This window comes from Anoplopoma fimbria, unplaced genomic scaffold (genome assembly GCF_027596085.1).
Source record: "Anoplopoma fimbria isolate UVic2021 breed Golden Eagle Sablefish unplaced genomic scaffold, Afim_UVic_2022 Un_contig_10410_pilon_pilon, whole genome shotgun sequence".
NCBI lineage: Eukaryota > Metazoa > Chordata > Actinopteri > Perciformes > Anoplopomatidae > Anoplopoma > Anoplopoma fimbria.
In genome coordinates this window covers 1-60,007 of record NW_026549573.1, presented here as the reverse complement: position 1 = coordinate 60,007, position 60,007 = coordinate 1, and the positions used below count along the sequence as shown (strand labels likewise).

General features: G+C 41.1%; 6 protein-coding genes and 1 long non-coding RNA gene across 7 annotated transcripts; 6 read left to right on the top strand and 1 right to left on the bottom strand.

Moving 5' to 3' along the window:
• Positions 1-1,249: 1,249 nt before the first annotated feature.
• Positions 1,250-2,268, top strand: LOC129114828 (uncharacterized; the record flags this gene model as incomplete). The annotated part of the gene is made up of 3 exons (XM_054626733.1): positions 1,250-1,369; positions 1,564-1,913; positions 2,052-2,268. Coding segments are annotated over 3 exons (687 nt in total), but the record flags the coding sequence as incomplete, so codon positions are not given.
• A 6,045-nt stretch (positions 2,269-8,313) lies between these two features.
• LOC129114827 (uncharacterized) lies at positions 8,314-10,428 on the top strand. Its single transcript, XM_054626732.1, has 4 exons — positions 8,314-8,355; positions 9,410-9,529; positions 9,724-10,073; positions 10,212-10,428. The coding sequence occupies exons 1-4, from the start codon at positions 8,314-8,316 to the stop codon at positions 10,426-10,428; spliced, it is 729 nt and encodes a 242-aa protein (XP_054482707.1).
• A 5,600-nt stretch (positions 10,429-16,028) lies between these two features.
• Positions 16,029-18,143, top strand: LOC129114826 (uncharacterized). The gene is made up of 4 exons (XM_054626731.1): positions 16,029-16,070; positions 17,125-17,244; positions 17,439-17,788; positions 17,927-18,143. The coding sequence occupies exons 1-4, from the start codon at positions 16,029-16,031 to the stop codon at positions 18,141-18,143; spliced, it is 729 nt and encodes a 242-aa protein (XP_054482706.1).
• A 13,736-nt stretch (positions 18,144-31,879) lies between these two features.
• On the top strand, positions 31,880-33,036 carry LOC129114822 (uncharacterized). Its single transcript, XR_008532712.1, has 3 exons — positions 31,880-31,983; positions 32,521-32,635; positions 32,948-33,036. It is a non-coding gene; the product is annotated as an uncharacterized LOC129114822 (long non-coding RNA).
• Positions 33,037-42,927: 9,891 nt separating this feature from the next.
• Positions 42,928-44,822, bottom strand: LOC129114825 (general transcription factor II-I repeat domain-containing protein 2-like). The gene is made up of 2 exons (XM_054626730.1): positions 43,736-44,822; positions 42,928-43,442 (listed from the first exon to the last, which is right to left on the bottom strand). The coding sequence occupies exons 1-2, from the start codon at positions 44,820-44,822 to the stop codon at positions 42,928-42,930; spliced, it is 1,602 nt and encodes a 533-aa protein (XP_054482705.1).
• Positions 44,823-49,427: 4,605 nt separating this feature from the next.
• Positions 49,428-51,287, top strand: LOC129114824 (E3 SUMO-protein ligase KIAA1586-like). The gene is made up of 7 exons (XM_054626729.1): positions 49,428-49,434; positions 49,519-49,757; positions 49,838-50,095; positions 50,174-50,386; positions 50,471-50,695; positions 50,766-50,918; positions 51,012-51,287. Exons 1-7 carry the CDS (start codon positions 49,428-49,430, stop codon positions 51,285-51,287), a joined length of 1,371 nt encoding a protein of 456 aa, XP_054482704.1.
• A 1,580-nt stretch (positions 51,288-52,867) lies between these two features.
• LOC129114823 (E3 SUMO-protein ligase ZBED1-like) lies at positions 52,868-55,240 on the top strand. Its single transcript, XM_054626727.1, has 3 exons — positions 52,868-54,017; positions 54,138-54,592; positions 55,118-55,240. Exons 1-3 carry the CDS (start codon positions 52,868-52,870, stop codon positions 55,238-55,240), a joined length of 1,728 nt encoding a protein of 575 aa, XP_054482702.1.
• The last annotated feature ends 4,767 nt before the right edge of the window (positions 55,241-60,007 follow it).

Below are 60,007 nucleotides of genomic sequence, written 5' to 3'. Positions count from 1 at the left end.
ATAAAGACTAAAACAACATTTTTTAGCAGCAATAAGACTGAGCACGCAGTCAGATGTGGAGATAGATATTTAGATATGGACTTGATCTCAGGCTGGTGGGATAAAACATTAGATTACTGAGGTGAGATGTGATGGAGACACAGACACAAAATGGACGCGGAGGATTCCATGGTTGCTATGGTTTCTCTTCAGGTACATCGTTTATATGCGATCGTCATTTAAACACAAACAACAACTCAAGCGGTCAACAAAAGTTTTTTCTCACTTGAACTCGAAATATTTTTGCAAATTACCTCTTCTACTGCAGACTTCTTCCTTCCTGACAAGAACTAAAGACTCACAGAGACTGACGAGAGCGACTAAACTAACTTCCATCATGGAAAATGTGAGATTTGAACACTTTGAAAATCGACATTGTTTTCTATGTGTTTTACCGTCGAGACTTTCAGATATGTCAAAGTGAACTGATCATCGTCTCTGTCATGATCACTCCTCCACCCCGGGGGGTCACACACAGGAAACATACGATAATACACTGTGTTATGAATAATGGAGGAGACGGTCGTTGTTACTGTAATGATTTACACTGTTAGAAGGCTGCTGGACTAAAGTACTGAACTGTACAGGATACATCTGTTTAGTAAAAAAAGACCAAAACTCACTCATTAATCAATCTAAATCACTGCTTTACTGTACATCAATGTTTTCATTATAGTCTTATATATATAATATATTATATCACAAAACAATTATCGTTTATCGTAAACAGGTGTGATCATATTATTACATCTATATAATGTGCAGCACTAAAGCACAATATCAACTGTGTTGTTTCCTGACCTAGATGTCCTTTCTTTAGAAGGTTTTAATACCAAAACTCTTTCAGTTTTGTGGTTAGATGTTGCATATTCCTAAAATAATGATTTTAATCAGGCTACTAGAGCAAATCTGTGGTCGGCTAATATTTAAGCACAGAAAACCTGTCCACACTCCTTTACTTTCCAATAATGTTTTATAAGAGGCTAGTATTTTATTCATATAAATCTATAATGAATTATATAGCAAATGTATGGTAATAAGGCCATATATATTATATAGGGCTGATAGACCCACTATGCTTGTGAGAATACATGACTTGTTTTAGGGAGCATTTCAGTCCTTTTCTTTTTGAGAAAATGGAGAAATGCCAGATGTTGGTTTTTACTGTACTTGTTAAGCCTCATTCTAACATGAGTGTGTGTTGTTGCAGTGTGAAGTTCCCGTTCTCCTGACTGACAGCCAGACAGGAAGGAGAATCTCTGCTCGCCAGGCAGAGAGCGTGAGGAGGCCCTCAGCCTGCAGACAGTGTGCATGCTGCAGGGACGACCAGGTGAGACATTCCCACATTGTAAAATAAATTTCACCTTAGAATCCTGTAACGAGGACAGAATTTGTGAAGGGTGTTTTATTTTGACAAAGTTGTCCTCTGCAGTGTATCTGATGTAGATTTTCCTCTTGTGAGACTGTAAAAGTATGTTGTTTCGTAAGAAGCTTACTGACATCCTCTCATGTGTTGATGACCAGGGGCCGACTCTAAAGAGAAAGCGCCGGCTCTCTGCTGCTACTGGAGACCTTCCCCAGAAGAGGAAGCGCACCTCCGTGGCCCGTCCCCTGCCTGAACATCCAGAGGTTTTGGACAGTGTCCCCACTCCGCAGCCCTCCACTCCTGCTCGTGACGTTCCAGGGTCTTTGGATTTGGTCCTGAAGCCTCGAGCCACCATCCCACCTGATGACCTTCCAGTAGTCCCCAGTGTGGCCCCCAGCCTCCAGCCCTCCACTGCTCCACTGCACCACGACGGCCCTCTGAAGATACTCAACCTTTCAGTAGACGGGTACCAGCAGCTCTACCACGAGGTTGTTGATGATATGCTGAGGTACGTTGTGTCAAAAATCTGTGATAATTATCTAATTTTACATTCACTTCAAAATGTATTGGTTCATTTGTCCACGTACCAACATTTAAATCACATATGACATTATGATTTAATTTCCAATTCTTCCTCTGCTTACAGGTTCAAGAACGGCCGTCTGCGTCCATACAGTCTAGACCTGGGACGCATCCTCAAGCAGAAGCTGTGGGAGAGACTGGACCGTCCTCTGTTTACCCAAACAGTCAACGGAGACGGACTGGTGAACGTGGAGGTCTCCTACCGGGTTGGAGTCTATCCTCCTCTTTACGAGGTGGACACTTCAGGGGAACCAAGACCGGGGACCCCACCAAAGAGCTAAGAACTCTGTTATGATCAATTAAGATCAGATCTGTACATAATATTGCAAATAAGTTTAAGAACTGTAGTTTTAAGTTTTATTAAGTATTTTTAAGTTAAGTATTGTAGTTTTAAGTTTTAGTACGTTAGTTTTAAGTTAAGTATTGTAGTTCTAAGTTAAGTGTCGTAGTTTAAGTTAAGTATTATTGTGTTAAGTTTAGTATTTAGGTTTCAAGTTTAAGTATTTTAGGCTTAAGTTAAGATTTGGAGTTTAAGTTAAGTATCGTAGTTTAAGTTAAGTATCGTAGTATAAGTTTTAGTTTTGTAGTTTTAAGTTAAGTTTTAGTATCTTAAGTTTAAGTTAAGGATTGTAGTTTTAAGTTAAGTATTGTTGTTTTAAGTTTTAGTACATTAGTTTTAAGTTAAGATTTGTAGTTTAAGTTAAGTATCGTAGTTTAAGTTAAGTATCGTAGTATAAGTTTTAGTTAAGTATTGTAATTTAAGTTAAGTTTCGTAGTTTTAAGTTTTAGTATTGTAGATTTAAGTTAAGTATTCTTAAAAAGTTTTATCAGTTTTTTAATCAGTAAATGCAGCCTTTGTTAACCAACTCTGTTATCCAGCTTCAGCCTCAACAGGGACCAAAAGCACCTGCCAGGACAGGACAGCCCCTACAAACATCTGAAGTACTATCCTCCACCCTCCTCCTACAACCGCTACCATCCAACCTCCAGCCAGACATCCACCTGAGAAATCACAAACTCCTCTCCACCTTCAGCCTCTTTCACTCTGCCACAGATCCAACCTCTGCTTCCAGCCGACAATAGCCATCTGTTGCCTCGACCCAACTGCTGCCCCATGCTCCACCCACAGATCCTGGAAGGTAGCTAGGGACAGATCTCCACCTACAGCCTCTGAAGTGTCGTGCTCCAAACAAGCTGCATCAACAACTTCCATTGACCATTTTTCCACCTGCTCCACCAGCTGCAACTTCCGCCAGCCTCCACCTGTAGCCTTTGCCAGCAAACTGAGGTGCCGCCTCCACCTGCAGATTCTGGCACACCGCTGCCGCTAAAACCTCCACCTACAGCCTCTGCCATAACCTGCAGCTGCAGCTGGCAGACAGCTGCCATTCAAACCTCCACCCACAGCCTCTGCCATAACCTGCAGCTGCCGCCTCCACCTGCAGATTCTGGCAGACAGCTGCATTCAAACCTCCACCCACAGCCTCTGCCATAACCTGCAGCTGCCGCCTCCACCTGCAGATTCTGGCAGACAGCTGCCATTCAAACCTCCACCCACAGCCTCTGCCATAACCTGCAGCTGCCGCCTCCACCTGCAGATTGTGGCAGACAGCTGCCATTCAAACCTCCACCCACAGCCTCTGCCATAACCTGCAGCTGCCGCCTCCACCTGCAGATTGTGGCAGACAGCTGCCATTCAAACCTCCACCCACAGCCTCTGCCATAACCTGCAGCTGCCACCTCCACCTGCAGATTGTGGCAGACAGCTGCCATTCAAACCTCCACCCACAGCCTCTGCCATAACCTGCAGCTGCCGCCTCCACCTGCAGATTGTGGCAGACAGCTGCCATTCAAACCTCCACCCACAGCCTCTGCCATAACCTGCAGCTGCCGCCTCCACCTGCAGATTTATGGCAGACAGCTGCCATTCAGACCTCCACCCACAGCCTCTGCCGTAACCTGCAGCTGCCGCCTCCAACTGCAGATTCTAGCGGAAGGCTGTAGACTGAACCTCCACCTACAGTTATCAACTTGCAGCCCCGCCTCCACCTGAAGATCCTTGAAGACAGCTGCAGCCTGAACCTCCACCTAAAGACATCACCGAGCACCTCCGCCTCCACCTGAAGATTCGGCCAGACAACTGTACCTCCACTTACAGCCTACTCCATCATCCTGGACACCTCCAACCTGTTGACATGTGAAGACCTAAGAGTGGAACAGAAGGGACCAGAGACACACTGGTAAATAGAACATTTGAGATAACATGTAAAGAGTGTCTCAGTGTCTAGCCATGTATTTTAAGTTCATGTGGACTTCAGAAATGATCAAGCCTGTAGAAGTGATTAATTGAAAACAAGGATGTTATATATTTGAGTGATCATCTTAAAACAATATCTGACGTGGAAACTATTCATGAAAGGAAAGACCTGAAATGTTAGAAAGTCTGATTCCATTCTGAATGTAGATACTCCTAAAATTGACTCTTATTGTTATCTTTTTTTAATGGAGGTTTGGTTATTCATGGTGTTTTAATACAACACATTTTCTTTGTGGGTTTCTCCAGACGCTGTTGGACTTCACACATCCAGATCTACCAGGAGTTGATCTAGGGCCGTCAGGACAAATCCTTCTACAACACGAGCCGTGTTCCAGAGATGTTTATTCTTCCTCCACATTCACCACCAACTCCTGCTCTTCATCCAAAATGAGAACGCCCCTCCCCATCTCTGTTCCCCACCATCAGTTTCTCCCAAAGCAAGTTACTGGAGATCTGAAAGCAGAGACGCTCCAACCAAAGCTCCCTAAAAAATAATTTGCTCCTTATTGTGTACGTGTGAACCTTTGCACTGATGTTCATTAAATTAAATCATTGTCTTATCAGATCAGTCTTGTTTGTGTCACCAGGTATTCACATAAATACAGATACATTCATATCAGAGATCCAAGTAAATTTGTGTAACATCATATTTTTCCTCACACTTTTCACAATCTTCTTTTCAAGAGGAAAAAAACATCGCAAATATACATATAAATGTTTATTTTAAAACACTTTGTTTATTTCTTCCATAGATTTCTCCTAAATTCATTAGATAATGCCTTATTTTGCATATTAAGCATTTCCGATAACTTATAATACAAAACATAGTTGTATTATTGTAAGTAATCTATTGTGGAAGTTTCATGGTGAAATCTATTAGATATACTAGTTTTAACCTATTGCATTTCACAATCATATCTTTAAAGGCTGTTTTCTCAAAATGGCTTTTCTTCTCATACTTTGAGACAGTAATCTCCACTTCAGTAACTCTAACGTACAACAAAAAAGGTTTTTACAGAGGGGTTTGTTCATTTATTCTTAAAAACCTGGACGAACATTTTTTTTATGGCTGTTGACAGTATTTTCTGATTTATATAGTGATGCAAATTTAGATCCCAAATCAATATGTAAAAAAAGAGTTTGACTCTATTTTCTCAACAAAATGAAACAATAGTTTTGAACCTGGCTTCATCCAGATTTCAGAAATGTGTTCCAGAAACTTTTACAATTCGAAACATATTTAATGAGATTGTTCCTAATTTGCATATCTAAACAAAACATTTCAGGAAAATTGTAATAGAAAAATATATTGTCTTTATGTAAATATTCAACTGGAGAAGTTTCATGGTGATATCTGTCTTTTCTACCCTATTCACCTGTAGTGTTGTCCCTTAATGAAAAAGTAAATGACTCATTAAAAGGCATTTCATTCGTGCTTATTAAGGATGACTCATCAGAAAGTGGTTCCCAAAAACTTAAGCCATCAGTATAATTTGAAAGATGCAATACAATATTAACTATTTATAATTACCGAAACTATATGTGGGCAGGTTCATTATTTACCAAAGAATCCAGTTTGATATCAGACCTCATGTTTCAGGAGTTAACCTCCAAAATATAAAGTGGTGAATAAATGACCACATGGTGGTGCTATCACATCAAAAATCACTTGTTCCCTTCATGGTCTAACTTTTCAACAAATGTTGATAAAGTCTGATGTTTTTTAGATATCCTGGGAACAAACAAACAATCAGGACCAAATAGCCTATATCTACTTTATGTGCCTGTCTGTGAAATAAACATTTGCAGTATTTTTACTATCAGAATCAGCTTTATTGGCCATGTATGCCCACACAACCTGCACACTCAGGTTTCTCAACATAAATGCACAGAAATAGATAAAAAAAAAAAAAAAAAAAAAGAACAATAAGAACAACAAAGTTAAGCATAAACCTTTAACAGCTATGTATAAATTAAATATAAATATATATACAAATGTATTCATATGAACATAAAACACAACAACAAAAACAATGAAATGGAGAAAATAGTGCAATGATGCAGAGTGCAAAGACGCTTGAATAAATATGGAAAGATTGTCAAAGGATACTTTATATGCATGAGGTAGGCGGAATATGTATTTATATATCTGACACTGTAAGACTGATTAAGTTCTCATCATAGAGACTGCCAGTGGAAAGAAGCTGTTCTGGTGTCTGGTAGTTTTGGTGTACAGTGCTCTGTGGGGCCTACCAGAGGGGAGGAGTTGGAACTGGTTGTGTCCAGGGTGTGACGGGTCTGCAGAGATGTTTCCTGACTCTGGAGAAGTACAAATCCTGGTTCGAGGGCAGGCTGGGGTCAATGATTTTCTCTGCAGACCTGACAGTCCGTTGCAGTCTGTTCCTGTCCTGTTTGGTGGCCGATCCAAAGCAGACAGTGATGGAAGTGCAGGAGAAGCGGAGTAGAACTGCGTCAGCAGCTCCTGAGGCATGTTGAACTTCCTGAGCTGCTGCAGGGTACATCTTCTGCTGAGTCTTTTTCAGGATGGTGGCGATGATGGAGGCCCACTTTAGGTCCTGGGATATTGTGGATACCAGAAACCTGAACCCAAAATTGCCCTCCCTGACCAGTCCACTTTCATCTCCACAGTTTTGAGCTTGTTCACCTCCAGGTTGTTCTGAGCACACCAGAGGGCCAGATGTTCAACCTCCCGTCTGTACGCAGACTCATCACCGTCCCTGATGAGGCCCATGACCGTTGATGAGACTCCTGAAGTACAGTCGTTAGTGTAGAGGGAGAAGAGCAGTGGGCAGCTGTGATGTCCTTCAGGTGGGTCAACACCAGTCTATCGACTGATTTCATGACTTGTTATTTTCTTGTATTCCACCAATGAACAGTTCAACAACTAACCTGAGGTTGAAAATCTTTCCGGCGTGTTTTGCACCGTCGGGTAGTGGATGACTGCTGCTACACCTTCCTTAATAACTGACATGTCACTGCAGTTTTTCTCAATTGTTTACAGACATTTTCTGAAAGCAGACCTCGTACTCTCAGAACTCTACACACAAATCCAAAAACGCACACACAACACAAAACAAAACAAAACACAAATCTCCTGCTAAATTAAACTATTTATTCAAAGCAATGTTGTTTCACACACACACATAAACATACACCATCATGTGAATAGACATTTCTAAGAACTTATTGAAGAGAGATCAGACTTAACAGAGGCCATTATTGTAAAATAGGAAATCATAAATACAAGGGAACACTTGGACTGAATGTCCACTTTGCTCCATGAAGAGATAGATCTGTATAAAGCACATGTAGTCATGGTCACATTAACCTGTTGAGGAAACCAGAGAAAAAGTTAACCTCCTCGTCCTGCCCTCTGTGCATCTTTATATACCTGCTGCCTCCACGTTCCCATCAACAATAACAACAGAAGTATTTTGCATTGATTTTTTAAATATAATTTGTATATGATGAAGAAATAGCGATGACGATCTCTCTCCTTCATGAGTTTATAGAGATTCATTGGACTTATACAAGCTACTGACTAAAAGACTTCTCTTTGTTATGATGTTATTTAACTACATGTGTACCATGTTATTTAAGAGTGATGATTAAATAGGAATTAAAAAAAATGTCAGCAGTCTAAACCAACATCACGTCATTCATATGGAGGAGAGTTCTGGCTGATTCTATTACAAAAATGACATATTATTATCATTGTAATAATTACTATATGATCATTCAGACGCATACAAATAAAAAAGACATTCACGTTTATATTCTATATAATTATTCCAGGGACATGCAGCAGAGCATCATTAATAAATCAATATATAATGATATAAAGACTAAAACAACATTTTTTAGCAGCAATAAGACTGAGCACGCAGTCAGATGTGGAGATAGATATTTAGATATGGACTTGATCTCAGGCTGGTGGGATAAAACATTAGATTACTGAGGTGAGATGTGATGGAGACACAGACACAAAATGGACGCGGAGGATTCCATGGTTGCTATGGTTTCTCTTCAGGTACATCGTTTATATGCGATCGTCATTTAAACACAAACAACAACTCAAGCGGTCAACAAAAGTTTTTTCTCTTGAACTCGAAATATTTTTGCAAATTACCTCTTCTACTGCAGACTTCTTCCTTCCTGACAAGAACTAAAGACTCACAGAGACTGACGAGAGCGACTAAACTAACTTCCATCATGGAAAATGTGAGATTTGAACACTTTGAAAATCGACATTGTTTTCTATGTGTTTTACCGTCGAGACTTTCAGATATGTCAAAGTGAACTGATCATCGTCTCTGTCATGATCACTCCTCCACCCCGGGGGGTCACACACAGGAAACATACGATAATACACTGTGTTATGAATAATGGAGGAGACGGTCGTTGTTACTGTAATGATTTACACTGTTAGAAGGCTGCTGGACTAAAGTACTGAACTGTACAGGATACATCTGTTTAGTAAAAAAAGACCAAAACTCACTCATTAATCAATCTAAATCACTGCTTTACTGTACATCAATGTTTTCATTATAGTCTTATATATATAATATATTATATCACAAAACAATTATCGTTTATCGTAAACAGGTGTGATCATATTATTACATCTATATAATGTGCAGCACTAAAGCACAATATCAACTGTGTTGTTTCCTGACCTAGATGTCCTTTCTTTAGAAGGTTTTAATACCAAAACTCTTTCAGTTTTGTGGTTAGATGTTGCATATTCCTAAAATAATGATTTTAATCAGGCTACTAGAGCAAATCTGTGGTCGGCTAATATTTAAGCACAGAAAACCTGTCCACACTCCTTTACTTTCCAATAATGTTTTATAAGAGGCTAGTATTTTATTCATATAAATCTATAATGAATTATATAGCAAATGTATGGTAATAAGGCCATATATATTATATAGGGCTGATAGACCCACTATGCTTGTGAGAATACATGACTTGTTTTAGGGAGCATTTCAGTCCTTTTCTTTTTGAGAAAATGGAGAAATGCCAGATGTTGGTTTTACTGTACTTGTTAAGCCTCATTCTAACATGAGTGTGTGTTGTTGCAGTGTGAAGTTCCCGTTCTCCTGACTGACAGCCAGACAGGAAGGAGAATCTCTGCTCGCCAGGCAGAGAGCGTGAGGAGGCCCTCAGCCTGCAGACAGTGTGCATGCTGCAGGGACGACCAGGTGAGACATTCCCACATTGTAAAATAAATTTCACCTTAGAATCCTGTAACGAGGACAGAATTTGTGAAGGGTGTTTTATTTTGACAAAGTTGTCCTCTGCAGTGTATCTGATGTAGATTTTCCTCTTGTGAGACTGTAAAAGTATGTTGTTTCGTAAGAAGCTTACTGACATCCTCTCATGTGTTGATGACCAGGGGCCGACTCTAAAGAGAAAGCGCCGGCTCTCTGCTGCTACTGGAGACCTTCCCCAGAAGAGGAAGCGCACCTCCGTGGCCCGTCCCCTGCCTGAACATCCAGAGGTTTTGGACAGTGTCCCCACTCCGCAGCCCTCCACTCCTGCTCGTGACGTTCCAGGGTCTTTGGATTTGGTCCTGAAGCCTCGAGCCACCATCCCACCTGATGACCTTCCAGTAGTCCCCAGTGTGGCCCCCAGCCTCCAGCCCTCCACTGCTCCACTGCACCACGACGGCCCTCTGAAGATACTCAACCTTTCAGTAGACGGGTACCAGCAGCTCTACCACGAGGTTGTTGATGATATGCTGAGGTACGTTGTGTCAAAAATCTGTGATAATTATCTAATTTTACATTCACTTCAAAATGTATTGGTTCATTTGTCCACGTACCAACATTTAAATCACATATGACATTATGATTTAATTTCCAATTCTTCCTCTGCTTACAGGTTCAAGAACGGCCGTCTGCGTCCATACAGTCTAGACCTGGGACGCATCCTCAAGCAGAAGCTGTGGGAGAGACTGGACCGTCCTCTGTTTACCCAAACAGTCAACGGAGACGGACTGGTGAACGTGGAGGTCTCCTACCGGGTTGGAGTCTATCCTCCTCTTTACGAGGTGGACACTTCAGGGGAACCAAGACCGGGGACCCCACCAAAGAGCTAAGAACTCTGTTATGATCAATTAAGATCAGATCTGTACATAATATTGCAAATAAGTTTAAGAACTGTAGTTTTAAGTTTTATTAAGTATTTTTAAGTTAAGTATTGTAGTTTTAAGTTTTAGTACGTTAGTTTTAAGTTAAGTATTGTAGTTCTAAGTTAAGTGTCGTAGTTTAAGTTAAGTATTATTGTGTTAAGTTTAGTATTTAGGTTTCAAGTTTAAGTATTTTAGGCTTAAGTTAAGATTTGGAGTTTAAGTTAAGTATCGTAGTTTAAGTTAAGTATCGTAGTATAAGTTTTAGTTTTGTAGTTTTAAGTTAAGTTTTAGTATCTTAAGTTTAAGTTAAGGATTGTAGTTTTAAGTTAAGTATTGTTGTTTTAAGTTTTAGTACATTAGTTTTAAGTTAAGATTTGTAGTTTAAGTTAAGTATCGTAGTTTAAGTTAAGTATCGTAGTATAAGTTTTAGTTAAGTATTGTAATTTAAGTTAAGTTTCGTAGTTTTAAGTTTTAGTATTGTAGATTTAAGTTAAGTATTCTTAAAAAGTTTTATCAGTTTTTTAATCAGTAAATGCAGCCTTTGTTAACCAACTCTGTTATCCAGCTTCAGCCTCAACAGGGACCAAAAGCACCTGCCAGGACAGGACAGCCCCTACAAACATCTGAAGTACTATCCTCCACCCTCCTCCTACAACCGCTACCATCCAACCTCCAGCCAGACATCCACCTGAGAAATCACAAACTCCTCTCCACCTTCAGCCTCTTTCACTCTGCCACAGATCCAACCTCTGCTTCCAGCCGACAATAGCCATCTGTTGCCTCGACCCAACTGCTGCCCCATGCTCCACCCACAGATCCTGGAAGGTAGCTAGGGACAGATCTCCACCTACAGCCTCTGAAGTGTCGTGCTCCAAACAAGCTGCATCAACAACTTCCATTGACCATTTTTCCACCTGCTCCACCAGCTGCAACTTCCGCCAGCCTCCACCTGTAGCCTTTGCCAGCAAACTGAGGTGCCGCCTCCACCTGCAGATTCTGGCACACCGCTGCCGCTAAAACCTCCACCTACAGCCTCTGCCATAACATGCAGCTGCCGCCTCCACCTGCAGATTCTGGCAGACAGCTGCCATTCAAACCTCCACCCACAGCCTCTGCCATAACCTGCAGCTGCCGCCTCCACCTGCAGATTTATGGCAGACAGCTGCCATTCAGACCTCCACCCACAGCCTCTGCCGTAACCTGCAGCTGCCGCCTCCAACTGCAGATTCTAGCGGAAGGCTGTAGACTGAACCTCCACCTACAGTTATCAACTTGCAGCCCCGCCTCCACCTGAAGATCCTTGAAGACAGCTGCAGCCTGAACCTCCACCTAAAGACATCACCGAGCACCTCCGCCTCCACCTGAAGATTCGGCCAGACAACTGTACCTCCACTTACAGCCTACTCCATCATCCTGGACACCTCCAACCTGTTGACATGTGAAGACCTAAGAGTGGAACAGAAGGGACCAGAGACACACTGGTAAATAGAACATTTGAGATAACATGTAAAGAGTGTCTCAGTGTCTAGCCATGTATTTTAAGTTCATGTGGACTTCAGAAATGATCAAGCCTGTAGAAGTGATTAATTGAAAACAAGGATGTTATATATTTGAGTGATCATCTTAAAACAATATCTGACGTGGAAACTATTCATGAAAGGAAAGACCTGAAATGTTAGAAAGTCTGATTCCATTCTGAATGTAGATACTCCTAAAATTGACTCTTATTGTTATCTTTTTTTAATGGAGGTTTGGTTATTCATGGTGTTTTAATACAACACATTTTCTTTGTGGGTTTCTCCAGACGCTGTTGGACTTCACACATCCAGATCTACCAGGAGTTGATCTAGGGCCGTCAGGACAAATCCTTCTACAACACGAGCCGTGTTCCAGAGATGTTTATTCTTCCTCCACATTCACCACCAACTCCTGCTCTTCATCCAAAATGAGAACGCCCCTCCCCATCTCTGTTCCCCACCATCAGTTTCTCCCAAAGCAAGTTACTGGAGATCTGAAAGCAGAGACGCTCCAACCAAAGCTCCCTAAAAATAATTTGCTCCTTATTGTGTACGTGTGAACCTTTGCACTGATGTTCATTAAATTAAATCATTGTCTTATCAGATCAGTCTTGTTTGTGTCACCAGGTATTCACATAAATACAGATACATTCATATCAGAGATCCAAGTAAATTTGTGTAACATCATATTTTTCCTCACACTTTTCACAATCTTCTTTTCAAGAGGAAAAAAACATCGCAAATATACATATAAATGTTTATTTTAAAACACTTTGTTTATTTCTTCCATAGATTTCTCCTAAATTCATTAGATAATGCCTTATTTTGCATATTAAGCATTTCCGATAACTTATAATACAAAACATAGTTGTATTATTGTAAGTAATCTATTGTGGAAGTTTCATGGTGAAATCTATTAGATATACTAGTTTTAACCTATTGCATTTCACAATCATATCTTTAAAGGCTGTTTTCTCAAAATGGCTTTTCTTCTCATACTTTGAGACAGTAATCTCCACTTCAGTAACTCTAACGTACAACAAAAAAGGTTTTTACAGAGGGGTTTGTTCATTTATTCTTAAAAACCTGGACGAACATTTTTTTTATGGCTGTTGACAGTATTTTCTGATTTATATAGTGATGCAAATTTAGATCCCAAATCAATATGTAAAAAAAGAGTTTGACTCTATTTTCTCAACAAAATGAAACAATAGTTTTGAACCTGGCTTCATCCAGATTTCAGAAATGTGTTCCAGAAACTTTTACAATTCCAAACATATTTAATGAGATTGTTCCTAATTTGCATATCTAAACAAAACATTTCAGGAAAATTGTAATAGAAAAATATATTGTCTTTATGTAAATATTCAACTGGAGAAGTTTCATGGTGATATCTGTCTTTTCTACCCTATTCACCTGTAGTGTTGTCCCTTAATGAAAAAGTAAATGACTCATTAAAAGGCATTTCATTCGTGCTTATTAAGGATGACTCATCAGAAAGTGGTTCCCAAAAACTTAAGCCATCAGTATAATTTGAAAGATGCAATACAATATTAACTATTTATAATTACCGAAACTATATGTGGGCAGGTTCATTATTTACCAAAGAATCCAGTTTGATATCAGACCTCATGTTTCAGGAGTTAACCTCCAAAATATAAAGTGGTGAATAAATGACCACATGGTGGTGCTATCACATCAAAAATCACTTGTTCCCTTCATGGTCTAACTTTTCAACAAATGTTGATAAAGTCTGATGTTTTTTAGATATCCTGGGAACAAACAAACAATCAGGACCAAATAGCCTATATCTACTTTATGTGCCTGTCTGTGAAATAAACATTTGCAGTATTTTTACTATCAGAATCAGCTTTATTGGCCATGTATGCCCACACAACCTGCACACTCAGGTTTCTCAACATAAATGCACAGAAATAGATAATAAAAAAATAAAAAAAACAAGAACAATAAGAACAACAAAGTTAAGCATAAACCTTTAACAGCTATGTATAAATTAAATATAAATATATATACAAATGTATTCATATGAACATAAAACACAACAACAAAAACAATGAAATGGAGAAAATAGTGCAATGATGCAGAGTGCAAAGACGCTTGAATAAATATGGAAAGATTGTCAAAGGATACTTTATATGCATGAGGTAGGCGGAATATGTATTTATATATCTGACACTGTAAGACTGATTAAGTTCTCATCATAGAGACTGCCAGTGGAAAGAAGCTGTTCTGGTGTCTGGTAGTTTTGGTGTACAGTGCTCTGTGGGGCCTACCAGAGGGGAGGAGTTGGAACTGGTTGTGTCCAGGGTGTGACGGGTCTGCAGAGATGTTTCCTGACTCTGGAGAAGTACAAATCCTGGTTCGAGGGCAGGCTGGGGTCAATGATTTTCTCTGCAGACCTGACAGTCCGTTGCAGTCTGTTCCTGTCCTGTTTGGTGGCCGATCCAAAGCAGACAGTGATGGAAGTGCAGGAGAAGCGGAGTAGAACTGCGTCAGCAGCTCCTGAGGCATGTTGAACTTCCTGAGCTGCTGCAGGGTACATCTTCTGCTGAGTCTTTTTCAGGATGGTGGCGATGATGGAGGCCCACTTTAGGTCCTGGGATATTGTGGATACCAGAAACCTGAACCCAAAATTGCCCTCCCTGACCAGTCCACTTTCATCTCCACAGTTTTGAGCTTGTTCACCTCCAGGTTGTTCTGAGCACACCAGAGGGCCAGATGTTCAACCTCCCGTCTGTACGCAGACTCATCACCGTCCCTGATGAGGCCCATGACCGTTGATGAGACTCCTGAAGTACAGTCGTTAGTGTAGAGGGAGAAGAGCAGTGGGCAGCTGTGATGTCCTTCAGGTGGGTCAACACCAGTCTATCGACTGATTTCATGACTTGTTATTTTCTTGTATTCCACCAATGAACAGTTCAACAACTAACCTGAGGTTGAAAATCTTTCCGGCGTGTTTTGCACCGTCGGGTAGTGGATGACTGCTGCTACACCTTCCTTAATAACTGACATGTCACTGCAGTTTTTCTCAATTGTTTACAGACATTTTCTGAAAGCAGACCTCGTACTCTCAGAACTCTACACACAAATCCAAAAACGCACACACAACACAAAACAAAACAAAACACAAATCTCCTGCTAAATTAAACTATTTATTCAAAGCAATGTTGTTTCACACACACACATAAACATACACCATCATGTGAATAGACATTTCTAAGAACTTATTGAAGAGAGATCAGACTTAACAGAGGCCATTATTGTAAAATAGGAAATCATAAATACAAGGGAACACTTGGACTGAATGTCCACTTTGCTCCATGAAGAGATAGATCTGTATAAAGCACATGTAGTCATGGTCACATTAACCTGTTGAGGAAACCAGAGAAAAAGTTAACCTCCTCGTCCTGCCCTCTGTGCATCTTTATATACCTGCTGCCTCCACGTTCCCATCAACAATAACAACAGAAGTATTTTGCATTGATTTTTTAAATATAATTTGTATATGATGAAGAAATAGCGATGACGATCTCTCTCCTTCATGAGTTTATAGAGATTCATTGGACTTATACAAGCTACTGACTAAAAGACTTCTCTTTGTTATGATGTTATTTAACTACATGTGTACCATGTTATTTAAGAGTGATGATTAAATAGGAATTAAAAAAAATGTCAGCAGTCTAAACCAACATCACGTCATTCATATGGAGGAGAGTTCTGGCTGATTCTATTACAAAAATGACATATTATTATCATTGTAATAATTACTATATGATCATTCAGACGCATACAAATAAAAAAGACATTCACGTTTATATTCTATATAATTATTCCAGGGACATGCAGCAGAGCATCATTAATAAATCAATATATAATGATATAAAGACTAAAACAACATTTTTTAGCAGCAATAAGACTGAGCACGCAGTCAGATGTGGAGATAGATATTTAGATATGGACTTGATCTCAGGCTGGTGGGATAAAACATTAGATTACTGAGGTGAGATGTGATGGAGACACAGACACAAAATGGACGCGGAGGATTCCATGGTTGCTATGGTTTCTCTTCAGGTACATCGTTTATATGCGATCGTCATTTAAACACAAACAACAACTCAAGCGGTCAACAAAAGTTTTTTCTCTTGAACTCGAAATATTTTTGCAAATTACCTCTTCTACTGCAGACTTCTTCCTTCCTGACAAGAACTAAAGACTCACAGAGACTGACGAGAGCGACTAAACTAACTTCCATCATGGAAAATGTGAGATTTGAACACTTTGAAAATCGACATTGTTTTCTATGTGTTTTACCGTCGAGACTTTCAGATATGTCAAAGTGAACTGATCATCGTCTCTGTCATGATCACTCCTCCACCCCGGGGGGTCACACACAGGAAACATACGATAATACACTGTGTTATGAATAATGGAGGAGACGGTCGTTGTTACTGTAATGATTTACACTGTTAGAAGGCTGCTGGACTAAAGTACTGAACTGTACAGGATACATCTGTTTAGTAAAAAAAGACCAAAACTCACTCATTAATCAATCTAAATCACTGCTTTACTGTACATCAATGTTTTCATTATAGTCTTATATATATAATATATTATATCACAAAACAATTATCGTTTATCGTAAACAGGTGTGATCATATTATTACATCTATATAATGTGCAGCACTAAAGCACAATATCAACTGTGTTGTTTCCTGACCTAGATGTCCTTTCTTTAGAAGGTTTTAATACCAAAACTCTTTCAGTTTTGTGGTTAGATGTTGCATATTCCTAAAATAATGATTTTAATCAGGCTACTAGAGCAAATCTGTGGTCGGCTAATATTTAAGCACAGAAAACCTGTCCACACTCCTTTACTTTCCAATAATGTTTTATAAGAGGCTAGTATTTTATTCATATAAATCTATAATGAATTATATAGCAAATGTATGGTAATAAGGCCATATATATTATATAGGGCTGATAGACCCACTATGCTTGTGAGAATACATGACTTGTTTTAGGGAGCATTTCAGTCCTTTTCTTTTTGAGAAAATGGAGAAATGCCAGATGTTGGTTTTACTGTACTTGTTAAGCCTCATTCTAACATGAGTGTGTGTTGTTGCAGTGTGAAGTTCCCGTTCTCCTGACTGACAGCCAGACAGGAAGGAGAATCTCTGCTCGCCAGGCAGAGAGCGTGAGGAGGCCCTCAGCCTGCAGACAGTGTGCATGCTGCAGGGACGACCAGGTGAGACATTCCCACATTGTAAAATAAATTTCACCTTAGAATCCTGTAACGAGGACAGAATTTGTGAAGGGTGTTTTATTTTGACAAAGTTGTCCTCTGCAGTGTATCTGATGTAGATTTTCCTCTTGTGAGACTGTAAAAGTATGTTGTTTCGTAAGAAGCTTACTGACATCCTCTCATGTGTTGATGACCAGGGGCCGACTCTAAAGAGAAAGCGCCGGCTCTCTGCTGCTACTGGAGACCTTCCCCAGAAGAGGAAGCGCACCTCCGTGGCCCGTCCCCTGCCTGAACATCCAGAGGTTTTGGACAGTGTCCCCACTCCGCAGCCCTCCACTCCTGCTCGTGACGTTCCAGGGTCTTTGGATTTGGTCCTGAAGCCTCGAGCCACCATCCCACCTGATGACCTTCCAGTAGTCCCCAGTGTGGCCCCCAGCCTCCAGCCCTCCACTGCTCCACTGCACCACGACGGCCCTCTGAAGATACTCAACCTTTCAGTAGACGGGTACCAGCAGCTCTACCACGAGGTTGTTGATGATATGCTGAGGTACGTTGTGTCAAAAATCTGTGATAATTATCTAATTTTACATTCACTTCAAAATGTATTGGTTCATTTGTCCACGTACCAACATTTAAATCACATATGACATTATGATTTAATTTCCAATTCTTCCTCTGCTTACAGGTTCAAGAACGGCCGTCTGCGTCCATACAGTCTAGACCTGGGACGCATCCTCAAGCAGAAGCTGTGGGAGAGACTGGACCGTCCTCTGTTTACCCAAACAGTCAACGGAGACGGACTGGTGAACGTGGAGGTCTCCTACCGGGTTGGAGTCTATCCTCCTCTTTACGAGGTGGACACTTCAGGGGAACCAAGACCGGGGACCCCACCAAAGAGCTAAGAACTCTGTTATGATCAATTAAGATCAGATCTGTACATAATATTGCAAATAAGTTTAAGAACTGTAGTTTTAAGTTTTATTAAGTATTTTTAAGTTAAGTATTGTAGTTTTAAGTTTTAGTACGTTAGTTTTAAGTTAAGTATTGTAGTTCTAAGTTAAGTGTCGTAGTTTAAGTTAAGTATTATTGTGTTAAGTTTAGTATTTAGGTTTCAAGTTTAAGTATTTTAGGCTTAAGTTAAGATTTGGAGTTTAAGTTAAGTATCGTAGTTTAAGTTAAGTATCGTAGTATAAGTTTTAGTTTTGTAGTTTTAAGTTAAGTTTTAGTATCTTAAGTTTAAGTTAAGGATTGTAGTTTTAAGTTAAGTATTGTTGTTTTAAGTTTTAGTACATTAGTTTTAAGTTAAGATTTGTAGTTTAAGTTAAGTATCGTAGTTTAAGTTAAGTATCGTAGTATAAGTTTTAGTTAAGTATTGTAATTTAAGTTAAGTTTCGTAGTTTTAAGTTTTAGTATTGTAGATTTAAGTTAAGTATTCTTAAAAAGTTTTATCAGTTTTTTAATCAGTAAATGCAGCCTTTGTTAACCAACTCTGTTATCCAGCTTCAGCCTCAACAGGGACCAAAAGCACCTGCCAGGACAGGACAGCCCCTACAAACATCTGAAGTACTATCCTCCACCCTCCTCCTACAACCGCTACCATCCAACCTCCAGCCAGACATCCACCTGAGAAATCACAAACTCCTCTCCACCTTCAGCCTCTTTCACTCTGCCACAGATCCAACCTCTGCTTCCAGCCGACAATAGCCATCTGTTGCCTCGACCCAACTGCTGCCCCATGCTCCACCCACAGATCCTGGAAGGTAGCTAGGGACAGATCTCCACCTACAGCCTCTGAAGTGTCGTGCTCCAAACAAGCTGCATCAACAACTTCCATTGACCATTTTTCCACCTGCTCCACCAGCTGCAACTTCCGCCAGCCTCCACCTGTAGCCTTTGCCAGCAAACTGAGGTGCCGCCTCCACCTGCAGATTCTGGCACACCGCTGCCGCTAAAACCTCCACCTACAGCCTCTGCCATAACATGCAGCTGCCGCCTCCACCTGCAGATTCTGATTCTGCCTCTGCCATAACCTGCAGCTGCCGCCTCCACCTGCCAGACAGCTGCCATTCAAACCTCCACCCACAGCCTCTGCCATAACCTGCAGCTGCCGCCTCCACCTGCAGATTGTGGCAGACAGCTGCCATTCAAACCTCCACCCACAGCCTCTGCCTTAACCTGCAGCTGCCACCTCCACCTGCAGATTGTGGCAGACAGCTGCCATTCAAACCTCCACCCACAGCCTCTGCCATAACCTGCAGCTGCCGCCTCCACCTGCAGATTGTGGCAGACAGCTGCCATTCAGATTGTGGCAGACCTCCATTCAAACCCACCCAGCCTCTGCCATAACCTGCAGCTGCCGCCTCCACCTGCAGATTTATGGCAGACAGCTGCCATTCAGACCTCCACCCACAGCCTCTGCCGTAACCTGCAGCTGCCGCCTCCAACTGCAGATTCTAGCGGAAGGCTGTAGACTGAACCTCCACCTACAGTTATCAACTTGCAGCCCCGCCTCCACCTGAAGATCCTTGAAGACAGCTGCAGCCTGAACCTCCACCTAAAGACATCACCGAGCACCTCCGCCTCCACCTGAAGATTCGGCCAGACAACTGTACCTCCACTTACAGCCTACTCCATCATCCTGGACACCTCCAACCTGTTGACATGTGAAGACCTAAGAGTGGAACAGAAGGGACCAGAGACACACTGGTAAATAGAACATTTGAGATAACATGTAAAGAGTGTCTCAGTGTCTAGCCATGTATTTTAAGTTCATGTGGACTTCAGAAATGATCAAGCCTGTAGAAGTGATTAATTGAAAACAAGGATGTTATATATTTGAGTGATCATCTTAAAACAATATCTGACGTGGAAACTATTCATGAAAGGAAAGACCTGAAATGTTAGAAAGTCTGATTCCATTCTGAATGTAGATACTCCTAAAATTGACTCTTATTGTTATCTTTTTTTAATGGAGGTTTGGTTATTCATGGTGTTTTAATACAACACATTTTCTTTGTGGGTTTCTCCAGACGCTGTTGGACTTCACACATCCAGATCTACCAGGAGTTGATCTAGGGCCGTCAGGACAAATCCTTCTACAACACGAGCCGTGTTCCAGAGATGTTTATTCTTCCTCCACATTCACCACCAACTCCTGCTCTTCATCCAAAATGAGAACGCCCCTCCCCATCTCTGTTCCCCACCATCAGTTTCTCCCAAAGCAAGTTACTGGAGATCTGAAAGCAGAGACGCTCCAACCAAAGCTCCCTAAAAATAATTTGCTCCTTATTGTGTACGTGTGAACCTTTGCACTGATGTTCATTAAATTAAATCATTGTCTTATCAGATCAGTCTTGTTTGTGTCACCAGGTATTCACATAAATACAGATACATTCATATCAGAGATCCAAGTAAATTTGTGTAACATCATATTTTTCCTCACACTTTTCACAATCTTCTTTTCAAGAGGAAAAAAACATCGCAAATATACATATAAATGTTTATTTTAAAACACTTTGTTTATTTCTTCCATAGATTTCTCCTAAATTCATTAGATAATGCCTTATTTTGCATATTAAGCATTTCCGATAACTTATAATACAAAACATAGTTGTATTATTGTAAGTAATCTATTGTGGAAGTTTCATGGTGAAATCTATTAGATATACTAGTTTTAACCTATTGCATTTCACAATCATATCTTTAAAGGCTGTTTTCTCAAAATGGCTTTTCTTCTCATACTTTGAGACAGTAATCTCCACTTCAGTAACTCTAACGTACAACAAAAAAGGTTTTTACAGAGGGGTTTGTTCATTTATTCTTAAAAACCTGGACGAACATTTTTTTTATGGCTGTTGACAGTATTTTCTGATTTATATAGTGATGCAAATTTAGATCCCAAATCAATATGTAAAAAAAGAGTTTGACTCTATTTTCTCAACAAAATGAAACAATAGTTTTGAACCTGGCTTCATCCAGATTTCAGAAATGTGTTCCAGAAACTTTTACAATTCGAAACATATTTAATGAGATTGTTCCTAATTTGCATATCTAAACAAAACATTTCAGGAAAATTGTAATAGAAAAATATATTGTCTTTATGTAAATATTCAACTGGAGAAGTTTCATGGTGATATCTGTCTTTTCTACCCTATTCACCTGTAGTGTTGTCCCTTAATGAAAAAGTAAATGACTCATTAAAAGGCATTTCATTCGTGCTTATTAAGGATGACTCATCAGAAAGTGGTTCCCAAAAACTTAAGCCATCAGTATAATTTGAAAGATGCAATACAATATTAACTATTTATAATTACCGAAACTATATGTGGGCAGGTTCATTATTTACCAAAGAATCCAGTTTGATATCAGACCTCATGTTTCAGGAGTTAACCTCCAAAATATAAAGTGGTGAATAAATGACCACATGGTGGTGCTATCACATCAAAAATCACTTGTTCCCTTCATGGTCTAACTTTTCAACAAATGTTGATAAAGTCTGATGTTTTTTAGATATCCTGGGAACAAACAAACAATCAGGACCAAATAGCCTATATCTACTTTATGTGCCTGTCTGTGAAATAAACATTTGCAGTATTTTTACTATCAGAATCAGCTTTATTGGCCATGTATGCCCACACAACCTGCACACTCAGGTTTCTCAACATAAATGCACAGAAATAGATAAAAAAAAAAAAAAACAAGAACAATAAGAACAACAAAGTTAAGCATAAACCTTTAACAGCTATGTATAAATTAAATATAAATATATATACAAATGTATTCATATGAACATAAAACACAACAACAAAAACAATGAAATGGAGAAAATAGTGCAATGATGCAGAGTGCAAAGACGCTTGAATAAATATGGAAAGATTGTCAAAGGATACTTTATATGCATGAGGTAGGCGGAATATGTATTTATATATCTGACACTGTAAGACTGATTAAGTTCTCATCATAGAGACTGCCAGTGGAAAGAAGCTGTTCTGGTGTCTGGTAGTTTTGGTGTACAGTGCTCTGTGGGGCCTACCAGAGGGGAGGAGTTGGAACTGGTTGTGTCCAGGGTGTGACGGGTCTGCAGAGATGTTTCCTGACTCTGGAGAAGTACAAATCCTGGTTCGAGGGCAGGCTGGGGTCAATGATTTTCTCTGCAGACCTGACAGTCCGTTGCAGTCTGTTCCTGTCCTGTTTGGTGGCCGATCCAAAGCAGACAGTGATGGAAGTGCAGGAGAAGCGGAGTAGAACTGCGTCAGCAGCTCCTGAGGCATGTTGAACTTCCTGAGCTGCTGCAGGGTACATCTTCTGCTGAGTCTTTTTCAGGATGGTGGCGATGATGGAGGCCCACTTTAGGTCCTGGGATATTGTGGATACCAGAAACCTGAACCCAAAATTGCCCTCCCTGACCAGTCCACTTTCATCTCCACAGTTTTGAGCTTGTTCACCTCCAGGTTGTTCTGAGCACACCAGAGGGCCAGATGTTCAACCTCCCGTCTGTACGCAGACTCATCACCGTCCCTGATGAGGCCCATGACCGTTGATGAGACTCCTGAAGTACAGTCGTTAGTGTAGAGGGAGAAGAGCAGTGGGCAGCTGTGATGTCCTTCAGGTGGGTCAACACCAGTCTATCGACTGATTTCATGACTTGTTATTTTCTTGTATTCCACCAATGAACAGTTCAACAACTAACCTGAGGTTGAAAATCTTTCCGGCGTGTTTTGCACCGTCGGGTAGTGGATGACTGCTGCTACACCTTCCTTAATAACTGACATGTCACTGCAGTTTTTCTCAATTGTTTACAGACATTTTCTGAAAGCAGACCTCGTACTCTCAGAACTCTACACACAAATCCAAAAACGCACACACAACACAAAACAAAACAAAACACAAATCTCCTGCTAAATTAAACTATTTATTCAAAGCAATGTTGTTTCACACACACACATAAACATACACCATCATGTGAATAGACATTTCTAAGAACTTATTGAAGAGAGATCAGACTTAACAGAGGCCATTATTGTAAAATAGGAAATCATAAATACAAGGGAACACTTGGACTGAATGTCCACTTTGCTCCATGAAGAGATAGATCTGTATAAAGCACATGTAGTCATGGTCACATTAACCTGTTGAGGAAACCAGAGAAAAAGTTAACCTCCTCGTCCTGCCCTCTGTGCATCTTTATATACCTGCTGCCTCCACGTTCCCATCAACAATAACAACAGAAGTATTTTGCATTGATTTTTTAAATATAATTTGTATATGATGAAGAAATAGCGATGACGATCTCTCTCCTTCATGAGTTTATAGAGATTCATTGGACTTATACAAGCTACTGACTAAAAGACTTCTCTTTGTTATGATGTTATTTAACTACATGTGTACCATGTTATTTAAGAGTGATGATTAAATAGGAATTAAAAAAAATGTCAGCAGTCTAAACCAACATCACGTCATTCATATGGAGGAGAGTTCTGGCTGATTCTATTACAAAAATGACATATTATTATCATTGTAATAATTACTATATGATCATTCAGACGCATACAAATAAAAAAGACATTCACGTTTATATTCTATATAATTATTCCAGGGACATGCAGCAGAGCATCATTAATAAATCAATATATAATGATATAAAGACTAAAACAACATTTTTTAGCAGCAATAAGACTGAGCACGCAGTCAGATGTGGAGATAGATATTTAGATATGGACTTGATCTCAGGCTGGTGGGATAAAACATTAGATTACTGAGGTGAGATGTGATGGAGACACAGACACAAAATGGACGCGGAGGATTCCATGGTTGCTATGGTTTCTCTTCAGGTACATCGTTTATATGCGATCGTCATTTAAACACAAACAACAACTCAAGCGGTCAACAAAAGTTTTTTCTCTTGAACTCGAAATATTTTTGCAAATTACCTCTTCTACTGCAGACTTCTTCCTTCCTGACAAGAACTAAAGACTCACAGAGACTGACGAGAGCGACTAAACTAACTTCCATCATGGAAAATGTGAGATTTGAACACTTTGAAAATCGACATTGTTTTCTATGTGTTTTACCGTCGAGACTTTCAGATATGTCAAAGTGAACTGATCATCGTCTCTGTCATGATCACTCCTCCACCCCGGGGGGTCACACACAGGAAACATACGATAATACACTGTGTTATGAATAATGGAGGAGACGGTCGTTGTTACTGTAATGATTTACACTGTTAGAAGGCTGCTGGACTAAAGTACTGAACTGTACAGGATACATCTGTTTAGTAAAAAAAGACCAAAACTCACTCATTAATCAATCTAAATCACTGCTTTACTGTACATCAATGTTTTCATTATAGTCTTATATATATAATATATTATATCACAAAACAATTATCGTTTATCGTAAACAGGTGTGATCATATTATTACATCTATATAATGTGCAGCACTAAAGCACAATATCAACTGTGTTGTTTCCTGACCTAGATGTCCTTTCTTTAGAAGGTTTTAATACCAAAACTCTTTCAGTTTTGTGGTTAGATGTTGCATATTCCTAAAATAATGATTTTAATCAGGCTACTAGAGCAAATCTGTGGTCGGCTAATATTTAAGCACAGAAAACCTGTCCACACTCCTTTACTTTCCAATAATGTTTTATAAGAGGCTAGTATTTTATTCATATAAATCTATAATGAATTATATAGCAAATGTATGGTAATAAGGCCATATATATTATATAGGGCTGATAGACCCACTATGCTTGTGAGAATACATGACTTGTTTTAGGGAGCATTTCAGTCCTTTTCTTTTTGAGAAAATGGAGAAATGCCAGATGTTGGTTTTACTGTACTTGTTAAGCCTCATTCTAACATGAGTGTGTGTTGTTGCAGTGTGAAGTTCCCGTTCTCCTGACTGACAGCCAGACAGGAAGGAGAATCTCTGCTCGCCAGGCAGAGAGCGTGAGGAGGCCCTCAGCCTGCAGACAGTGTGCATGCTGCAGGGACGACCAGGTGAGACATTCCCACATTGTAAAATAAATTTCACCTTAGAATCCTGTAACGAGGACAGAATTTGTGAAGGGTGTTTTATTTTGACAAAGTTGTCCTCTGCAGTGTATCTGATGTAGATTTTCCTCTTGTGAGACTGTAAAAGTATGTTGTTTCGTAAGAAGCTTACTGACATCCTCTCATGTGTTGATGACCAGGGGCCGACTCTAAAGAGAAAGCGCCGGCTCTCTGCTGCTACTGGAGACCTTCCCCAGAAGAGGAGGAAGCGCACCTCCGTGGCCCGTCCCCTGCCTGAACATCCAGAGGTTTTGGACAGTGTCCCCACTCCGCAGCCCTCCACTCCTGCTCGTGACGTTCCAGGGTCTTTGGATTTGGTCCTGAAGCCTCGAGCCACCATCCCACCTGATGACCTTCCAGTAGTCCCCAGTGTGGCCCCCAGCCTCCAGCCCTCCACTGCTCCACTGCACCACGACGGCCCTCTGAAGATACTCAACCTTTCAGTAGACGGGTACCAGCAGCTCTACCACGAGGTTGTTGATGATATGCTGAGGTACGTTGTGTCAAAAATCTGTGATAATTATCTAATTTTACATTCACTTCAAAATGTATTGGTTCATTTGTCCACGTACCAACATTTAAATCACATATGACATTATGATTTAATTTCCAATTCTTCCTCTGCTTACAGGTTCAAGAACGGCCGTCTGCGTCCATACAGTCTAGACCTGGGACGCATCCTCAAGCAGAAGCTGTGGGAGAGACTGGACCGTCCTCTGTTTACCCAAACAGTCAACGGAGACGGACTGGTGAACGTGGAGGTCTCCTACCGGGTTGGAGTCTATCCTCCTCTTTACGAGGTGGACACTTCAGGGGAACCAAGACCGGGGACCCCACCAAAGAGCTAAGAACTCTGTTATGATCAATTAAGATCAGATCTGTACATAATATTGCAAATAAGTTTAAGAACTGTAGTTTTAAGTTTTATTAAGTATTTTTAAGTTAAGTATTGTAGTTTTAAGTTTTAGTACGTTAGTTTTAAGTTAAGTATTGTAGTTCTAAGTTAAGTGTCGTAGTTTAAGTTAAGTATTATTGTGTTAAGTTTAGTATTTAGGTTTCAAGTTTAAGTATTTTAGGCTTAAGTTAAGATTTGGAGTTTAAGTTAAGTATCGTAGTTTAAGTTAAGTATCGTAGTATAAGTTTTAGTTAAGTATTGTAATTTAAGTTAAGTTTCGTAGTTTTAAGTTTTAGTATTGTAGATTTAAGTTAAGTATTCTTAAAAAGTTTTATCAGTTTTTTAATCAGTAAATGCAGCCTTTGTTAACCAACTCTGTTATCCAGCTTCAGCCTCAACAGGGACCAAAAGCACCTGCCAGGACAGGACAGCCCCTACAAACATCTGAAGTACTATCCTCCACCCTCCTCCTACAACCGCTACCATCCAACCTCCAGCCAGACATCCACCTGAGAAATCACCAACTCCTCTCCACCTTCAGCCTCTTTCACTCTGCCACAGATCCAACCTCTGCTTCCAGCCGACAATAGCCATCTGTTGCCTCGACCCAACTGCTGCCCCATGCTCCACCCACAGATCCTGGAAGGTAGCTAGGGACAGATCTCCACCTACAGCCTCTGAAGTGTCGTGCTCCAAACAAGCTGCATCAACAACTTCCATTGACCATTTTTCCACCTGCTCCACCAGCTGCAACTTCCGCCAGCCTCCACCTGTAGCCTTTGCCAGCAAACTGAGGTGCCGCCTCCACCTGCAGATTCTGGCACACCGCTGCCGCTAAAACCTCCACCTACAGCCTCTGCCATAACATGCAGCTGCCGCCTCCACCTGCAGATTCTGGCAGACAGCTGCCATTCAAACCTCCACCCACAGCCTCTGCCATAACCTGCAGCTGCCGCCTCCACCTGCAGATTGTGGCAGACAGCTGCCATTCAAACCTCCACCTGCAGATTGTGGCAGACAGCTGCCATTCAAACCTCCACCCACAGCCTCTGCCATAACCTGCAGCTGCCGCCTCCACCTGCAGATTCTGGCAGACAGCTGCCATTCAAACCTCCACCCACAGCCTCTGCCTTAACCTGCAGCTGCCACCTCCACCTGCAGATTGTGGCAGACAGCTGCCATTCAAACCTCCACCCACAGCCTCTGCCATAACCTGCAGCTGCCGCCTCCACCTGCAGATTGTGGCAGACAGCTGCCATTCAAACCTCCACCCACAGCCTCTGCCATAACCTGCAGCTGCCGCCTCCACCTGCAGATTTATGGCAGACAGCTGCCATTCAGACCTCCACCCACAGCCTCTGCCGTAACCTGCAGCTGCCGCCTCCAACTGCAGATTCTAGCGGAAGGCTGTAGACTGAACCTCCACCTACAGTTATCAACTTGCAGCCCCGCCTCCACCTGAAGATCCTTGAAGACAGCTGCAGCCTGAACCTCCACCTAAAGACATCACCGAGCACCTCCGCCTCCACCTGAAGATTCGGCCAGACAACTGTACCTCCACTTACAGCCTACTCCATCATCCTGGACACCTCCAACCTGTTGACATGTGAAGACCTAAGAGTGGAACAGAAGGGACCAGAGACACACTGGTAAATAGAACATTTGAGATAACATGTAAAGAGTGTCTCAGTGTCTAGCCATGTATTTTAAGTTCATGTGGACTTCAGAAATGATCAAGCCTGTAGAAGTGATTAATTGAAAACAAGGATGTTATATATTTGAGTGATCATCTTAAAACAATATCTGACGTGGAAACTATTCATGAAAGGAAAGACCTGAAATGTTAGAAAGTCTGATTCCATTCTGAATGTAGATACTCCTAAAATTGACTCTTATTGTTATCTTTTTTTAATGGAGGTTTGGTTATTCATGGTGTTTTAATACAACACATTTTCTTTGTGGGTTTCTCCAGACGCTGTTGGACTTCACACATCCAGATCTACCAGGAGTTGATCTAGGGCCGTCAGGACAAATCCTTCTACAACACGAGCCGTGTTCCAGAGATGTTTATTCTTCCTCCACATTCACCACCAACTCCTGCTCTTCATCCAAAATGAGAACGCCCCTCCCCATCTCTGTTCCCCACCATCAGTTTCTCCCAAAGCAAGTTACTGGAGATCTGAAAGCAGAGACGCTCCAACCAAAGCTCCCTAAAAAATAATTTGCTCCTTATTGTGTACGTGTGAACCTTTGCACTGATGTTCATTAAATTAAATCATTGTCTTATCAGATCAGTCTTGTTTGTGTCACCAGGTATTCACATAAATACAGATACATTCATATCAGAGATCCAAGTAAATTTGTGTAACATCATATTTTTCCTCACACTTTTCACAATCTTCTTTTCAAGAGGAAAAAAACATCGCAAATATACATATAAATGTTTATTTTAAAACACTTTGTTTATTTCTTCCATAGATTTCTCCTAAATTCATTAGATAATGCCTTATTTTGCATATTAAGCATTTCCGATAACTTATAATACAAAACATAGTTGTATTATTGTAAGTAATCTATTGTGGAAGTTTCATGGTGAAATCTATTAGATATACTAGTTTTAACCTATTGCATTTCACAATCATATCTTTAAAGGCTGTTTTCTCAAAATGGCTTTTCTTCTCATACTTTGAGACAGTAATCTCCACTTCAGTAACTCTAACGTACAACAAAAAAGGTTTTTACAGAGGGGTTTGTTCATTTATTCTTAAAAACCTGGACGAACATTTTTTTTATGGCTGTTGACAGTATTTTCTGATTTATATAGTGATGCAAATTTAGATCCCAAATCAATATGTAAAAAAAGAGTTTGACTCTATTTTCTCAACAAAATGAAACAATAGTTTTGAACCTGGCTTCATCCAGATTTCAGAAATGTGTTCCAGAAACTTTTACAATTCGAAACATATTTAATGAGATTGTTCCTAATTTGCATATCTAAACAAAACATTTCAGGAAAATTGTAATAGAAAAATATATTGTCTTTATGTAAATATTCAACTGGAGAAGTTTCATGGTGATATCTGTCTTTTCTACCCTATTCACCTGTAGTGTTGTCCCTTAATGAAAAAGTAAATGACTCATTAAAAGGCATTTCATTCGTGCTTATTAAGGATGACTCATCAGAAAGTGGTTCCCAAAAACTTAAGCCATCAGTATAATTTGAAAGATGCAATACAATATTAACTATTTATAATTACCGAAACTATATGTGGGCAGGTTCATTATTTACCAAAGAATCCAGTTTGATATCAGACCTCATGTTTCAGGAGTTAACCTCCAAAATATAAAGTGGTGAATAAATGACCACATGGTGGTGCTATCACATCAAAAATCACTTGTTCCCTTCATGGTCTAACTTTTCAACAAATGTTGATAAAGTCTGATGTTTTTTAGATATCCTGGGAACAAACAAACAATCAGGACCAAATAGCCTATATCTACTTTATGTGCCTGTCTGTGAAATAAACATTTGCAGTATTTTTACTATCAGAATCAGCTTTATTGGCCATGTATGCCCACACAACCTGCACACTCAGGTTTCTCAACATAAATGCACAGAAATAGATAAAAAAAAAAAAACAAGAACAATAAGAACAACAAAGTTAAGCATAAACCTTTAACAGCTATGTATAAATTAAATATAAATATATATACAAATGTATTCATATGAACATAAAACACAACAACAAAAACAATGAAATGGAGAAAATAGTGCAATGATGCAGAGTGCAAAGACGCTTGAATAAATATGGAAAGATTGTCAAAGGATACTTTATATGCATGAGGTAGGCGGAATATGTATTTATATATCTGACACTGTAAGACTGATTAAGTTCTCATCATAGAGACTGCCAGTGGAAAGAAGCTGTTCTGGTGTCTGGTAGTTTTGGTGTACAGTGCTCTGTGGGGCCTACCAGAGGGGAGGAGTTGGAACTGGTTGTGTCCAGGGTGTGACGGGTCTGCAGAGATGTTTCCTGACTCTGGAGAAGTACAAATCCTGGTTCGAGGGCAGGCTGGGGTCAATGATTTTCTCTGCAGACCTGACAGTCCGTTGCAGTCTGTTCCTGTCCTGTTTGGTGGCCGATCCAAAGCAGACAGTGATGGAAGTGCAGGAGAAGCGGAGTAGAACTGCGTCAGCAGCTCCTGAGGCATGTTGAACTTCCTGAGCTGCTGCAGGGTACATCTTCTGCTGAGTCTTTTTCAGGATGGTGGCGATGATGGAGGCCCACTTTAGGTCCTGGGATATTGTGGATACCAGAAACCTGAACCCAAAATTGCCCTCCCTGACCAGTCCACTTTCATCTCCACAGTTTTGAGCTTGTTCACCTCCAGGTTGTTCTGAGCACACCAGAGGGCCAGATGTTCAACCTCCCGTCTGTACGCAGACTCATCACCGTCCCTGATGAGGCCCATGACCGTTGATGAGACTCCTGAAGTACAGTCGTTAGTGTAGAGGGAGAAGAGCAGTGGGCAGCTGTGATGTCCTTCAGGTGGGTCAACACCAGTCTATCGACTGATTTCATGACTTGTTATTTTCTTGTATTCCACCAATGAACAGTTCAACAACTAACCTGAGGTTGAAAATCTTTCCGGCGTGTTTTGCACCGTCGGGTAGTGGATGACTGCTGCTACACCTTCCTTAATAACTGACATGTCACTGCAGTTTTTCTCAATTGTTTACAGACATTTTCTGAAAGCAGACCTCGTACTCTCAGAACTCTACACACAAATCCAAAAACGCACACACAACACAAAACAAAACAAAACACAAATCTCCTGCTAAATTAAACTATTTATTCAAAGCAATGTTGTTTCACACACACACATAAACATACACCATCATGTGAATAGACATTTCTAAGAACTTATTGAAGAGAGATCAGACTTAACAGAGGCCATTATTGTAAAATAGGAAATCATAAATACAAGGGAACACTTGGACTGAATGTCCACTTTGCTCCATGAAGAGATAGATCTGTATAAAGCACATGTAGTCATGGTCACATTAACCTGTTGAGGAAACCAGAGAAAAAGTTAACCTCCTCGTCCTGCCCTCTGTGCATCTTTATATACCTGCTGCCTCCACGTTCCCATCAACAATAACAACAGAAGTATTTTGCATTGATTTTTTAAATATAATTTGTATATGATGAAGAAATAGCGATGACGATCTCTCTCCTTCATGAGTTTATAGAGATTCATTGGACTTATACAAGCTACTGACTAAAAGACTTCTCTTTGTTATGATGTTATTTAACTACATGTGTACCATGGACAACAGGTAGGTGTTATTCATTTGATTAAGTCAAAATTATTCGGAAAATATTCAGTGATATTACTGTACATATAATGTAAGCAAATGTAATACAATGCTGTTTTACACCAATAGCTAGTTGGCTAACATTAGCTACAGTGCTAGTACAGATTTGCTTGTTCCTAAATAGTGCATTTGATATTAGCTGTTGGCTGCCGTGCACTAGCTAAATAGCTCACTAACATAACGTTATCTACAACTTCACATTCGGTTGAAGCCGTGTTGTTTATAAGAGTGTCTAGTTGTGTAAGTTATCCTATTAGCATGTTGGAGCACTCATTAGCGAAGTTCCGCCGCAATGCATTGTGGGACGTCGCGGCCATTTTAGGCCGCCACATGCAATGCAAACATAAGCAGTAGTTGTCTCAATTCAGTGAAATATAAAAGAAAAACGACATGCACACATGCTAGAAAGGTAAGAGGATTTACTCAGAAACGTTAAAGGAGCAAGATAACGTTATCTGTATTCGTTTATTATGTTGAACAGATCAATTAATATTTATCCTTGCTTTTACAATTTTCTGTCTACAAGTTACCAGAATCATTGGGCTAGCTAGACTTTGAGGTTATAGTCACATATTATATATAATATACACATAACAAGTATATTTATGAATTTGAATTATTTAAATAGTGATAAATTAACAAGTCAGTGAAGTCTTTGTGTTAACTTCTTGACTTTCTCCTACAACTCCTATTTTATTGTGGCTGTTGTGTTTAGAGATAAACCATGTACATGTTACACATGGATCTTTATGGCTTCACTGGAAGCATCTAGCCCTGGAATGTTGAAGATCAGAGTCAGTTTATGAACCATTTTATTTTTTTCCTTTTTGGATAGCTACTGTGGTTCTGGTAACTGCTCGAAACAGATCATGAGACAGTCAATAGGGATGCTGTTCTTGCATGTTGGGTTACTGTGTAAGGTTTATGATGTCCAAATCACTTTCAGGGAGCCATGTCAACCCGGAAAAAAAGAATAAAGCCTGTTGAGGAAGCAACATCATTCATTCTGCTCTCAAAGGACAAGCCAGGAATTGAAGGAAAATACATCGATAGCGAAAAAGGTAGAAGGCAGCAGATCATATTACACCAGTTCATTTCTCTCTACTTTTCTTTCACATACACACAAAAAAAATAACTTGTTTAATATTTGTGGTTAAAAGCTGTTATTTAGCTGCTGTTTTTGTTGAATCCAATATAACCAGCTATGGTTAAAATTTGTATACGATTTTATTGTAAATGGTTACAATATATATTTATTTTTATGGTTATTCATTTATCAGAGATGTGGATGAATCTCTATGTCAAAGAATGAGACGACAAAATATTTTTTGCAAATAAGTAAGAAAGCAATCTATTAATTTATGTACTTATAGGAAGAGGAGTTTTTGCTACCCAGCCCATCGAACCAGGTGCCTTTGTCGTGGAGTATAAAGGAGACCTTATATCGGTGGAGGAATGCCAGTCAAGACAATACTCTGAGACGGAGAGTACATTTCTTTTTGAGTTTGAATGGCAGAAACATCGCTATTGGTGAGCATTCCGGAAATGTGCAATTTGTAGATTTTTTGGAAAGTTGTTAAATAAAGCAGCAAAATTAGCTGTGATTCAATTAGGGTTTTCTGGGCCAATTACTGCTCACCGATTGCTGATCTCAGTATCACTGAATGTTTAAGTAATTATTGATTTATTTAATTTGTTCTTGACATTGGATAATAACCTACCATGCTTTGAGTCACATTTAAAGTTAATATAGTTAAGTTTGCAGAACCTGACCCAACACTTATTGCGATTTGCAATAAGAAGACAGGACGTATACTTAAAAATCCTAAGTGGGGTTAACCGCCCTGCCTCCCATTAGTTTTTTTTGTAACTTGACATTTTGGGGCTAATATAGTACATTTTCTGTGTTAGGACTAGGGATGGGCATTCGATTAAGTTGTCTTAGTCGATCGTCGGGAGAATTAACGATAAATTAGTCGATTAATCGTTAATATTTTACATTAAAATTAGAAAATATATATATATTCAAAATGAAATGAAAATACAAATGGAGCGTGTTTTCCTCATTGGGATCATTATTATTAGATGAACAACTCAGTTAAACAGGATCCGTTCAATAGTTATGCGCTACTCTGCTCTAAGAATATGTTGGCAAAGGAGCATGCAGCTCGAAGCCGGTGCTCATAAACATAACTAAAAATAAACACAACCCAAGTTTCTTCCCAAAATAATAACAATAATAATATCAAAAAAACAATCATGTTGTAACTTAACCAACCAGTCTACGGATTTCTGTTCAGAAAGATGAGCATGTTGACATGCTCTGGGGTCAGACGCGACCGCAGCCTTGTGACCGTCAGTCCAGCCGCCGAAAACACCCGCTCTGAGGGGACCGACGTTGCCGTGATGCACAAATACCTCCGTGCTAACTTGGCAAGGCGGGGGAACAACTTTCCACAATCCAGGGGCTTCGATGCTAACCTCGCCTTGAGTGGTAGGCCTATAGTGCTCCCCAAGAAGTAATTTTTTAAATCATAAAGGCCTGATTCCACCGGACGCGTTACGGCAACGTTACGGCTGCGGCACGTCTTGGCCGCGGTCACCGCAGCAGATAGGTTCCACTCTAATCAATGAGACCATTTCCACCGGGCGCGGCTGCAGAACGTCTCAGCAACGTCCCAGGAGCGGCTCGCCGTGCCGCAGCGCTATCATTCCGTAGCATTTCTATTTTTGCCGCAAGCCGTTGCTGAACCGCGTCAATTTCAACAGAGCAGATCGAGCAGGGCAGGAAGTGAATACGTAAAAGCCATAAAGCATCCGGTCAATTTTCAAAATAAAACACAATACTCAGCTCATGTAGCCTATCACAACGTCATTTATGTACCAAATCATCCTTTTTATAAGGGCAATGGCCGGAAGGACAAAGCGTGGCATTTAATTGCAGTAGTTTTGGGAGTGGAAGGTGAGTACATTAGGTTTAGGATTATCGCGTGATCTCGTGATCTCGTGTGAATACGGCAGGCTCGCAAGGCAACGCTGCGCTGCCGTTACGCGCCCGGTGGAAATGCAAGCAGGGCAGAGCATAGATATATATAGAACACTAGATACGTCACGGCAATGTTGAGCTCCGGTCGGCTGACGGCCACCGCGGCGGCCATCTTGAATGGGTCAACCCGCTGCCTAGTGCATTACACCTTATGGAAAATTCATGCAAACATGTAGCAAATTTGAGCGGTGATGGCTCAGTGGATGACACTAAAAACATCATAGTTGATATTCCATGTTTGATTTTAAGTGGTAGGCAGATTTTTTTCCTCTATGTTATACAAGAAACACACTTTTTAACACAGGACATTTAACTTGCCACTGATTATATCTACTATCAGAAATGTTTCTGCTGGACTCAGATTAACATTTTATTTCTCAAAAAGTAAATATCTTATCCATTTAGCTTATAACTCTCAAACCACTCTAACACTGCATCACTCTGGACTAAGGTGACCAGATTTCTGAAATGAAAATCGGGGACATTTTCAATGCGGCGGTGAAAAATCTTTACATATTATCATTATGAAATAAAAAATGGGGACAAGTACTTTTTCATGTATTTTAACCAGCTTTTATTACACAAAAGGTCAGAGGCGCCATTAGGGGGCGAAAAGTTAGGACAATTCTGAGGGCCCGTGAATGACAGGGGCCCTGAAAAAAATATTAGAACATTAGTTATGTTAATAAAAAAACATCATTAATGGATTTTAACAGAAAATCTAATTTATATCAGTATGCAGAATGTTTCCTGCATGTCTTCACAGTGTTATATTATCACAGCTCAGTGTCAGTAGATATTGCAAAGTTAGTATCGGACTATAAGATAATTGAAGCCTTCACAGGTAGAGGTGTGGTTACAGAAACAGCACATGGTTGGCGTTGCCTGTGTGTGATGGTGGGACCCAGTGTGATATATTTTCATTGGGCCCAACATCCCTGGTGGAGCCCCTGCAAAAGATTAATAAATCAAAATATCAGCACCCACAAATATCATGTATCAGTAGTGCACAGCAGTGTCAAAAACACAAATATAGAATAATACATGAGAAAAAACATCTCTCTTCCAAAGTTAAGTGTCATGTGGAAAGACAGCTGCCAGACCAGTAGCTAGTAAATATCATCAAGATGTAATTAATAATAATTAATAATAATTACCATATGTTGGAAGCTCCAGTTCCAACAGATGGGCTGGCTCCCCTTGGAGGCTAGGGCAGTTCAGCTCCAGCTCAGGGTGGTCCATAATGTTTGCAATCAGAAGTCACCGGCATACCTTAAAAATCACTTCATAAGGAGTAGGGATGCCCAGGCTTACCACACCAGAGCTAGTAATGCTGACTTGTACTTGCCTAAGTTCAAAACAAACATTGGTAAGTGTACTCTCAAATATAGTGGAGTGGTGAACTGGAATAAATTACCTTTGGATATTAAGAGCATAGACATCTATCATTGTTTCAGAAAAAAGGTAGAATCCTTGCTCATGGTGAATTTAAATCATTAATAAGACTAAAATGTCTTCCTCCATGCGAGTTGTTGTCTGTTGGTGTTTGTCTATGTATGCACTTTGCACTTTAATACAGAAAGTAAGGGTTAGGGAAGATTATTTTATATGTTTAGTTCAGTCTTTTTTTTATGATATTTAATGTTTTGTTTTATGTGGATATATGTCCTGTCTTGTAACATCAGGGACCATGATGGAAATAAGTGCTTGCACTTTGTCATGTTTTTCTTTTATCCCTTGGATATGTCTTTATTCCAAATAAATCAAATCAAATCAAAAACATATAAAAAGATGTAAGTGGATCACATAATGGAACACATCCCCCTGGAGAAGGCTCTTCATCTCAGCTTTGCTCAGTTTGTACTTGTCTCCCTCCTTGGACGAGTAGGAGTGGAACACTTTGATCAGGCCTTCCATGGCGCTCTCCAGTTGGGAAGTCATCGTGTAGATAGCGTTGTCTGTTCAGATTCCTCAGTGTTTAGGTTATCAAGCGCTGGTGGACAAACTCCTCACCGCGACTCATCAATTAGAACCTGCCGTGTCCTGCAGAATGGATCACCTGCGGCGGTAAGAAGGCTGTACACAAAAGGTTGCAATCAAACAAAGAACAAATGGGTGACATCACCAACCATCCATCCACTGAGGAAGACAAAAATATCTTAGTCTTGTTAGCTTGAGTTAGGATGGATTTTTTGGTCAAAAGTTTCTACCCCCAACTGAATACTGAACTGATATTTATGACACAAAAGGTGGCAATCAAAAAAATGGGTGACATTACCGTGATCCCCTCATTCATCCACCTCCGCCTCAGGAGCCTGGGTAGAATAAGAGCAGAGAACATGAGAAAAACTGCAAGAACAGAGCCAATAGTAATAGGCTACTGTATTAAAATCAAAACCTACATTGATAAGGTGCACCCACAAAAGTCACTCATCAGGGGGACAGTTCCAGTATAGAAATTGGGCTCATATATTATCTGTTTCTCCTTCTATCTCCTCTCCTCTCTCACTTTGTCTCTCTGTCTCTCACTCTCCCTCTTTCCCACTTTCTCTCCCTCCCTCTCCTTACCTGATTTGCATATTTCTCAGAAGAATGTATTTTCTTCTGGATGGCTCTGTCTTTGGCCAGCATCTCCATAAACTCATCACAAGGGAGGTTGATGTTTGTCTTTACAATAAGTATGGCCTTGATGGAAGGAACAGTGAACCTATTTCTGCTGTCTGTCCATATGTCATTCATTTGAGAGAACACCCTCTCTACTGGTGCATTACTGCCGGGTAAGCACATGACAACAGACACTAATCTTGCCAGGTTAGTGTGCGGGATGTCATTTTCTTTGAAATGAGTAAATACGGTGCTCCATCTCTGACTGAGTGGTGTCTCAAATTCTCTCCATTTCAAGAGTGATTCCCCCTTTAGGAACTCTTGCAGGGCAGAAACCTCATCAAACAAATCATCTTCTTTGATTTTCACATTGGGGCACTTTTCCTGCAGTGTGGCTGTTGCCTTCTGGATCTCTTCGCGCAGAGGTTTCTTTTTTAAAAGGAGACAGTGCAAGTCATTTAAATTGTCTGTATGCTTTCCCCAAGCTTGCAAGTAGTTCACAGCCGTTGTGAAGAAAGACTCAGTTGTATTGAGAAAGTTTTCTCTCGTAATTGCTGCATCTTCCACGAGCTCTCCCAGCAGTCCTCTGGCCAGTACTGGAATGAAGCTGTCGTCACGTCTTGCTGTCAATTTTACCTCCACTTCTCTCAGGATTGCAGCTGACTCCACAGCACAGCGGTCCTGGCCTTCAAGCTTCTTGATTGTTTCACTAAATATGGCCAGGTTTCCATGGGCAAAGGCAAGCCACAGTTCAGTCAGTGGATCTTCAAACATTCTTCGCAAGACAACAGGGCATTTCTCTTCAGAAAGAAAAAGGCTTTAAGTGGTGCATACATTTTAAGCACTCTTTCTAGAGCAGGGAGCATGGACAGCCAGCGAACGTTGCTGTGTCCTAAGATGTTTTGATACTCTTGGCCAACAAATTCACAAAAGCTCTTCAATCTTTCCACTCTAACAGTGTAAATATGAAAATACCCAAATATCTTTGTGAGCAGGTACTCTACATCAATGGGAAGGGTATCCATAGCTGTTCTGGTTGCATTATGGATGATGTGGGCAGGACAACCCAGGCCAATCACCTCCCGCTGCAGTGCATTTTTCACTTTGGTGTGGACGTTGACTCTCCCCACCCTATTCAGCCCGCCAAAGTTGGTGTTTGTATTGTCGGCAGAGAATGCCACTACTTTATCTTCCAGGGAGAATTTTTCAATCACCACCATGATCTCAGCTGCAAGTTCCACTGCCTTTTCTCCTTTAAGTTCAACAAAATCAAGCAATTTTGTTTCTATGGACATGCTGCTGCCATCATTTGCTTTGCTATACCTGACCATTAATGGCAGCAGCTTCAAATGTCCATGATTGGATGAATCAATGGACAGGGAAACAAATTCAACCTGCTCTAGGTCCTGTCTTACCATATTGGTTGCCCATGGTGCGAAGACGTTATTTACTATGGCTTCACCTTTGGTCCGGGCACATGAAAACTTTGGCTCATAAAGCTTCTTTGTCAGTTGTGCTGTGCAGTCCATAGATCGGTAACTATGATTGTGTTTCATAGTGTGGTACGCCAAGATGCCCTCCTGCACAGCTAACTCAAACTCCTTTTGGGAAGGCTCGGTCTTCTTATAGAATGTGGTGATAGAGGGCGTAACAGCATTGGCAGTCAGACCTTTTTTATGTTTTTTTGTCTGCTGATGCTCCACCACAGAATATCTCCCCCACTGGCAATTGAAAAGAAGACTGGCAAAGGGTGCAGTGGACCACTGTGTCGTCTTGGCCTGGGCGACAGGGGCGTATAAATGGGAATTCTTGCTGGATTTTTTTCAGTAAAATGGCATTTGCGCTTCTTTGAAAGAGCCATCTTCTCCTCTACTCTTTTTTCCTCTCGTCTGTTCGCTTCCCTCTGTTGTTTACTTCTTTATTTCTGCCTTTCCACACTATACTCCTGCTCTTTTCCTCTTCTCTCCTTCACTCTGTTGTTTACTTCTTCATTTCTTTATTATACCTTTACTAAAAACAGTGACACATAAAACAGTGACTCAGGGCATCAGCTAATCAAATGGTTTTATAACTACTACAGTCATTGGTTACCCACACAGCCGACACAAAAAACAGCAGCCTAAAACACACAACTATCAACCATTGACTTATTATTAATTAATTTATTATTAATTAATAATATCATCATTATTATTATTTTAATAGTCTCAGGTCCCTATGCCTACAGGAAAATCATATGCTACCAAAGCAGTCTTCCACCTCCCCCTCTTCCAAAAAAGAGCCACATACAATGTCATCACCTGGTAATCTCATGCTAACGTTAACATTACAGCTTCACCAATGACAGATGAAAACATTGTCATAATGTTAACGTTCACTAAACAATCATACTTATTTTAACGTTACATCACTTCTCACACACTCACACACTCACACACACACACACACACACACACACACAATTAATAAATGTAAATTTGTTTTAGTGGCAAAAAACATAACTATTTAAAGAGCAAAGCAATATTAATAAACAGCCAGCGGCTTAATTAATTACCTTGGCTGATATTTTCTTCAAGCGGCCTTACACGGGTTCGGAGGGAGCCGGCGACGGTTCTCTTGAAGTCCACTACAAGCTTTGATTCCCCTTCCATTGGCTCAAGATGCTTTTCAAGCAGGCTCTTCGCGACTGGGAGCACCATGGACAGAGACACATGAGTCTCAGTGCAGAGAGCTGCGGTCGCACATTTGAGGACTTCAGTGATGGCAAGATCTCTTTAACGCTCTTCCACATTTCGTCCTTCAGCTCAAGGGTCCTCGCATCGGCCAGCTTCGTCACCGTCCTGTCCGAAAGCGCTGCGGTCACAGCCCATCTCTGCTCGTGCAGTCGCTCCATCATTTCAAAAATTGAGTTCCATCGTGTCCGGCAGTATTGGATCAATTTGTGTGTTGGGAGGTTTTGTAGCGCTTGCTTTATTTTTAAAGCATTAGATGCCACTGTGCTGTGGTGGAAGTGAGAAATCAACTTGCTGCACGCTGCGACCACCCGGTTGATGTTCACATTTTTAAAGCCGTCATTAATTGCTAATTGTAGCGTATGGGCGAAACAGGGAACTGATTCCCACTGGAGCAGCTGCTGGTTTGCCAGGACCATGTTGCGTGCATTGTCATGCACACATGCTACTACTTTATCGTGAACTCCCCACTCCTCAGTGACAGCTCGGAGATGAGCAGCGATGTTCTCTGCTGTGTGTCTCTCATCCGAGCTACGAGTCTCCAGCACCGCTGTCTTCAGGTCCCAGTCATCTCCCACATAGTGACAGGTAACTGTAACGTAGGACTCAGTTGTGAGGGAAGTCCACGCGTCTGTTGTTATTGCAACCTTTTTGGCTGTCACCAGGTCGGCCTTTAACTGCTCCCTTTTCTCCGCGTACATTTTCTCCACTCGAGCAGTGATGGTGCGCCGCGATGGCACCGTGTATTCAGGCTCTATAAAGGCCATGAGATCACGGAACCCCTTCTGATCCACAAAACTCAGAGGCAGCATCTCTTTTGTGATCATTGATGTAATCAGCGTTGTGATTTTCTCTCCCCGGCCGGGATTACAGCTACGTTTTGCGGCGGTGAAAATAGCCGACACACTAGGTTGCTGCGGGTCTGCTTTACCGAACACATCGCCGTGTTTAAGGAGCATATGCTGCCGCATAGTACTTGTTGTACTTTGATAGCTCAATTTGGTTTGACATAATTTACATTCAACCTTATGATCTCCTATTTCAGAAAAAAATTTCCAGACTTCGCTTCGTTTTGTTCTAACCGCCATCTTTTAACGTATTCGTTGTGCGCACGGCACGCACCAGTGGCGCCAAACAGAAAATTGATACATTTTCAGAAAACTTTAACTCGAGTTTGTGTTTCCTCCAATCGAGTTCATTTGTAACGAGTAGTACTCGAGTAATCGATTCCTCACGCCCATCCCTAGTAAATAGTTTTGTAAATAAACTTCCAAAGCTTTAAAAATCCTATTTGGTATTTTATTGGTCCTGTGCAAAGTAAACAACGTACAAAGTAAATAAGGTCCAAAGTCAAACCGAGTAGTGTTTCCGGAAATGATTTTGTTAGAGGACCAATCACAGCCCTTACCGTCTCTGTTGCGTCGACTGATATATTGGATGCGCACGTAAACTACGGAAAGGTTCTCCGACAGGCTCTCCGTGTCTAGAGTAAAGCACTTTACGGAGGACTATAAACTGGCCGGCCTCTGAACCTACCCCCCCCAAATATTTTTTCATCGAATCTACACGATTCACGGAGGTCACCTATTTTGGTTTCAAAACGGCGAATTTCGCCGAAGGGTGAGTGATTTTCATGCCTGTAATGATCTGATAATTAAAATGCACTCTGTCTCATTAGGCAAAAAAACTGTAAAAAAGCGAAGCTGGACACAAGAGGAAAGTGCTGCAGTGGAAAGGCATCTGGGGAGGTTTATGAGAAGGAACCAAGTACCAGGTAAACGTGACTGTGAAAGTTGCGTTGCTGCAGAATCAGAAGTCCTTGAAACCAGAGACTGGAAAGCCGTCAAATATTTCATAAAAAATCGAATCTCTGCCATGAGACGGAAACTTCAGTGAACAGTTGTTTTCTCTCTTATCCACCTTTCCCTGAATGTCATGGTGGGAAAACGTTTAACCTTTTGTTATTTTTTTCTTTTGAGTCATGTTTATCCGAACTTTATTCTCAAAACACAGTTCAAATTGACACTTCACTACACCATCAAACCAGTAACCACTACACCACTAACCCAACTCCCGAATAGTATTATCTTCAAGCTTATTATCTTCAAGTGTTTATTTCGTTTTTAGTGAGTTAAAAACAGCAAAAACATAGCTTTAAAATATAAGAACAAGCTAAGGAAGCTAACTTAGCTCACTGTTGTGTTCAAAGACTCGTCAGTTGGTTTTGTTCAGGAGTTCAACCAAAAAAATTACACCATTACATCATTAATCATTACACCATTACTCCAATAACAGCTAAGAGTTGCATGAGAAGATCAAGGAGACGATGTTTAGAGGTGCTGAGGAACACCCCCAGGCATAGTTTGATCGCCTTTTTTGTCTATTGTACAGTTTTTGTATATCGAGGAGAATGCAGATTAACAGCAAGTTCTCCTCAGTTTTTCACCAGCTCTGCTAGTCGCTGCAGCTTGTTATGTGTATCTGTCAGTAGTTGCTTAGCTTCATCTCTGAGGCTCTACACCAGGGGTGCCCAAATTCTTCCCTCTGGAGGGCCAAAATTTAATCGGGTGGAGGCTCGTGGGCCAAAATTGTAATTTTTCAGTATATTAGGTTAAATATGGGTATAAATAGCATGCGTGTGCAAAATCAACACTATCACAAGGTCATTTTGAAAAATGAATGACAATGTTTATTGTGCTTCACATTAATGTTCAAAAAATAATAAATAAATCATAAAATCTATCTTCTTTAAATTAGAAAAATAATTGAAGCACTATGAAATATTTGAAGACAGACATGGAACATTACTAGGCCTTGGGCCTGTATCTTCAAATACAAAGATTTTTTTAGTGCAATAAAAGTAACACAGAACAATAACACAGGACAGTAACAAAGTAACACAGGACAGAGCAGAACATACTCCGACACATTGGAGGTCCAGGCCTATACATTATGATTTGAAGTAGGCCTATCAGTGGGAGACATGAAGCCTGTCCTTGGTTTTTACAAGTCTCTTAATATCAGGCTCCAGCTGACTAACTGACAGAGTGAGAATGTCATGAAGGTGAGAGTCAGATAAAGCATTTCTCAGTTTGGACTTATTAAGATTCATCAGGCTGAATGCCTGCTCACAGACATAGGTACTTCCAAAGAGGGAGAACATCACCTGTGCATGTTTGCGGATCTTGCCATATCTGTGTGCAGGAACAGATTTGTAAAAGTCCTGTAAAGAAAGCTCTCTAAACCGGCAACGGAGGTCTGAATCAGACTGAAGCTCCAAAAGTTCCATTTGAAGCTCCTCACTGACTGCATCCACATTTACAGCAAAGGGTTGGGCAAACAGCTCAAATGCTGCTTCGTTTCCACGAAAATCCTCAAAGCGATGGTCAAACTCCACCACAAGATCGCTGAGAATGTTGCAGTATTTTGGTGTGTCTTCCTCCATCAACCCAACTTCTCTGAGGCTGGGAAAATGTGCCAAATTTCCTAAATATACAGACACAAAGACAAAAGTAGCAATGTAAGATGCAAGGTTGTTCATTTGATTTTCAATTAAATACCAAACATCAATCAAATGAGAAAAAAACTAGTTTTTTTGTGTTTATGGCTGCAGTACAAAAAGCAAATGTGTTATTGGATTTAATGCCTATATTTAAATAGAAAATGTATTCTCCACACACAATGTATGTAACAAATATAATAACATGCTGGTTATAGTGATCAATAACCAGCCTACTACATTGTTTTGTGTTCAATAACATATTCAAGTTAGATCTCACCTGTTAAGAGATGTCTGCTAAGCAACTGGAGCTTTTGCTTGAAGGCTCTGACATGGTCGTACAGCTGAGTGATTATCTGGTCTCTCCCTTGAAGCTGAAGATTGAGGATATTCAGCAGCTCTGTGATGTCCACAAGAAAGGCCAGATCTGCAATCCAGTGCTTGTCCGAGGGCACTTGGATGTTGTTCTCCTTTGTGGCTTGAAAAATGGCTTGCAAAACTTTCCCGCGGCTCAGCCACCGCACCTCCTGGTGGTACAATACATCCCCATACTGGGCATCCATCTCATCAACAACAGCTTTGAACTGACGGTGTGAGAGCGCCTTTGAGCGAATATTATTGACAATGCCAACGACATCCTGCATCACGTTCTTTAGGCCGATATTCTTAGCGCACAGTTGCTCCTGATGCAAAATGCAATGATATTTAAAAATCGAGCCACCACACTCACGGACTTTGTCGGACACAAGTGCAGTTAGACCTGCTCTCTTACCGACCATGGCCGGGGCTCCATCAGTCGTGATGCCAGATAGGTTTTCCCACTTCAAACCATTCTTGTCCATAACTTGCTCCACTGCCTTAAAAATATCGATCCCTCTTGTCGTCCCTTTCAGTGTTTCAAGGCCCGCTAGTTCTTGGCACACTTCAAAGTCCTCATTGACGCCTCGCAAAAACACCAGCAACTGTGCTGAGTCCGATATGTCGGTGCTTTCATCGCATGCGATGGAGAAGGCAGAAAACCGACCTGCTCTTTGGGCTATCTGGCCCCGAACGTCTTCGGCCATGTCCTCAACGCGGCGGGTCACCGTGTTCCGTGACAGGCTTATTTGAGAAAAAGCCCGCTTCTGAGTTGGACACACAGCTTCAGCAGCAACTGTCAGACACTCTTTTACAAAATCACCCGCAGCAAAAGCGTGTCCACTTCTGACAATGATGTTGCTAATGCGATAACTTGCAAGGGTGGCATTTTCTTGTGCAGTGGATGGCTGAAGTAAAGTTTGCTGCTGTGTTTCTAGCTTCATTAGCAAGTTTGCCGCCTTTACCTTTCGGTCCTCGCCTGTGTATTTTGCGAACTGGTGAGAATGCATAGTTTCATAGTGACGACGAATGTTGTACTCCTTTAAAACAGCGACCTTCTGCTTACATACCAGGCATATTGCGTTGGAATCGACCTCGGTAAATAAATAATCATGTTCCCAACATTTTTTGAATTTGCGTTTGTCTGTGTGCCACTGCCGCTCCATCCTTGCGTCTCACTTACTCGCTGTCACGTGACTTCGGATTGGAGCGCAAGAGGATAGGAGCTCAACAGCGCCACCCTACCATCAATGTATCACAATGTTATTCTATGGTCAGGAATGGAAGTGCACCAATCAATAATATTCAATGAGTGCGAGCGCTGATGGTGGAAAACAATAATATATACAGTGGGTAAGGCGCGGGCCAAATAAAATCAGTCGCGGGCCAAGTTTGGCCCTTGGCCCCAAATGGGGCTGCCCTGCTCTACACCTTTTGTTCTGTTCTGTTTGAAGGGAGTTGACTACTAAAAAATAAATGTTATTCTTTGAGAATAAAGTTGAAACAATGGAAATTACTAATGTCTTCTGCTAGTTTCTTTGAGCCTCGTGAAGATATAAAGACTAGAAATATGTGTGTACAAGTGGACCTCACAACGTTTTTGTGCTAGTAATATGTGTGTGTACAATTGGACCTCACAAGGTCTTTGTGCTAGAAACCGGACCCCATAATTGGGCAAAAAACTTTTTGGACAAAAGTTTGGAAATCTTTAAATTTGAAGTGCTGGTAATTAAAAAGAATTTTTTTTTAGCTTCCCTGATTTTTTACAGAGCTGTAGGAGCACTGGAAAGGGTGGACCCCACAATTGGGTGAATAATGTGTGGACCCCACAATTGGGAAAGACAAGAATGTGTGTGTGCACGTGTGTGTGTGTGTGTGGCTGGGTGCGTGTGTGGCTGGGTGTGTTGGATGTGTTATTGCCCTGCACTGCCTACTTCATACTGGGTGTGATCTTAAATTGACATTCCTTAACAACAATCCTGCAACACAAAATCTGTAGCTTAGAATCAGGTTAAATTAGCTTACTTAAGATTTCATTTTTGTCTAACCCGCACTTGTGCATTTGTGCCTTGAGCAACAGGCGTCGGACATGCTCACGCTCTATGAAGTCCATCACATCAGGGGCTATGCTGTAGATCTCTCGTGTTCTTAATTTGACTGGTGATGCATTTCCCATTAGTTTCACTATGATGTCTTCAACTGGGCAGAAACAGACATTGTGAGAAGCTTAGGCTGATAATTTGCTGTTGGACCATGGGGATGCAGAAACTCCACTTTCACATCGTGATGCTCAGTATCCACAGCAATGGTCTTGGCTAGCCACCAGTGGCCACAGTGTTTCCCCCACGTTCACACAGCTGAATTTTCTCCGCCGCTGCAATAAAAATCCTTCTCCTAATTTTTTTTTTTTTTTTTTTTACGTAGCTCCTTTTAGAAAATATACAGCGCGTAACGTCAATTGCGCAGCACGCGGCACATCGTCACGTAACCAACATCAAAGAAGAAAAATACATTCATTCTAGCAGTAGCGAGTGAAGCGGAAGATCGAAGAAAGAAGGAAAGAGAGACAGACAGAGAGAGAGAGAGAGAGACAGACAGAGAGAGAGAGAGAGAGAAAGTAAGTTGCTAAAATGTGTCGCTTCATGACCACCAGTGTTAAAAACCCTCTGAGCCCAATCATTTTATTGTATCTATAAATCGCAACCTCCGTGCCGTTTTTCCTCTAGTATTGTGTGTGTGTGTGTGTGTGTGTGTAGGCCTATGTGTGTGTGCGTGTTGTCGCTCTTTTTGGGATCACCGGCTCCGATCTTGCGGCGATGTGAAAGGGGCACCATGCGGTTGGTGTGGTCGGTTGGTGTTATCCGCGTTATCCAACGCGTTTACTCGCGTTGGATAACGCGAGTACGCGCCAAACCTGACGCTTGATCATTGTGTGGTGGTTCAACGCGTCAACGCGCCAACGCAGCTAGATGAGTCCATGTCCATGCAAGTGAACGGAGCGTTCCCTCTTCGTCATAACTATCAAACCAAACATCCTTCACATTCACCGAGCGAACATTATGAAAGTAAAATGCACATTTCTCGCTAAAAATGTTTCCATAAACGCATTTAATGGCGTAACTATGGTACTATTTCCACCCAGAATAAAGAAAGATGTCGGCAGTATGCTTCTGTCCAAGCTCACTACTCTCTGCCAGTGACGTCTGGGAAAGCGGAGACGTTTGCAGTGACGTCATGACGTTGCTCACGCCGGCTCCATGGCTGGCTCTGGCCGGTGTGAAACCAACTGGTTCTTAACTGGGATAAGGCTGGAACCTGTTTGGAACTGGCCCTAGCACCAGCCCGGAACTGGCTCTTGGTTCTTTTTGGTGTGAAAGCAGCATGATGCTGCTTTCACACCAAAAAGAACCAAAAAGAATCATAGCCTTTACAGGAGCTTATATCCAGTCAGGAATTTATAGCCTAGGTATTTTCTGGAACTTTGAAAAATGAATCCATACTGTTAGATCCGATGTTGTTCTTTATTGCCATATAAAATCCGTTTTCATCGCGTATTTTAGTTAGGGATTTATGCTAATCGCCTGTAAGCATGTGGTCATCAGCATAAATGCAGGAAAAAACCTAAGGACTTCTTAAAAGATCATGAATAGTTTCTATTATGTATAACTTATATTTATTTTATAATTTTCTCATCACTTTTTGACTCCCAAGACTAAGAAGAAGTGTTTTAAGCAATAATAAGCTTAATCAATTTGCCTTTTTTTGTGTCATATCAATAAATAATTGTGAGATATTTATTTGCTTCTTTTTTTTACTGTCTAATTGATAATTTCCTACATTCAAACGACATCACTGCAGCACACATATTCTGATAGTCCAGGTTGTGACCCAAATAAATGATAGCTTGACAGCTATGCATTATAAGGGTGATGAATGCAATCTTAATAAGAGAATAAATCCAGGCGAACCAAAACATCTCAAAAATGGCTTAGGGCTCAGAGGTTAAAAGGCTGGTACAAGCTCTTAAGGGATGCACTGTGCACAATGTATATATGTAACATAGTTAAATAATATATATTACATTTGCAGATGAGTCTAAAAAGCTGGGTGATTAGAAAAAGAAAGGCAGACGGGGACAATGGAGGAGCTGAGGTTAGTAAAGCAAATCAGGGAAGCAAACTTTCAAGCTAATGAGAATTGTATTTTGGATTTGAATGCATAATGCAAGGTGATATTATTTGAACATTACAAATACATGTATATAGGGTAATTTGAAGGAATCAAATAAGATGTTCTAGCATTTCTTACTTGTTGTTTAAGTGCTCAAGTTTATAAAATACAGGTAGACCAAGTAAGGGAGGAAAGAGAAGTGAGAGAGAAGCAAGGAGAACAAGAGAGAGAGGGTGCAGTGGTAGATCCTGAACAAGGAGAGGGACAAGGAGAGGAGCAGGGAGAGGAGCAAGGAGAAGAACGAGAGGAGCAAGGGGCATCCGCAGCACAATCTAAAACCCGCCACAGGCTGTCTGGGTGGGACCCTAACTGGGTTGATATCCCCAGGTTCAAGCCTTGGTTGTACTACATCCATGGTCATGGTGAGTATTTAACATTATAAATTACCTTAGTGAGCAACCATCTTCTTTTTGGAAAAAAATGAAATATTTAAAGTCTTGTTACTTGCAGGAATGTTTTGTCGCTTGTGTCGTCAACACAAGAAAGCACCCAAAAGAGGTGTGGCCAAGAGACCATTTATTGAAAATGGGTGTGAACTTTATCGTGTTGACTACCTGGACAAACACCGTTCAACCCAACATCACCAGGACAGTGAGAAATCTCACTCTGCATTGATGCAAGGTAACATTTTGCATATATGGTCTGTAAATAGACCAAAACAGGTAACCAGCATACTTGCATATAAGCTGTATTTTTATCTATTTTTCTTATTTTTATGTTTTGTTTCCATAGGATCAAGCTCAGTTTTGGCTGCCCTCGAACCGATGGTGGTGATGGAGCATGAGGCTGTGATTGGAGGTTTTAAGTGCCTCTATCACCTCACAAAGAGGGAGCAGGCACACCACACAAATTACCCTGCTCTCCTTGAACTCGCAGAGCTACTGGGGTGTGATTACTTCAAAAAGCTAAAGGTAAATGCCATACTTTTAGTATATATTTTTTCTTTTCATTCAACATTAACCATATCTGTTTCATTTTTATCTTCTTAAGATTGGGAAATATGCAAATTATACAAGCCATCGAATCATTGATGAGATGCTAGAAATAATCAACACTGTGGTGGAAGAGCCTATTCTGGAGGAGATCCGAGCATCAGATGTCCCATAAATCGTCAACTTGATCTGCATGTTAGGCAAGTTTGTTCGATAAAAGTACAAATTATTTAATTAAATATATGTAAAAGGTGACACGTTTGAATTGATTTTGTCATCTGTCTTTATCAGATACACTGATAAGGAAGGGCAGCTGTTTAGCCAGTTCTTGGACCTGATCAGTATCCCTGATGGCAAAGCTAACACAGTTGTTGCAGCCATCAGGGATGTTCTGAGAAAAAGGACATTCCTACATCCAAATTGTATGGGTTAGGTACAGATGGAGCTGCTGTCATGACTGGTATGCATATTGAGCTGATTCATTAGTATACAATTATCCCAAAAAATTACATTTTACAAAGTAAATGGTTTCGACTTGATGCAGGGAGACAAAATGGAGTGGCCAAGCAGCTTCAGGACAACTTCCCCTGGCTGGTGTCTGTTGCCTGTGCGGCACATCGGCTTGCCCTGTCCTGTAAGGATGCCTCCTCAAATGTGCCTTACATGGCAACCTTCAGGGACCACCTGCAGCAGCTCCACCTCTATTTTCGCAACAGTGCGAACAGAACATCTGTTCTGAAAGCAGCAGCACAGACCCTGGGCCTGGCAGACCTAAAAGTGAAGGCAAGTTATGCAGAAAGAAAAGCAAAAAAACAAAAAATGGGTTTTATGCTTTCATCTCATGAAAAAATAATATTTTTCAGGAGGTGAAGGACACACGTTGGCTGTCACAGCACTCTGCCATAATGAGCCTGCAACGCAACCTTGGTGCAGTTCTGTCTGCCTTGGCGGAAGAGTCAGAAGTCAACCGTTGCCCACTAGCCAAGGGGCTATACTCCTTCCTGGCAACATATAGATTTGTGGCTGCAGTCTACCTGCAGGCAGATGTACTCCCTCACCTGGCCTGCCTTTCCAAATTGTTCCAGAAGGAAAATGTAAATTTTCTGGCTTTGAAACACCAGGTGAGATTTTATTTGAAATGCTAGAGGCTCTTACTTTCGGCTGCTTTTACAATAAATGTATAATCCCTGTTCAATTAGGTTCCTGTGACGATTGCCATTTTGAGAACCATAAGGGATGCGGGAGACCATCAGCCTCCTGGATCATTTCTCTCACGGCTACACCAAGACCTTGATAACCCTACAGGGTTATCAAGTTTTGGTGTAGTCCATGAGGAGGAGAGGAACCGGAGACACAGAGGCTCCTTAGAGGAGCACAGCCGAGAGCAACTCTGGGTCCGATTTAAAAATCAGGTACAACAAGTCTTGCAATTGCTATTAAATGCTCTATATTAAGAAAAACTAACAAATATGTTTTTATTTTATTATTATGTTTAGGTGATGGAACCTTATCTCGATGCGCTTGTTGAGAGTTTGGAGAGGCGTTTTGGGAGTCTAGACCTGCTAGGAGCATTCCATGTTCTTGGGCCTCAGGCTGCCAAGGAGGACGAGGCTGTCTGTGTGAGGAATCTAAAACTCCTGTCAAATAAATTTCTGACAGGAGACCAGGTGATCCAAGAGTGGACCTCTTTCAGGCAACATATCCTGATAGGAGCATTCCAGGTATGAACATAACAAATTTTCAGTAGGTTTGACAGGTTTTGTAGCTTAATTAATGCTCATTTTGTTTCAGGGCATGGACCAGCAGCAGATAATGACGCGACTGGCGTCACAGATTGACGAGTGGGGTCAGCTTTATCCTGGACTCAATAAACTGGCTGCCATTGGTCTCACAATTCCAGTCTCAAGTGTCAACTGTGAGCGTGACTTTTCAACACTGAACAGGGTAATACACCAGATTATTATTATTATTATTAACAATGATTTAGTTATTGCCTAACTTCCACCCACTTATGGTTTACTATTTGTTGTATTGTAGGTGAAGACTGACCTGAGAAACAGGCTACAGGGAGAGCATCTGGCGACTTGTTTGAGAGTCAGCATCAATGGCCCCCCACCACCAAATTCCCCTACAGAAGAGCCCTGGAGCTCTTCTTTAAAAAGCCCAGGAGAATTAAATGCTCCCAGGCTGGATGTAGCCTTTGTGGATGAGCAAAAACTTCACAGTTCTCCGTCTGTTGTCTTCTTTGTCCTCATCCTCCTGTCGCTCTCTTGTCCTCTTCCCCTGACTCTCACTGTCTCACAAAGGAGCTGAGCTCACCTGAGGTCTATTTGTAGTGCTAAGGCTCACACTGATTGGTATTCAATTAGCTTTATTTTTTATTTTTCATGTGTGTGAGTCTGTGTTCTTTTCAAATTTTAGTTAGGTTTATAATTTAAAAAGATGTGTTTTGCCCATTGTTGCAGGAGATTTCATTTTTGAACAAAGTGTCTTATGTAAAAAACAGTTAGTGTTTAAGCATTAGGCAAAAATCTGTAAATAAATTGTGCAAATTATATTTGCATTTTTTGTTTAAATATTACTATACAAAAATATAAAAATCTGTAAATGAAGACACAAAAGGCAAAGTTACAACACCAATAATCCCATCTACAGTAATACACAGGACTGTTTGAATAGGATTTAAGTGCATATTCTCCTCTCAAAGTGCACCAGATTCATGCATTCCAATGTAAAGGGTACAAAAACATTTCGGCCGGGGGGCATGCCACACCACCGCTGCTGAAAAAAATCCTGCGGGAAACACTGGGCCATCATATACTACTGCTAGCCAGTCTCCATTATTAAGGCTGCTAACAGTCGTAACTGTCACAGTACCCTCGGGACCTTTCAGAAGCTCCTCATCCAACTCCTCCATCACATCTTCTATTTCCAGATCCTCTTCCATCTCCCCTTCCATCTCTTTTTCCATTTCCTCCAACAACATGGCCAAAGGTCTTTTCTTCGCTGCCCTCCTTGTATCACTGTGCTGTTTCTCTGGGTAGCCATGGAAATAGAAGGTAGCTGGGCAGAAGCACTGGCAAACCAACGTCTTGCTGCAAAAGCAGGATAGTTGTCTGTGGTGGATCCTGTTATCATGTGGGATGACCTGATGTATTTGTCTTGTTGAGGGAACCTGTTTGAGAGGATGCATGAGAAGTGTATCGTATCTTTGCATGTCTTCTTCTGCAACGTGGTACAGCTGAACGCTCTTCAGACTGTTTGAGACCTTTTCAAAGAATGTGTGTCCATCTGTCATATCATTTCCTCTCAGGACCAGGTTGTCAGCTGTTCTTTTCACTGTACCGCCAATGCCGTCTGGTGCCCCCTTACCATGGGAAGTGGGGAAGAAGTTCCATGTTGCTCTTTCAAACCCCAGTGTAGGGGGATACAAGACAGAAGGAAAAAAATTCTTCTTGTTCTTATACTGTTTACTTGGACCATCAGACCAAAAGTGCACGGTGGTAACCTGCGGATATCTCGTTTTGATATCTTTTAGGACTGGATCCATGTGTGTCCAGATTGCTGCAGCATCCTGTCTCTTTGACTCTGAAAGTGTGCAAAACCCTGCCTTTCCACTAGGGATGGGCGTGAGGAATCGATTACTCGAGTACTACTCGTTACAAATGAACTCGATTGGAGGAAACACAAACTCGAGTTAAAGTTTTCTGAAAATGTATCAATTTTCTGTTTGGCGCCACTGGTGCGTGCCGTGCGCACAACGAATACGTTAAAAGATGGCGGTTAGAACAAAACGAAGCGAAGTCTGGAAATTTTTTTCTGAAATAGGAGATCATAAGGTTGAATGTAAATTATGTCAAACCAAATTGAGCTATCAAAGTACAACAAGTACTATGCGGCAGCATATGCTCCTTAAACACGGCGATGTGTTCGGTAAAGCAGACCCGCAGCAACCTAGTGTGTCGGCTATTTTCACCGCCGCAAAACGTAGCTGTAATCCCGGCCGGGGAGAGAAAATCACAACGCTGATTACATCAATGATCACAAAAGAGATGCTGCCTCTGAGTTTTGTGGATCAGAAGGGGTTCCGTGATCTCATGGCCTTTATAGAGCCTGAATACACGGTGCCATCGCGGCGCACCATCACTGCTCGAGTGGAGAAAATGTACGCGGAGAAAAGGGAGCAGTTAAAGGCCGACCTGGTGACAGCCAAAAAGGTTGCAATAACAACAGACGCGTGGACTTCCCTCACAACTGAGTCCTACGTTACAGTTACCTGTCACTATGTGGGAGATGACTGGGACCTGAAGACAGCGGTGCTGGAGACTCGTAGCTCGGATGAGAGACACACAGCAGAGAACATCGCTGCTCATCTCCGAGCTGTCACTGAGGAGTGGGGAGTTCACGATAAAGTAGTAGCATGTGTGCATGACAATGCACGCAACATGGTCCTGGCAAACCAGCAGCTGCTCCAGTGGGAATCAGTTCCCTGTTTCGCCCATACGCTACAATTAGCAATTAATGACGGCTTTAAAAATGTGAACATCAACCGGGTGGTCGCAGCGTGCAGCAAGTTGATTTCTCACTTCCACCACAGCACAGTGGCATCTAATGCTTTAAAAATAAAGCAAGCGCTACAAAACCTCCCAACACACAAATTGATCCAATACTGCCGGACACGATGGAACTCAATTTTTGAAATGATGGAGCGACTGCACGAGCAGAGATGGGCTGTGACCGCAGCGCTTTCGGACAGGACGGTGACGAAGCTGGCCGATGCGAGGACCCTTGAGCTGAAGGACGAAATGTGGAAGAGCGTTGAAGAGATCTTGCCATCACTGAAGTCCCTCAAATGTGCGACCGCAGCTCTCTGCACTGAGACTCATGTGTCTCTGTCCATGGTGCTCCCAGTCGCGAAGAGCCTGCTTGAAAAGCATCTTGAGCCAATGGAAGGGGAATCAAAGCTTGTAGTGGACTTCAAGAGAACCGTCGCCGGCTCCCTCCGAACCCGTGTAAGGCCGCTTGAAGAAAATATCAGCCAAGGTAATTAATTAAGCCGCTGGCTGTTTATTAATATTGCTTTGCTCTTTAAATAGTTATGTTTTTTGCCACTAAAACAAATTTACATTTATTAATTGTGTGTGTGCGTGTGCGTGCGCGCAGCAATCCTTGCTTCTGCGCTTGACCCGAGACACAAACACCTTCGGTTTTTGGATCCAGCACTTCGCCTCCGCACCCAAGAGAAGCTGTCGGAACTGCATGACGGGGTTACATTGCAAGGCCCAGATGACATGGGGGAAAGTAGTGAAGCACAAGCCTGCAGCGTCGAAAGCACTTCAGAGGCACTTGACACCCTCTTCGGGGAGGACTACTACGTAAATACTAGCGACGTCAACGAGCTAGAAGCGTATTTCAATGAGCCATGCATCCGTCCACATCAAAACCCCATGGAGTGGTGGAAGTCAAACGGGGATCGGTACAAAAAACTGAGCGTTCTGGCAAAGCAGCACCTGGTTATCCCCGCCACCTCCGTGCCAGCGGAGCGAGTGTTCTCTGCCGCGGGACTGATAGTTAATAGAATGCGCTCTCGTCTGTCTCCAGAGCACGTCGATATGCTGGTTTTTCTCACAAAGAATTGATTTCGGTTTTCGCATAATGTTTCGTTCTTTTTTTTAAACCGTTACAGGCCTTTGTTCGGTGATTGTTACTGGCCTTTGTTCGACGCATATTTATTTGTTATTGTTAAGGATGTGTTTACTTTTGAACGTTAATAATATGTAATGTAATAATTAATAATAGGTTATATTAATAAATAATGAATAGTCTCTGATAACTCTGACTCTGACTGATTGAGAATAAGCATTAGGCTACATGTTGGGTTGGTAATATTGCCGTTAGCGTTAGGGTTAAAAAAAAAAAAAAAAAATAGATAAACGAGTACTCGATTGATCCTCGAGGAATTCAATCGATCACTCGAGTTTGGAATTTACTACTCGTGCCCATCCCTAGTTCAAATCAATTAAACTCAAGTTTCTAGAGATGCAATATAAAGCTTCCTGAGCATCTGCAAGTTTAACAGGGGTATTTTGAAAAGAATCTACTGGCATGAGCTGAATACGTTGTGTTTTTATCTCATATTCCAGGTGCCAATCAGTCAGTCTCCTGCAATGGAAGCAGAGTCCAAGAAGCTCCCTGCTGCAGAAGACACTTCACCTAACGAGTCCGATTTTGCGGATAATGTTGGGACACAGGTAATAGCGAAGTGATGACACTGCTTCTTGAAACTGTGACATTCCTTGGGGGATTTTCAATCATCATGTTTGTTCACGAACTGCCACATGCAGTCCTAAACTCAGATTGTTAAGTAAATTAGCAATTCAGGAGGATGTTGACATCTCATTTTACAAAAGTATTCCAGTCAGAAATACTAAGCGGGATATAGTGCAGGAGCAGTGTAACATCGCACTGTCGTACATTTCTTGTTATGTCCTTGTGGGGCCCCTGAAACTGAAATCTGTCTTTCAAGTTCCCTGTCAGGAGGCCAGTGTTACACACTCTTTTCTAGTCTTGCCTTATGGGGCCCTCCCGTTTTTATCTACATGAAATTGATTTAACTTCATTAAGAAAACACTTGTCAATATCTAAACTCAAATTTCTGGAGATGCAATTTGAAGCTTCCTGAGCAGGTGCAAGTCTAACAAGGGTATTTTGAAAAGAATCTACTTCTATGAGCTGAAATATCTTTTTTCAAAGTTCCCTTTCAGGAAGCCAGTGTTACACACTCTTTTCTAGTCTTGCCTTATGGGGCCCTCCCGTTTTTATCTTGGTGAATTTGATTTTACTTCATTAAGAAAACACTTGTCAATATCTAAACTCAAGTTTCTAGATATGCAATTTGAAGCTTCCTGAGCAGGTGCAAGATTTACAAGGGTATTTTAAAATAATCCACTGCCTCCTCTCTTTTTTTTACCTGAGATGTGCTGATACACTGCAAAAAGTCGGCTTTAAAAAATAAGAAAAAAAAGTAATAAAATGAGGAATATATTACTTAAAATAAGCAAAATTATCTGCCAACAGAACAGGAAGATTTGACTTAACAAGATTTTTAAAAACAAGTGAATATATCTAGCCTTAAAAACCCAGGGATATCTTAAAACTAGTGTGTTTAGACTAATAACAAGTAGATTTGTATTGGTTCAAGGAAAATATTTAAGAATTATTTTCTCAATATGTAGGACAATGTGCTTAAAATCAGCATATGCTAGTGCCATCATCTTCAAATAAGGTTTCATGCAAGTAAATATATCTTAAAGTCAGTACAGCCAAACTTCAAACAAGTACATTTGTCTAGATAAGCAAACCAAATTTAAGAATAGTTTTCTTGATATATAGGAAAATATACCTTTTATTCAACATATGCTAGTATTATCAGCTCCAAACAAGGACTTATGTTAGGCAACATACACTGCAATCAAGTATATTCGCCTAGATAATGAGAACAATTTAAGAATTATTTATTCTAGTATGTAGAACAAAATCACTTAAATTTAGTATCCAATGCTACTGTAAAATTCTTTAAATAAGAGTAAATTCCCTAACACTTAAGGGAGAAAAAACATTTATCAGGCTTGGTACTTAGTTAAACAAATACATGAATCTAAATTTTTTTTCAAAGTCTTTATTGCCTTTCAAGTACAACTTTTCCTTTACAGTAGAAACAGTAAAAGCCTGAACTTACTATTACAGGAAAAATCCGACGATTTTTCATATAGTTCTCCGTTTTGAGGTCAAGGAGTACTGTCGGTACGAAAGCCCCCCAAAAACAATCGGTTTTACCTAGCAAGAGTTGCATCAGCCAGCAGCTAACACAGACAGGCAGCTACAGCTCTTCACTCTGGGGGCATGGCAGCCTCCATGTACATGCAACTCTTGCTAGGTAAAACCGATTGTTTTTGGGGGCTTTCGTACCGACAGTACTCCTGACCTCAAAACGGAGAACTATATGAAAACTCGTCGGATTTTTCCTGTAATAATACGTTTTGAAGATCATGTGCCGAGCTGGAGTGTTTTATTGGAGAAATCCGACGAGTTTTTACATAGATCTCCATTTCAAGTCACAGAGTACTGTCAATACAAAAAAAAAAAAAAAACTGTTTGGTCTTACCTAGCTCGAGTTGCATCAGCCAGCAGCTAACACAGACAGGCAGCTACAGCTCCTCACTCTGGGGGCATGGCAGTACGGTGGCCGAGAAGGGCAAAACACAAAAACAAACTCGGGAACATTTTTATATTTTGTAAAACACTTTAACAAGTTTCGAAACACTTTTACAAGTTTTTTACGAAAATTACATTTTAGAAAAAACTTTTGCAAGTTCCGGAACAAAATAACATCTTAGAAAACATTTTTGCAAGTTCAAAAAAACATTTTTGCAAGTTCAAAAAAACATTTTTGCAAGTTCATTTTTCTTACGGAAAGGGAATGTCCAAGCTCCGATGTTGACCCGGAAGTGATAACGAAAGCGCTCGAATTCAAGTTCATTCATAGCGATTCAAGATGGACAGCGGTAGAGCAGCGTTTTGTCCGTTCTGTGGCCAACACATGAGACGATTAACACGGTTTTGTTTTTCGTGTGGCAGGTCTTTAGAGTGTTTAAATCGCGCTGACCAGACGGAAGGACTAGATGTGCTGCAGCAGTGCACACTCTATTTTTATGAGGGACCCAGATAGCATTAGGTTAGCGGCCCACCAGCGGCAGAGTTGGCGGTCCAACGGCGGTACCCACCGGTGGCCCGCTGGAGTTTTGCTCATCGGTTCTCTGGTGGTCCGTCGGCGGCTCAAAAGCGGCTGCAGATAAAGGGCCGCCCTTGTGCCGCTTTTGAGCCGCCGGCGAACCACCAGAGAACCGATGGTGGGCCACCAGCTTCGAATTGGCCTTATTTATGGCCTTTATGGTCTTATTTATGGCCATAATAATTCAAATGATGTACTAAAATAGTCATCTAATACATTACAACACTTTCCATTTGCCCTCAATCAAAAAAATTACAATTATTTACTGGGCTTACCAAAGTTACCAAAATTTACCAAGGTAAAGACAGCCTGCTGATGAGAAACCTTATAATGTGTTCTATAATTTAGTAATCCAGTACAAAAACATATATCCTCAGCAACTATTACACAGACTCACCACACATAGGCTATTAGGTTCAATACATTTTGTTTATTTCATAAGCATATGGCCAACATGGGCTCAACACTCCCCATCCCCATTCACCACCCTTTTCTGCCTGTCTTTTCTCCCTCCCTCCCTGTCAGCCGCCCCTTCAAATACAGGGAGACTTCTTTTGAAGCTCCTCTTCAGTGGCTGTGGTTACCACTCTCCGAACGGCTCCTGTAGTAAAACAAAGAGTAAGTGAGATGTTGTGTATGGAAGAATATACATGGATTCACGTGTTTATAAACACGGTGTTGTGAGGAGGGGCAAGACACCAGCAGCCAACCACGTAAGCTAATTTTTTGACCGACAGCGGTTTCCAACAATCAGAGGTTGAGTTGTGCGCCGCTAGTGTCGCGCAGCTGGGAGAAAACAAAAATGTAGAACCCATGTAGTGTATATAAACTTCACTTCCCCATAATGCCATGCGTTTAGGCGGGGGCTACATAAGCTCCCCATTCAACACTCTTCTGTACCGCAAAGATACGCAGACAGCCTACATGTATAATAGGATGCAGTAGTTAAATAAAGTTCAGTTTTAATGTTCAGCACTTTCATGTCTGCCTTCATCAATGTGTATGCGTGCCCTCACAAAATGCTTTTTTTTGCCAGGGGTTATATACTTGAACACATTCACAATAGTTTCACAAAATCACTTACTGTGCAACACACTCTTCAGGTTTAGGGACTTGAAAGCGATCTTTCCAGCTGCGCCAGTCCAATTAATTTGGAGCGCCAGGGACCTCCTGAAAGCCCGGCCCAGCATCCTCTTCACTGCGTCTTTGGTGGTTTTCCCTCCCAAAATAGCAAGTATGTTCACCTGAAATGCAAAGACCAAAATTACAGTGGCATAACTCCCAGTCAAACATTTTAGCTGTTTTCGGCTTAAGCTGTTTTGCTATATGGTGACAAAAATGGACAACATGTCATGTATTCAGCACACAACGCTCCACTTGGGAATGAGATTCAAGTTTAACAACACAACAAGGACGTGGATAGCCTGGCTTTTAATATGACGTGGTCAACATTTAAATGTAGTGGGGAAGGGAAAACAGATGTGAAACGCGACAGGTGTTTCAGATGCACACATGGTCTCAGTTCCCGGCATTCATTCCATGATTTGAATGGCATTTTTGAATCATTGAGTAGTCAACATTAAAGCAAGGCAGAGCCACATTCATTACGAGAGCCAGGCTAGGAATTGTATAGCTACAATAATCATATTGCAAAACATTTAAAAAGACATACCAGTTGATTTTTTAGGTCCACATCAGATATAAGCCGCCTCTCCAGCTCGTCCAGGTCCTCGGCATTGCTCAATGGCATGTTGGTGTCTTCCACAAGGCCGAGATCTGCCACACCACCACCACCTAGTCTCTGTATCATGGCTGTGTTGACCGCCACCTGCTGCTTCACCTCCTTCAGCTCCTCCTCAATTGTGCGGAGGTGCTGCAGAACAAGTCTGTAAAAATCTATGAATAAAAAAATATATATTAGAATTGGTATGACACAAAAAGTGTATGTAATGTAAAGAAGTTGAGACTGAAATTGCCTGACTTAATCAGGGATGAATGTCCTTCCCACATAATGAGGCCTTCATGGCTTGTTTCTCCCTTAATATTGGCGCCAGATTAATGAAAATGCAGTTCTACCTTGCTGGGGTGGTACTGGCAGAGATGTGGGCGAAGTTGACGGAGGAGTGGTGGTCTGACTTGTTAACTCTGTTGAACAGATTGGAAATGAAAAGGCATACTTAGTACCCAGAGTTCATAAAGCAAATTATGTATTTATCCGCATGGCTTGTGCTACATTTGTTCC

What these genes read in the sequence shown, in the direction of transcription:
- LOC129114825 (XM_054626730.1), bottom strand. Translation starts at nt 44,822, where the DNA reads ATGCATTCTCACCAGTTCGCAAAATACACAGGCGAGGACCGAAAGGTA. An exon ending in TAGCAGACATCTCTTAACAG is followed by an intron (nt 43,443 to 43,735) that starts GTGAGATCTAAC and finishes CTGTATATTTAG; the next exon opens with GAAATTTGGCACATTTTCCC.
- LOC129114827 (XM_054626732.1), top strand. Translation starts at nt 8,314, where the DNA reads ATGGACGCGGAGGATTCCATGGTTGCTATGGTTTCTCTTCAG. An exon ending in TTGCTATGGTTTCTCTTCAG is followed by an intron (nt 8,356 to 9,409) that starts GTACATCGTTTA and finishes GTGTTGTTGCAG; the next exon opens with TGTGAAGTTCCCGTTCTCCT. An exon ending in CATGCTGCAGGGACGACCAG is followed by an intron (nt 9,530 to 9,723) that starts GTGAGACATTCC and finishes GTTGATGACCAG; the next exon opens with GGGCCGACTCTAAAGAGAAA.
- LOC129114823 (XM_054626727.1), top strand. Translation starts at nt 52,868, where the DNA reads ATGCGGCAGCATATGCTCCTTAAACACGGCGATGTGTTCGGTAAAGCA. An exon ending in TGAAGAAAATATCAGCCAAG is followed by an intron (nt 54,018 to 54,137) that starts GTAATTAATTAA and finishes GCGTGCGCGCAG; the next exon opens with CAATCCTTGCTTCTGCGCTT. An exon ending in CAGAGCACGTCGATATGCTG is followed by an intron (nt 54,593 to 55,117) that starts GTTTTTCTCACA and finishes CTCATATTCCAG; the next exon opens with GTGCCAATCAGTCAGTCTCC.
- LOC129114824 (XM_054626729.1), top strand. An exon ending in GGGTCCGATTTAAAAATCAG is followed by an intron (nt 50,387 to 50,470) that starts GTACAACAAGTC and finishes TATTATGTTTAG; the next exon opens with GTGATGGAACCTTATCTCGA. An exon ending in ACTTTTCAACACTGAACAGG is followed by an intron (nt 50,919 to 51,011) that starts GTAATACACCAG and finishes GTTGTATTGTAG; the next exon opens with GTGAAGACTGACCTGAGAAA.
- LOC129114826 (XM_054626731.1), top strand. Translation starts at nt 16,029, where the DNA reads ATGGACGCGGAGGATTCCATGGTTGCTATGGTTTCTCTTCAG. An exon ending in CATGCTGCAGGGACGACCAG is followed by an intron (nt 17,245 to 17,438) that starts GTGAGACATTCC and finishes GTTGATGACCAG; the next exon opens with GGGCCGACTCTAAAGAGAAA. An exon ending in GTTGTTGATGATATGCTGAG is followed by an intron (nt 17,789 to 17,926) that starts GTACGTTGTGTC and finishes CTCTGCTTACAG; the next exon opens with GTTCAAGAACGGCCGTCTGC.